Source organism: Argopecten irradians, unplaced genomic scaffold, assembly GCF_041381155.1.
Source record: "Argopecten irradians isolate NY unplaced genomic scaffold, Ai_NY scaffold_0214, whole genome shotgun sequence".
In the NCBI taxonomy this organism is placed as follows: Eukaryota; Metazoa; Mollusca; class Bivalvia; order Pectinida; family Pectinidae; genus Argopecten; species Argopecten irradians.
The window spans coordinates 252-68,099 of NW_027187681.1; the positions used below are offsets into that span (position 1 = coordinate 252).

The window sequence follows — 67,848 nt, forward strand, 5'->3', positions numbered from 1 at the left end:
CCCCCTTCCTCTCTGAACCTATATATATAGATAGCATATTTAATAATGTATCCTAGGATGGGATTTGAATTGTACAAATGATAGGGCACCCCTGGGGGCTTTAAGACACGGGGTCAAAAGGTGGCTACTAGTTTCAAAAAGTACTTCCTCTCTGAACCTATGTAAAAGCATGATCACATCAATATGGGTGATTCAAAATGTTTACTAAAAAAATGATACTAACTTTTTTTTAGTGATATCCTGAAAAAAATATACCAAAATCCGGCTCCTTTAATAGAATCACCCCATTCCAAAATGGCGGCCATTACGATTTCAAGAATCGGTAGGGTTAACATGTCTGAATTAAACTTTTGGAGTCAATTTTGCTAATTTTTCTAATTGTCAGAGTCTTTGTGATAATTACTAAAAAAACAACCAGGTGAGCGATACAGGCCCTCTGGGCCTCTTGTTTCATACACATAAGTCTCCACAATCAAACTTATTTCAGCTTTGATATCTCCATTGGCGGGGGATCTGAATGACTATGTCCTTGTTTTTAACACTGCGCTAGCATAGCGCTTGTGTTTATGTCGTCTGGTTCGACCTCATTTGTAAAATGAGTTGTAGGACTTGCCCCACAACGGCACCTAGTGGTGATTTTGTGAACTATTTCATTCATAAACTTCCATTCATTTCCTTTCAACCAATCAAAATGCTGTCTTCCAATTACTGCTTTACTAATCATTGTAATGAATGTGTGAAATTAGTGAATAAAATTAATAAAACAATAATAAATGTTTGCTGTATTTTATTGCACGCAGATTCGCATCGTAATGTGAAAAATGCGTATTTAATATATTTCAATGGAAACGTTACACTAGCTCGACCGTATTACAATCATATCGTTACCTGAAATATAGTTCTGTGTTCTGCACATGCAACATTACTATTGTGCACGGAGAAGAATTATGGAGCAACCAAATTACTTAATAAATTAAAGAGTAAAATTGTTAATTGGGTAGTCTAATGTGTATAATAATAATTCGTACACGTTAGTAACTAATTCGCCATCGCGTATTGATTTTAATCGGGCTTCGCTGCCATTCTGAACTCATCGGGTGTTACGCCGAGAATCTAGTCCTATTCCCCGAGGAGTTCCGGATGTCGTCGCTGCAAGATTTTTCCACCTTCGACCCGGAAGAGATATCCACTAACACCACATGTATTTGCATCATAGACTGCTAAAAGTGTAAGTAATGTACAAGAAAACATCTCGTGTGCCATATTTTACATGCCTGGATATTGTATTTCATTAATAATACTTTTGCGAGATCCATTTTTATCGCACATTTTCACCATCCAAAGTTATCGCCATGACATGACTGATGCTGTTTATCAACATTCAGCAGTTCAGCTCATAGCTATGCGTCTATCGCACTATGACAGTATCTTTGTAAATTAATGACGATAATTTTTTGACATTTACCCAGTTCTGATAGGATTCGACGGAAAAACGATTGATACATGCAGGTGCTCGCTTTGACGACATTTGTTATCTAAACGCTGATTTGTTGACATTGAGAACTCTCGACTAATCAACGTGCCTACACAGACTGTGTCTAGTCGTTACGGAACAGTAGTCGTGATTGTTTACATATTCTGCTGTGAATCCAGATTTCCGAATGACTGGAACTGCTAGCAAATGCTTCAGGATAGAGTTGTTTTGTTTATGTGGAAGTAATGTGTTTTATGAGATGCTTAAGAATTAAATATTACACCAAATCAATTTTTGACTAATCTGTATGTTCGTAAGGAGACTCACGACTTACAGCGGGTTCCATTAGCTTAGCTATTCTATCTTTAGCTAGAAATTTAAATAGTGTATTTATCTTTAGTTTCAGATGTTTAGCATTGTTCCCAATACACATGTATTCAACAATGTAAATATGCGACCGTATGTTCCATTTCAACATGTTTTTAGTGCCAGTTTACCCCATCTTGTTTCTAGACACAAATTAATTTTGATTTTAACCCCCCCCCCCCCCACCCACTGGCATCTTATTGTTTTATTCATGGGTTATTTTTAGTCTTGTACTAGAATTTACAAATGTTAAATCATATTTATTTTGGGAGAAATGTAAACTGCATCTATTTGATAAATATGATTGTGCATGAGATTTTTTTGTCAGAATAATAATCTGGCTAATTGTAGCAGAACTCAAAATTATAGTTTATGTATAATAGATCCATCAAATTTTCAAATGACAGTTTTAATTTGTGGTGTCACGTCTTTATGTATTTCATATATTTTCTGAACATATTTAGGTAATTAAATCCAGTGATGTACTAAAATCATGTTTTGATTTCTTTATGTTTTCAGAGATGAAATTTATATTCTTAAACCATGATATCTGAGATTGTCAAAATTAAAATCCATTGATGATGTGAATATAAAATTCTTAGTCCATTACCCGTACATGTATGTTGATACTTGACCAACAGAAACATTATCAGTATATATGTAGTGTTGGGAATCGATTTGAAATTCAAGTTTCCAATCACAGGGGCCCGTAACAACATTGTTAATATTAAAAAAGATGTAATATTTTCAGTCACTCGTGTGTACATTAAAAGCCAGTATTTGGGAACGCGGGATATAACAGTGTGTGGGATATAAACGTAGCGCCAATGACTGTAAAATAAATATATACCAATATAAACCAGTAGTTTTACGGGCCCGCCTGTGGGGTCCCATCATCATGTATATTATATAAACACCAATCAAATGAACAATTAAAATTGATTATTTAATTCGTTGAGAGTGTAAACATATAAAAAAGCATAAGCCTTCAAAGGTCTAACTGGCTTACGGATCGCAAGGCCTCTCTGTGTGCTTGAAATTTTACATGTCGATTATTTTTTCTTCAACAAAATCATGCTTTCATCTGAAACATTTTAAGAATTAAATTACGTTAAGTGGCTTAGTTATAAAATGCGGGCCACTTTTCCAGATTTTTCGCTTTTAGGACCTTTTGAATTGATATGGAGTGGGACAACCACCATTACAAGGGGAAATACGGGAATTTTTAACGAGCTGTCTATTGATTTTTTTTTTGGGCTTGTTTACTAAACTTGATTCAGCTTTTTACCTTTTATACTTTGGGTTATTTCCATTGGATGTCCCGTTATCAATTTTTCCCCACGAAACTGGGATTACCGAATTTGCTATACTCAATTAAATTGATTCAAACAACTCTTACCTTCCGACATTACTCGGACGCAAAAAACTCCATTTTTAAATCATGACATTACCGACTTATTATTTCATATAATAATAAAATACATTTTTTTTAATGTGGATTTTATATTCTGCAATAAAAATGGTGAAACCTTGTTTTCATGATGTTCAAATAAATTAGTTGGCCATAAATGTTTGATAAAATCATTTTTATGCTCATGGTTCAAAGTAAGTGGTAATTGTGTTTTTCTCCCTGATGGGCATTCCTATCAATCCAGTCAAACCTCTACTGTCTTTAGAGTTTTCAGTTTGATAAGCTAAAACTTCCTTTGGAAAATATACTTTAATTTGATCCTAGTCCGTTGCAGTTGTTATTTTTCTATTCTTTTTATACAGGTCTGGGGAAAACATGGATGGGGACATAAAACACTGGTTTGGGGCCGATTTCAATATTATTATCGATAAAGTGGGGCAAAAAAACATCCAATCTTCACCCTTGAATCAAATTAACCAGAAATTCAATAATTCAAACTTACATTTTGTTGATGGCCAACCGCCAGCAATGCTGAAGGGGACAAAGGACCAATGGGAAAAAAACAATGGGAAATCCTTTCAATCACCATTTGAGCATAAATTATATTCCACCGAAAAAGGTTTTAAAATCCTCGCAAGATTTGTAAATTTTTTCAAATTATTGCCATTTTTTCATCAAAGTGGGCTAGAGGGACAAGGTCTCAAGGCAGATTAAATAGTCACATATAACAAAAAATATTAAATTTGCAAATGCGGGGGGAGGGATAAAAAAAAAACATCTGGTTTTTTACATAATTTTCCATTTTTTAAGGATAACTTTTATTCATGGGATTGAAGATACAAAAAAAAAAGGAATATTTATTAAGTTATAATACAAATTTTTTGATTTATTTTTTTTGTCATTCTGGCATTTTCAATTGTTTTTTAAAGGATAATGTTTAAAAAACAAAAAAATCATTTAAAGATTTTTCAAAATTTAAATTGTTAACTTACCAAGTGTCATGTTCATTTTTCTAATACCAATTTCATCGTTCTTTTTTATTTTTCCAGCCCACAATATCTTGGTTTTTGGGAGTATTTAGGTAACATGGGGAAATTTGGGACAAAACTTGTTTGATAAATTAAAACCCTATAAAAAAATTCTAAGGGAAAATTGCTTTTTGGTAAAAGAATTATCAAAAACTTTTTTTCTCGGAAAAACTTTAAACATGGGTTTAAAATTTTGGTGGTATAAATAAAAAAAAAAAGGTGTTGCTAAAAAGTAATATATCTAGAGCAAATTGTTTGATGCATTTGGCAAGTGGGGGGGGGGGGACATTATCACAACGGGGACTGGAAACTAAATTAGGGTGGTAAAAGAAATGAAGTGTTTATAATTTTGATGGGGATTGGTCTCATAGAAAAAAAAAACTTATTTCTTCTTCACCTTCATCTTCCAAGATAATAGAATGGTTTAATGAAAACAGAAACAAAAACATAATCAACAATTCTAATTCTTTACTCACCTTGAGAGGGACGGAAACAACACTGAACCTATATCAGAAAAATAATATGGATATTCTATCGGTGGGAACGATTTAATTAGCTAGATGCAAAAGAGGTACAATTTTATTCAATGTTTATGGAACAAAAATTTTATACTTGGCTCTGAGTTGGAAAAATCAATGTATGAAATTGCTTGAGAAAGGGGGGAATATACCGGTGGTGTGTTATACTAATTTTCCAATTAATGTTTATAATCTGCCATATTACCAATACTGTGGAAATTTTAACATTTATATTTTGAAAGAAAAATGTGGTAATCCCAATATAGCCATTGTTAAAATCCATTTAATCTGTTTTTTGGTTAATTTGATGAATTGTAATGTATTTTAGGGGGCACAAAATTCCCACAATATCTAATACAATGAAAATATCAAAAATACAAATTGTATGGAGGGCATGTTTAAGATCCATTCATTATTGTTACATATGGAATGAGGGTGTAACAATAATTCCAAATTTTTTTCGCTGTTTAATTAAGTTTTAATTAAAGATTGTAGAACTTTGTTGAGCTAAAGGCAATCAATTATTACCTATTTTCCGCAAACTACAAAATGATTATTTAAAAGCTAGAAACTTATGGGACATAATTGCGCTCAAAATTGATGCAAAACATTTTATACCCCACCAATTAACCCAGGGTAATATTTTTACTTGGAAAATTTTACATAGAAAACCCGTGTGAACTGACTAAAAAATTTAGTTGCATATAACTTTGTTTTATTTAAAACCGTTCGGTATACGAATTGTTGAAGTTATCATTTGGTTCTGTGATTTCTAAATTCTGGTTTCCAATATGCAGGGATTTTTTTATTGTTTCAGTGATTTTGCTTAATCATAAATATTTTTCATTTAGTTAATTTAATCCATTATTTGTTGAGGTCTTACAAATTAATATAAAAGTTAATGTAAAGGTATTGCTTCTAGAATTTTTTTTTTCCCATCTAGTGTAAAATGTAATTATTCAAATGTGCAATACTTCAACATAGTTACCAAATTTGTTGGCTAAAATGTGGGTGGTTTTTGCCAATTGTTTTCAGATATTTGAAAATATGGTTTGCAAAAAAGGGCTTGCATATGGGCATTATTTTGTTTTCCTTAAAATGAAATGAAGATATGAATCAAAATGTTGTTCCCTGTTAATATAACTTATCAATGTTCTAATAATAAATATATGCAAATTAAGGAATATCAGATTAATTAATACTTTAGTTTTTTTTTTATTTTAGATTTTATCTTTTCAAATTTTTTCTTAGTTATCATCCAAATTATTGGGAGCCATATAAAAGGATTCTTGGCAGGGAAAATGGGTTACAGGTGATTTTTAAAAAAATTAAAAAACTTCAGTCAATAAGCTACCCAATATATCTTTTCTTCGTTACTTTTCAATTTTTTCACTGTGTTGAATTAATGGAAAGTTAAATTGTTAACTGGAATAGAAATATTAAGTGGTCCTTAGTATAAGGCTTTATTATAATAACTGGTTTGTTTTGTACTATCACAATTGTCACACACTTCAAAAATACACACACACACACAAACAGCAGCATTCTTATGGGATCATAATTTGGGATTTTTGTGAGAGATTTAGCTTTAGGGTTAGGGACACTGGGGACTATGAGAGAGAGTATATCATTATAAGTAACTTAGGTCATAACGTGCCTTTTTTATATTTTTCCCTAATGCGTTAAATTTTTGGAATTTTAGGTTTCCTGATTTACCCACTTTTGCAAGAATTAAACAAATATTATAAATTACAAATGTATGTCATAGGAGGTTTGGCCATGGTTTGTAAACAATAATTCACGACACAAAATTATCCTTTGGGTATAGGGGAAATACAGAAAAAAAATAATTGTTTATAAATTTTTGGGGGCACTGGGGTTCCCCGGGGCCAACGAAGAGCGGGCTATTTTTGGTTTTAGGGAAGTGTGGGGTTTTGGATGTTTTAGCTACTAGGTCATAGAGTTGTTTTTCTATGCAGGGAATTGGGAAACCAAAATTTTGGCCATCCAAACAATTATCTTTGGGGGGGAAGGGGGAACAGGAGAACTTGTATAAAATTTTGGGCTGGCTCTGGGCCCCACGGGGGCTGGAGGGGTGGTGTCTAATTAGGGGAAAAAATAGGTTCAAATCCTTTTTTATAATCGTATAACTTAGGTCCACCAGGAGTTTTTCAGCATGGAAATGTAAGCTTCTCAAATTTTGGCCACCAAAAATTAATCCCTTGGGAAAGAGAATAAGAAATAACAAACTGGAAGTTTGTTAATAAATTTATGGGCTCTGGTCCCGGGGGGCAAGGAGGGGCGGGGGCCCCCCCCAATAGGGGGGAGGAAAAAAATAGGGAGGGTAAAATTACTTTAAAATATTTCGCTACTATCATAGTTCATAGAGTATCTGTATGGGATTTTTTTGTACACCAATAAAATTTGGCACAAATTAACCCCATCCTTGGGGTAAGGGGGGGAAACAGGAAATTGTTTAAAGTTTTCGGCCATCCTGACCCCCCAGGGGGGGCTGGGATATGGGGGGATGGGGAGGCCTAAATTTAGGGGATTTAGGGAGGTTTTTTATTTAAAAATTTCCTTTCAGAATTAAGGGAAACAAACACTGAACCTGTATTATTCAGGGAATCATTTACCATGGGCATTCACCAAAAACCAGTTGGAAGGCGATACAGGCACTTCTGGGGCCCTCTCGTTTAAAAATATGGGGAATGTAAAAAAAAAACGGAGATTGCTAATTTAGGTAGGGAGTTACAAAATGGTTAAATTGAGCTTACTGTTAAATTTACTTCCCACCGTTTCATTTTATTTCAACTTTATCATAAAACCTTGTGAAAACAATTTTGATAATTAAAAGTAAATTAAAATATATATATTTTTTTCTTACGCGAAAGGACCGGTTCTTTATGGGTTTTGTTTTGTCGTAAATTCCTATTAATCACTTGCAACAAGGTATTTTTTAACTTAATACCTGCAATGGGGAAAGGGGGCAAGCTCAAATATCTTGGCATATTTTGTCTCTCCAATGTATTCATGAATTTCTCAAGGGAATAATCTTTGCCTATATGTATTTGGTGTTTGATACCACGCCACTTAACCTCGATCGTAAATTAATTATTTCTGATTGATTTGTTTTTTTATATATGTTTAAGATACATTTTATGTTTCTTGCTTCCGGAAATGAATAGTGCGGGCCTTTTTAATTATGAAAGTGGTTAAATAAAATATTTAATTTACCTGAATTTAGTTTGGGTTCTTTTAAGTTTTTTTTCTTAGGGACATCAAGTGTTTTTACTAATAAGTAATATTTCTTAAATGATGTGGCTTCCCCTACTCGCGGAGCAAGAGGCATAAATGATATTCATTATTTGAGGTATAATAACACTAAAAATTGGTGTTTCAATCGGAATTTTTTTTCAAGGATGGCCAATTAAATTATTTTTTCATATTTTTAAAAACCTTGACGTAGGAATTTAAGAAAGCCTCCAAACTTTTTCAATGGTGGTACTTGGTGTATAGTTTAGTAATTTTTTTTGTTTTGGTAACTGGTAGTAAAAAAATACTTAAAATCGTCTGCATCCTGTTTATTGGATAGTTGAAAAAATTATTATATCTGTTGGCGGTGGAGCATTGCTTTTAATAATTGAAAGCCACTTTATTGAAAATTAGGTTTTTGGAATTTTTCATACTGCAATGATAGGGGGGAACATAATTAAAAACCTTCGTTTCATTTGATGGGGGGAAAACATGGAAACGAGGAATAATATATAAATTGAAAATGTTTTAATTATTGAACGATTGTTGCCTATGGCTTCACGGGAACCTCTGGTTTGCACACAGAAAATCCAAAAATTTTTTACTTATCATTAACTATTTTACTGGGGGAATAAATCAATTAACAATTTTTATAATATTTTTACTGGAATTTTGTTTTATTATTACCGTCTAAGGTTATAAAGGGGGACTGATTTGGCTAGGTGCAAAGATAGTGGGGGCAAAATCTGATTTTTAAATACTTATTAAAGGTGGTTTCCCTATGGGGGGGGGGGAACTACGATTTAGAATTTCTATTACTCTTGAAAAATTTATGCCTAGTTAGTAAAGGATTTTTAGTTATGGGTGTATTTGGTTAGGTCAGGAATCACAAAATGAATAAATATTGTTTGTATGGCCACTTTTAATGGCATATTGGTAAAGAAGTCTTATAGTGCTTGCTGGCACAACTGGACAGAAATTGGAAGCAACATAATTGGTAATTTTAAGATATTGTATTTATAATTTTGTTTTATGTTTGAGTTATTATATTCAGTTCACCAGATTTTTTTTTAGTGGCTGTTTAGCAATAATATCTTTTTTGGGAATTTGTTATAATTTAATTAATTTAATATTATGCCTTTCCCGATTTTATATGTATCATTTTTATATGTTGTATGTGTAATTTTGAGGGGGCCCCTTTTTTCTGATTTGTGGTATGCTATTCTCTTATACTAGGGTCCTACCATGGGTTATCACCATCTATTCAATTTATTTTGCATTTTTTAGGGGGGTTCATCTACTGAACCAAAGAGGGGATTTCTGGAGAATTGGTAGTACCTAAAAGTTTTCATAATTCAACGGTTCCGGTCGTCGTTCCGTCCGTGGCAGTAATCTTTTTTCATTTCAAATATATACCCACAAAATCTTTTCCTGCAAATAAAACAGTACAGGGCACAATAGTTTTAATTCATTATTTGTCGGACCCTGTTTTAAGCATTTGCTTGGGTTGGGGGATGGGGGATAGATACACCAAACAGGTGTGAAAAATTATAAGTGACCTGTAACTACCTTGTCAAGGTCAAAAGGCGGTTTATTATAACGATTACGTTGCGCTTATGATTCTCTTGAACGACTTCTTCTAAATACCTAAATATACACTATTGAGTCCAGGGTACTCATATTTTTGGGGCTGTTTTTGATTTTGCTGGGGAATTTTAGATTAGGTGCTTACAAATGTATCATAATGTGAAAAAATGACTAAAAATTGGACCTTGGGTCTGATCAGTTTTAACGGGGGTCAAAATAGGCTTAAAAAGCATTGTAACCTGTGGGGAACTTCTTCAAATAAAACCCATACTAACACAAATAAGGGACCAGGGGTAATTTCATATTTTGGCCTGTTAAGCTTGGTGGGGGATGGTTGGACCTACAAAAAACATGTGGAAAATAAATGGTCCCTTTTGTAACCTACTTTTCAAAAGTTTCCAACCAAGGGTCACAAATTAGGCTATAAAAAAAAAAACTTTGGGGTACACAGACATTCTCTTAAATTAAACAAACAAAAGGGGTCCCAGGGGTAAACTCATATTTTTGGGCATGAAGGGGGCATTGCTGGGATTAATGGGATTAACAAAGTTGTGAAACGATAAATGACCTTTTGACCGTATTGTCAAAAAAGGTCACCGGGGGGTCTAAATAGGCAAAAATCTTGAAACGAAACGTCTTCTGGGACTTAAACCGAGAAGGACTTCAGGGGGTTTTAATCTTAAAATTGGGCCTGTTGGCATTAGCTGATTATGAAGGGGCTACAAATAGTTGTGAATATAATATTTAAAAAAATTGGGGGGGGGTAACCTTTGGACCCTTTACTTTCAAGGTTCCACCAGCGGGGGTAAAAATTAGGCTATATTATTCTTTGGAACGGGGGAACCTTCTTTCTAACTAACCACAAAAGGATCCCCCAGCGGTTTAACTCATATTTGGCATGGTTTAGCTTTGCTAGGAATAATGGGCTAACAAAAAATTTAGTGGGGAAAAAAAGTAAATTGGTCCCTTGGGACCTTAAATGTTACAAGGTCACTGGGGGTCCCAATATTAGGCTTAAAAAAGTCTTTGGGAACGACTTTCTCCGAATAACAATCCAAAAAAAGTCAAGAGAAGGGAGGAGTACTTACATAGTTGGACTGTAAGGCATGGCCTGGGGATGATTGGGGTTACAAAAAAGGATGTGAAAGTTTATTGGGGAAACCGTTGGGTGACAAGTCTACTCGGGTCAAGGTTACCCACCGAAGGTCCCAATAGGGCTAAAAAATCTTTGGAACGACCCATCTCATAACATAAACCGTAAGGGGTTCCCCAGGGGGGGTCCCTCATTATAGTGGGCCTGTTGGGGAATTGGCTGTGATGTAAGGGTCTAACCTATAATAGTTTGTGGAAAAATGAATGACGAGTTGGACGTTTTCTTTTAAAAGTCCAACCAAAGTGGGTCCTATTTTAGATTAAAAATTCTATGATAAAAATTTTTTGTTAAATATAACCCAAAATTGTCCAAGGGATAACTTTCAATTTATATTTTTGCTGGGTGTGGGCCAATTCTGGGATGAAAGGGGTTACATTAGTTTTATAAAAATATGATTTTGGCGGGGGGACTTTGGACCCATCTTTCAAGGGTCCACAGGGGGTCCAAATATTGCTAATAAAATCTGTGTAAAACCAACACCTTTTTAATTTTAAAGCCGAAATGGGTCAGGTTATTCCATATAATTACTAGTACGGGTAGGGCATGCTGAGTATAAATAAGGGGGCTATCTAAAGTTGTTGGGGATGGGAATTGACTGGGGGGACTTCAGACTTAATTCAATAGGGTCCACGGAGGAGCGTCAACAACTATATTCACATAAAATCACTTTGGGAATTTTGACTATCTTCTCATGTTCTTACACTGTTTGTCAATTAAAGATGAATAAAATTCGCTGCATTATGGAAATTGGAATTTCCTTGACCATTGTTTTCCACGACCATGTGATGGTATTATTTTATGTTGATCACAAATCCCAAAGGGGATGGCTTGCCACATGATTTTGATTTCCAAGTTGGCTTGGCTAACAGATGGACCTTCTTAAAAACAACATTGTTGAACTTCTTTCCTCTAAGCTGTCTTTACACTGCAATTTAAACTGAAAAATAATAACTTTGATTAATGAAATTGCGGGGGGTCTGATATGATTTCCTTGTCAATAAAGTGTTGTTATACTTCTATGGTTGATTCCAGAATAGAAGATGGGGCGTACCCATTGAACCACCAGATTCTTATTTAATTTTCCCTTATTATAGCTTTATTATGCCAAAAAGATTTTGGTCAGATTGGGGACCTTATAAGGCCCTTTGGGGCTCTTTTGTTTTGGTTCAACCTGAGGTGACGGGAAAGGTCCTCAAGGTGGACCGTTTCTATTTTCTCATAATGTTCCCAATCGTTTGATTGCGTTTAGGAGCGGATGTTGTAGAGGTTATGGGGTCGTTTAATATCAAATTTTAATTAAGGACTTCCTTATCCCAAAACATTTGATGAAAGGACATTTTTCAATGAAACAATTTTTCACAAACCTTCCTAAGGGATTACTTAAGGCTAATTCAAAAATTAGTGGACATTAGTTTTGGGGGTCCCCACGGCCACCCCGGTGGTCTGTTGGAGGGGCCAAAAGGGGTAAAAATTTGAGTAACATTTCCACACTAATTTCATCTTTTCATCTACTCCCAAAAATGAGGTAAGAAATATAAAATTACTCTTAATAGATTAGAAATGGTTCTTAGGGTTTCTTTACCAAAAAAAATGTGAAATTATTATGGTCCCTGGGGTCTTCTAGTTTCTCACCTCTAGGGGAGGAGAGGTTTAAGTTTTAAATATAAGTATATTGGGGGAAGGAAAAAAAAACACATTTTTTCAGGGGGCATTTAATGTTGGGTCATTTTGGTAATAGGTAAATGGAGTCAAAATGTTTGTCAGAGTTTATCAGTATGAGAGGGGACATCAATTTTAATATATCCTATTAAAAAAAACATTTTTATCTATGGTGAACTTGATTTCACACAGGGGAGGTACCTTTGGGGATAGGGGGGGTTCAAGGGAGGGGGTTTCAAAATAGGGCTAAAAAACTTCATCAATAATCTTCTGACATTTTGGAATTGGTTTAGAAATCAAAATAATAAATCAACGAGATAGAAATAGGTTTTCTTAAGGTTCCTTTACACAAAATTTGCTTGAATTGATATTGGGGAACCCAGGGGTATCAACGGTTTCCCCCGTGCGGGAGGGGAATTCAAAGTTTTTACATTTGTTTATAATGGTAAAAAACAACACTTTATTGAGGGCCATTTTGTTGGCTTTTCCTATTTTTTTCTTAGGGATAATTATATTCGTGGTCAAAAAACCTTGTTAGAAATTTTTAGGGATTGAGTTAGCATTTTTAATATCATATTCACCCCATATTGGGTTCCATAGGCCAACCCCCTGGGGGAAGAGGGGGGGGGGGGGGAAGGAGGCGGCGGGGGGAATGGGGGAAAAAGGGGTCAATATTAGGCAAGCAAACTTCAAAAAATTTCTAAAATATTCTTGGGAAAAAACAAGTATGAAATTCAAATAATTTTTAATTATAAGATGGAAAAAAGGTCTATGAGGTTATTTTTTATAAAAAAATTGTGGAATTTATTACAATTGTAAATGACCTTTGGGGGTATCACGTTTTTACCCGTCCTGGGGACGGCGTCAAGATTTACTTAGTTTTATTATAGAAAATACTTATTTTTTGTGAACATTTATTTTGCCCCATTCTTTCATAGGAAATTATTTCAAACATGATTAAGAATTATAAAGCCCTAAGGATATCTTAGCATTTTATTTAAAACAAATCCCTTAATCCCGTCCTTCGAATGGACCCCCCCTGGGGGGAACCAGAGGGGCCCCCCCCGCCCCCCCCCCCCCGATGACCGAACCAAGGGTCCATAATTGATTTAAAATTTCAAAAAATAAATTTCTAAAGTTCCCACAGTTTGGATGGGAAGCAAATAATTCTTTCTATATTCTTAATAAGTCAAAATTTTATAAATGCACTGGGACCAAACGCTTCCCAAGGGACCCAAGTATATAGTGATAGTGTATGTCTGAGTAAATTTGTTTTCATTAAATTAACCTAACCTCCGGTGGAGTGGAACGTTTGAGGGGGGGGCCCCATGGGGCTCCCTTCGTTACTTTTACCTAGGACAATTTTGTCCCACAAAAAATAACCTGATTTTTAGGGACATTTTGAAGCTAGTAGTATGATTGGGACTTACCCAAGGTTTTCTTTAAAAAAATTTGGTCTAAAACTTTTATAATAATATTATTTAAATTTGGGGTCTCATCAAATTGGTTGGTAATAAAAAAAAAAAAAAACAAGATAGAGGGAATGTTTTTAAAATGGGGTGGACAAGTTTGTATTTTTATTGGGAATTGTCCTTATAACATTTATCAGGGATGTAACATTAGATTTATTTTTAGGGGCATTGTATCATTCTTTTGGGGGGGGGTATCCTTGGTCTTTCTGATTATGTCTCTAATAATATGAAAATAAAAATAATATACAACCATTGATACTTATTAAACAAAATCGAACTATTTTCCATTTCATTAAAAAAAATATCGATTTTGAGCCTTAGAAAATATGTTTTTATTAGCAAAAGGCAGTTGCGCGGAAATAATTTAAAAAACTTTAGTGTTTCCTTGAAAAATGTGGTTTCTTAAAAAAATATTCGATAAGCAAGTACCCACAATCAAGTAATTTCAAAAGGGGAAAATTTTGATGTCCAAAATGTGCAGCCACAAAAAAAAAGGTGTAATATTTATGTGGATTGGAATAATTTTTTTAACCACCATTTTCCTCTTAAAATTGTTAATGGGGAACATCTAAATAAATTTAATATCCTGGTTATTTTAATTCAACCAACCTTGTGGAATATGGAAATATTGCATTGAAGAAAAGCCACTTAGGATATATTTTAGACCAGCGTAGAGTTAACGCTAATGAATATGTCAGTATTTTGAATAAAATTCACGTTTTTTAAAATTTCTCGCTTGTGGATTACTTTACTCCTGCCATTTAATCCCTTATCGAACGGGCCCACGGGCTAGGATTCCCAAAACTTGGGGAACTCACTTTTGATAAAGTTAGGTTATTCTATACAAAATGCCATCTTAGAAAAGAGCAGTTTTGCAATCTAGGGATTTTTCGGTTTTTGGATTTGCCCATTTTTCACGGATGATTTAGCAAAAAACAGTTACCACACTACAAAACACAGCAAAAAACAAAACAGGTCATCACCGTAAGGCCCCTTAAAGGGGTCCAACCACGCACGGGGTCATTGGGAGGGGCAGAAACCTTGCGGGCGTGGGACCTTTGTTTTTTTTTTTTTTTTTTTTTTTTTTTTTGAAATCGGTTAGCTATTTTCCCCTTCCTTTCCCCTTTCTCTCTATTTTTTCTCTTACTTTGATTTTCTCTTCTTTCGTTTAAGGGAACCTTCTGGTCATGTTCTGTTATCTTTGTTCAAATTAAGCTTCCCAACAACGGAACAGGGTTTCCGGGCACCACACTAAAAATCCCGGGATTTTTTTTCCAGACCATTCAAATTTTTTTGGGTACTTATTTTTTGGGCCATGTTTCAAAAGGTGATTTGTTGGACGGTCCAACTAATTGCAATGAAACGGGAATTCGATATGGGGGACATGCTATATAGGGGATGAAAATTCATCTCCTTTTTCAAAAAAATAAAAAACCAGGTATTTTTAGTTTTCAAACAGGGTCTCAGTGGGGCTCCCAGATAGGGTGCATTGAAATGGGGTGGCAAGGCAAAAATGAATTAATTACGCATTATAATACTTCTACGGTGCCGTTCCAAAAGGGGGGATATAGAAAAAATGATTCTTATTAGAATTGGCATTTGATTAGTTTACCATTTTTGTATTGTAAGGACATTAAGGACCCATTGTTTGGGGATGTAGATTTGAAAATAATTAGTTAAATCGTAAAGATTTAAAAATAAACTTATTTTTTTTTCTTGTAAAATTAAAAAAAAGAAAAGTGTTTAAAAAATATTGATGAATGCAAAGAAGTTAATGTCACAACAAGGTGTATTTTTAATTTAAACGGAGTGGGAACCCATTAAAAAGTAGGATATAAAGGATATTTTGTGGACTCAAAATAAAATAACATGTGCCTTAAAAAAACAATCTTAAATCTTTCAATCATTTTAAAATCCATGGCAAACATAATGGCCAGGGGTTTGGATCTTTACACCATTTTTCTATGTTTTTTTTTTTTGTTATTGCATTAGAAAATAAAAGAGGGGGGCTGGATCTTCCTTTAGGTTAGATGGTAGTTTTTCAAGGGATGTAGGGGGGGATAAAAAATAAGGGTACCTCCGGGAGTGACCATTGATAGCAGCATTCCGAGGAAACAGGGATCCGACTTACGGTGATGTGTGATTTCCTCCAAAGAATGCCCCAACCATGACCTATTACCCATAGGAAAAATGGAATGGAGGGGTTTTGCATGGTGTATCGATGTTACATGTTACAATTTGTTGTTGCTTTTTAAAAAGGTTGTTGATTGAACCGGTAAGATTATTTTCTTATATTTTTTTTCAAATAAACCCAGTAGCTATAAAATGTTTCGCACTCTACTTAAAAGAAGAATGTTTCATCATTTTTTTGATATTACAGATAAGAAGGTGTTGGATTTGAAAAGAAGAGGAGGCGGGGGGGGGGGGGGGGGAACCGGGTTCTCTCATAAAGAAATTTTTATCTTATATGCTATGTTAAAACCAATTCAATAATGGGGCAATTTTGGTTAAGTGGTGTTAAGGCTGCATCCATGATTAACTTTAGATTTTAGTTTCTAATGGATTTTGAATTTTTATATATTAGTAGTAAGGGGGAACAAGTGTTAGATATTATGTTATTATCTTGTTTTTGTCCATTTAAAAGGTATGAGATGATCGACTTTTCTTGTTAAGAGAAATTCTATTTTTGCTTATTTAGGGTGGATACCACATTGTCTTATTAATACACCATTTAAATAGTCTGGGTTCCTCTCATTTCAATATTTCTTTTTCACATTTAATCCCCCCAAACAGATGTTGGCCTCCAAATTGTCTAGAATATTGTATAAATATTGGAATGATTGTTACAAGTTTTGTTTTTAAACCTAGCAATAAAATTATAAATGTAACATTTGAAATATAGTGAACATTGTATATTTCCCCTTTTTTTTGTTTACTGGCCAGTAAGGGTGGGCATTATATTTGTTATTTGACATTTTGCAAAGGAATTCCATTAATGGTTAGAATGAAGTTATATTGAATCGGATATTTTCAGTTTGAAAAAGATTTTAAATTTGGACAATAAAACAAAAGTTTATATTGTTTGTTGTCATAAATTATAGTTTAGCTTGTATTCTTAATTGATAGGGCATGCCTTTATTTGGTTCATACATTTTTATGTAATGGTTTTTTATATATGTAATATTCTTATTTATAAAATATTCTAATGTATTCGCACTTTTTTGGATTATGTATTTTTTAAATGATATGAATTATTTTTCATAAAAAGGACATTCGTTAAAGGGAATATATATGTGATATTTTAACTCATTTTTTTTCATACTTTTTATTATGGTCTTACGTGTTCTGATATTAATGTTGTAGGTTTATCATTACCTTTCCTGGAGTGGCAGGGGCACTCGTCACAAGGGAGTGATTAGATAGGGAAACTTTATAAAACATTACTTACCACCACACAGATCCACCTTCTCAGTTTTCGAGTTTCAAATTCTTATTGTTGGGGCAAAATTGCCAAGTATGAGTTTTTCCAGGTCTGTTGGTTTTTCTAAAAGTTTTAAATATTAGGTAACCACTTGATTTGGGGTATTCGTTTCACTAATATCTTGGACCCAATCAGTAAAAAGGGTTTTTGGTGTTTTTGGTTGACGCCTCCAAACTCAAGGGAGTGGGGGGGGAACACTTAGGTAATCCTCTCAAGTCGACGTCAGCGGTCGGTTGTCGTTCAGAATCTGGGAAAATGGTTTCCGTGCGGATAATTTTATAATATTCAATAGCTGCAAATCTTCAACCAAAAGTTTTGGGTTAATATTTGTCTTATTTTATTATTGAGGGATCTCGGATGAGTTTTAATAATGGTCAAAAAAAAAAATAATCCCGTCCCAAAAATTTTTACAAAGGGAGTTATGGGGTACTTTTGCAAAATCATTCAAAAACAGATTAAAATTCAATTGGTTACCATTTCCACTCGAGAAACTTTTAGTAATTTATTGTTCCGGATTCAAAACCAGACTGTTAGTATAATATGTTTTATATGCAATGTGGTCTCAAATTGATCAGTGTTAATGGTTTTATTAAAATTTCCATCACTATATGCAAGGGATTAATGGTACATTAAAAATCGTTAATTAAAACATAATAAATCTTTTGGTTTCTGCTTAATAACCTTAATATGTTATTGTCCGATTTAAAACCAAAAATTTTTATTATTTACCGGTTATTGTATTATTAACTATTGAACATAATCGGGGGAATGGAGTTTGTATGTTGGGTTTTATCAAAAATTCACTTTAAAAATATTTATGCATGGAGGTTTCGGGGGGTGGAGTCTTTTAAAAAATTGTCCAAAAACCAGAATTAAAAATTCCATGGTATTCCTTCCCGCTCAAAAATATACTTAAAATAATTTATTGATAAACTTGGATAGTTTTCTCAAAACCTAATTATTAACTTAAATTTTTTTTGCGTGATGCTGTGATTGCAGGTGCAGGGGGACAAACATTTTCCAAATTTATGGCTTGGGGGAATTATTGGTTTTGGACCATGAAACATTATAAAGGGGGACAAAGAAAGTGTTTCAAAATTTCCCATTTTTGGATATTTTTGTTATTGGGAATGATAAACATAGGTGGGTTTAAAGGGAAAAAAAGGGTTTATTATTAAAATTGAATATAAATTTCTTGTGGGGGGACCTGGTATTTGGACCATGTTAGGTTCCTTTATCTCTAAACTGTTTATGATCGGGTATTCTTTACAGTTCAATAGCACATAAATTTTCAAAAAATTTTTTATTAAATGGTTTACCAGTGTTTGAAGGTACTGCAAAAATCATTACAAAAACGAATTTAAAAATAATTAAAAAAATGGGAAATTTATTTTTTTGGGGCTTTTTAGGGATTTTAAATTCCTTGTTGGAAAATTATTATTTTTACCTTTACTATTTAGTATTTATATATATAAAGACATGTTTTCAGTTAATACAAAATTATTACTGCTTGTAGAACTGGAATTAATTTAAATTAAATATATGGTTTTTTATATTGCTAATTTTTCTGTAAATTTCTGATAAGTTTTCCATATAATATTAATTAACAAATAAAAAATTATTCTAAATGTACTACATTCTCTACATTATTTCACGATTTTTTTTATTCAAGTTCATATTCATATTCATAAGTTTTTTACATTCAATTTGATAAAATCAGTCATAAGTTTGTATAGTTTACTGTACTGATTATGAATAGCTGTTTATGGTTTTTTTCAGAATGAAAAAAAAGAGTCTGTGTGATTGATAAAGGACAGCATCTCAATATACTTCCCGTTGCTTCTATTAAACAAAACAATTAATTTCATTCCAAACTATTAAAATATTATTACACAAAAACATTGAAATATTAAGCTAATAATCTGTTACCATTTTTATTATTAATTTTTTGTGTGTCTTCCTATGATCATAATAATGGAAGTAGGAATGTATTTAGTAGTTAATTCTTTCCCCTTTTCTCCTTAATCCCTTTTTTAGGGTTCATTACTCCTGAAACCATAAAATGGTGATTGGTCTGTTGAAAAAAATATAATGTGTTTTACATAATCCGCTTATTTGCGTACCTAATTGTACTGTATTCTGCAGTTGTTAAATTCGTGAGTGTAAAATTTGCAATTTACTGCTTTTGAAATTATTTGTGGGGATTTTTAATTTCGTAATATGTTTTCTTAGTAGGGGGCATTTGAAAGCGTCATTTAGACGACAAGGCTATAAGATGTAAAACCATGCATGATTTTGATAATTTTTGATAATTTTGCGAGGTAATAAATTTGAGCAAATTTAGGGTGAATCCATGAGTTCAGCGAAAATTAAAACCCCCGCAAATATTAGCAAAGTACAGGTATAGAATGTTACCTTGACATTATTAAAATCCATTCAATATGTGATATGCTGTCTAATAACTGTTTAGATCAATTTGGAGCTATGCAATTCAGCTTCACACTGATAAAAAACCACACAGACCCCCAAATGTTTGCTGCTTTAAAAAAACCTGCATCCTTTTTTTTCTTTTGAAAAATGCAAGATATTGCATAATCTTCCATTTTTTTTTTATACGGAATTGGCCCTGGTTTTGCACATAATCCACCAGATGCTGTGTACTGTACTTCCTGCTTTGTTTTAACATTTATAAGTTTTGTATCAGATCAATTATCAATATGCATGTAAAAATATACTTTTTAGGTCATCTGACCGAAGGTCAGGATGACCTATTGTCATCGTGTTTCGTCCGTCGTAGGTGCGCCGTGCAGCCGTCCGCCGTGCGTCGTCCGCCGTCGCCGTGCGCCGTGCGTGCGTCCGCCGTCCGCGTGTGCGGTCGTGCGTAAAACTATTTATACAAAAGCCATACTCCTCCTTAACCCTTGAGTGGGATTTTACATCCATATTTGGTTGGTGAAAAAACATCATTGGGGGAGGACACAAATCATATTTAATATTAAATGAGCCTGGCCCCGACCCCCCTAGGGGGGGGGGGCTGAGGGGTGGGGCCCCAAAAGGGCAATTTTTTCTTAATTAAAAGCTTATAATAAATCCTACTCCTCTTTCATCCTTGGATGGATTTCATCCTTATTTGGTGTGAAACATCATTGGGGGGGTGGGGAGGGGACAATCATATTTTATTTAAATGAGGCCTGGTTCGACCCCTAGGGGTGGGCATAGGGGCGTGGCTCACAAAGCGCAAATTTTCTTTAATTTATAGCTAGATTTTTTTTTTCCTACTCCGTCTCTCATCCTTTGGAATGGATTTTCAATCCATATTTGGTTGGTGAAACATCATTGGGGAAGGGACAATCATATTTTTATATTTTAAATGAGATAGGGGGGTCCTCGGGACCCCTAGGGGCAGAGGGGCGGGGCCCAAAAAGGAGGAAATTTTCTTAATTTTAAGCTTTTTTAAATCCTAACTCCCTCTTTTCATCCTTGGGATGGATTTTCATCCATATTTGGTGGGTGAAACATCATTGGGGGAAGGACAATCATAATTTTAATGTTAAAATATGAGGTCCGACCCCTAGGGGCTGAGGTTGTGGGGCCCCAAAAGGGTGCAAATTTTTTCTTAGGTTTTAGCTGGCCCACTTCCTGTTTTTTTCAGATTTCGGTCTCCGATCTCAAATGAAAATTTGGTCTATAGGGTGTTTTAAATTGATGCCGACATGCAAACATTTTCATAAAGATTTTTGGTATTATTCCAAAGATGGCCGCTGGCCCCCACTTCCTGTTTTCAGGTTTCAGTCTCCGACTCAAGGCAAATTGGTCCATAGGGGCCGGGGGTTTTAATTGATTCAGAAGGGGGGGAACTTTAGGTGAGGACAATCATATTTTAATAAAGGACCGAGCTAAGACCCATGGGGATTTTAGTATGGCGGATGTCCAAAATGGAAGTTTCGCTGAAATTTGGCTTTAAAATCTGGACTCCTCCTTATTATTAATCCGTGAATGGGTTACAACCATATATGGATGAAGGACTACCCAAGTTTTGTTCAACAAATGACATTTACCTATCTCAGTAAAACTTTACATATTCAACAAAGGAGTTCTTTGTATTGTTTATATTAATCGGGTTAACCAATACATAATAACTGTGACTTTGTTGTTATGTGCAATGAGTCTGATGACCGTTAAGGCCCATGGGTCTCTTGTTATAAGGTAATATTGATAAATCAATTTTTGTAATAAATAAAATACATACTTATTTGTGCCATTGGATGATGGGCTGCCCTACTGTATAAGCTAACGTTGTTCAACAAAGTGTAAATATTCATCAATCAATGCAATTAATTTAAAATTTTAATATACTTGTTAGTAAAAGTGCCTTTAAAGCTCACACTAGTCTGGTGCTATGGGCATTGTCCATTGGTCTGTTGGCCGAATGGTCCCATTATTCAGTTCGACAGTTTTTTAAGCTTGCCTCTCAAAGATTTTGGATTATACTTGTTGTGATGTATATATGGGGGGACCAGTCAATCACTTTAAAGGAGGAAAAAATGCTGAATTTTGTGAATTTTCAAGATGGTGCCAAATGGGGGCTGAAAAGTATATGTGTGATGACATTGCTATATTTTATAATACTTGTAAAAAAAAATTACAAAGAATCTGAAAATTATAAAGTTTTACAGCTCTTGTTTAAAGCACTATACAAAAATAATCATAAAGTTGAGAATTGATTTTTTGACCAAATTTGGTCAGAAAACAATCTTGAGAGGAGGGGAAAACAGATATTGTTATTAATCTTGTCTTGTTACCCTATAAAGCTGAGAAAACTATTAGAAAATGCATCTTTTTTAAAGTAACGCTTTTATTCATAAAGTTCTGGATGGGATTATAACCAAACTTTGGCTAGCAACATTCTTGGGGAAAGGGAAATCCTTTTAAATAAACTGCTCATATGTCATAGATCTAGAGGGTCTGCCATGTGCAATTATGGTTGGGCAATCAAAAGTGAGCAGAAACGATCCTAGTGGGGAATGGGAGACTAAGTAATTAGAAATGTTTCGTTTCTCGCTCTCTTTGGACCGATGGGGTATAAGACCATTAAGCGTTTAAACTGATGTAAATTTGGTAAATCCTGTAAAAAAAAACACTACTACGTAGACATTATTAGAGTCCTGCATTGAAGGTATCCCCAAAACTGGCCTGAAACATTTGTATAGGGGAAAGAGCGAACAGGGGCGGAAATTTTGTGTAAATGGCTTCTTATCCATTAGGTAGGCTGGGGGGTGTGTTTATTTTGGTCCAGTAGGACAGATTAGAGTTAAATTTTTAAAAATCGTTGAAGAAAATTAAAATCAAAAACCACGACTTAGCCTTAACCTGTGTTCAGAACATTACTTGGCATAACAAAAACTGGGGTGAATGATACAAGCCCTCTGGGCCTCTTGATTTAAAAACTATGGCAAACATATTCTATTAAGGGGGAATTTCTATAAAATTAATGTGATGTTTTGAAGAGATACTACTGCATTTTCCATTCAATTATACTGTACAACGATATTTCCCATTTCTAATGCATGTTTAGAAATTCCACACTCATATTTGAGCATTATCAGTATTTATAAATAAAGTATATATAAAACTATGGGTTTAGGCATGCAATGCTATAGTCGTTTATTTTTCCGAAAACCATCGATCATCAGATCAATGGATCAGATTTGTTAAAAAAATCATTAAAAATTAAATTCTTTTGTGCATGATTTTCTTATTCCTTTTCTATAATTTATAGAGGAGCTCTTTTAAAAAAAATTTGTCACACAAGTATAAAAAGTTGTGTTACAGTACAGGACAGGTGGGGGGGGACAGGCTTTCAGATTATATCAAAACCCCATGGAACCCTTTTCGTGCCCTGAAGAGTCAACTAAGCTTTTGCGCGAAAAAACAGAGGCCCACCAAACACACGATGTCAATTTGTTTATATAATGCTAAAACAGCTTTCAATTTTTCTAATGGAGTCTTACCAATGTATTTGCACCATTGAAGACTGTTGCCCTACATGGGGTCCAACAAGTGTGATAATATTTGAGACGTTTTTTGTTCATGTTAAAGTTTACTTGAAAGTGTGATTTCTTGGCTTTTTCATGATGATAAATCAGGTATTTGCTTATGACATATCCTTTTTGTTATTAGTTAAAGGTACTATTTTGGTAAAACTTAACAAGCAAACAAGATCCTTTTGATAAAATTTGGAAAATAAACTAATGTTATTGCATACGATATCGCTGTTATTTTTTGACATTTTTTTTCTAATAGAAAAAAGCGATAGGGAAATATAACAATTTTGATCGCATTTTATTTTGTTTCAGGCAAGATAATTTAATTTATGAAAATATTGTGCAAAAGGTTTTTATGCATGGTCGAAAAATATATTTTTTGAAATATAAATTGCATCACTAAAGTAAATCTAGGTACCTATGACATGTTTTTGATGACCATGTTCTTGAAATTATATAGAACAGTTTTCTGTCATATCTTGATCATAAAAAACATATTTCACTATTAATAAAGTTCACTTTAAGATACACAGCGAATTGTATTATAACAGAACTGCAAAGAAAAAACGTCTTCTATATTTATAAACAATGTACTATATGCAGATGTTATTGTTTTATCGTTACATAAAGGAAATATATGTTTTGTATATTAATTAAAGGTGTTAATCAATTTGTTGATCTGTGTTTTTATATTATGGCTTTTGTTTGTTATGCTCATCTCCATGTTTTGAAAGTTAAACTATTTAACCGAACATTTTTTCTATCATTTTTGCCTTTGATTAATAAAAATTGAAGTAGCCTATAGTATGTGAGTTTAATCATAATTTCTTTTTTTGTACCAATAAAATTATGCTGTCGATATTATAATTCTTAACTATTCAACACTTGATGATATAATTTAGCAAAGCTTTTTCTTTTGTACATGACAATATGTAATATACATTCATTCATACATTCATTTTATTCCGTAGGCCTTTCGACCTAATAGTTGGAAAATAACACCATGTATATATCATATTGCAACGTACCAATCCATATAAGGAAAGTGATAAAAAATTATTGGAATATTATATAGATTCTTAATAGTAATAATAAGAATTCATATAGTAATAATATATGAAATTTCAAATGGAGTGACAGTTGGCAGATTTTTCAAACTCAAAATTAAAATACATGAAAGCTAATTTAACAAGGACACTTTATATATTACATTTGTTATATTTACTAGATATATATTAATAAGACTTTCTCTTTCCTCCTTTTGTATGCAAGATAAAAAAGTACCTAAATTGGGGGATAATTCTATTCACATTATTAATACTTAGGAAGCTGCCATTAAACTTGAAAAACAGCATGGTCTTTTATAATAGAAATTTTTTTATAATATTTCAAAACTTTTAAATCATTATAAAAACAAAAAAACACGTTCAGAACTTAAAAAAAATGAAATTCATCTTCTACATTCTCTTAGGTTACATTTAATTATGTCCCCCAAAATTCGTATTGGGGGGGGGACATTATGTTTTTTGCTCCGTTTCTTATTATTATTACAAGCTAACCGATATTTTACATAATATACAATTCATTTTCCGCAATTTTCATTCTTTTTTTTATATCAGTTAATATCAGTATCTGCCTTACATAAGCCTGCGCTTTTTGGCATTTTTTCCTTTAGATTTTCACATTTTATGAATTTTCTATCTTACATAGGTGTATATTCGTGAATTTTAGAAAATTATTTCTGTTTATATGCAGAGTTGCAGTTTATGCACCCATAGTGCCTTATTTGATATATCAATGCATGTTAATTGGGGGGGATTGTTTGGTTGTTGATTAGCCTGCTCAGATGGTAGCATAGCAGTTAGGGCTGAAAAACTTATGTCGATGTTTGTTCCAATGCCTATTTCAGAGCTGCCTTGATAAAAAATAACTATTCAGTGACTTGGAATTTTTACAATGACGTTTGGGAAGACTATTCCCAGTCGTCGACAACTCTAACAGCAAAGAAGTGTTTTTCTGAGGTTGATTTGAGGTCGTGGTCTTTGTTTTCTCCAGTTTCTTTGTGTGGCCCCTCGTCCTCAGTTCTCTGGATCTCCTGACCATTTTGTTCCCTCTCTGACTCAGATGGGTCTAGTCCAGGGGACATAATATCTGTACATCTGTATTTTTTTACATCTGATCTTTTTCTTCTGTATTCTAGTGTTGGTAGGCCTAGTATCAGAAGTCTTTCTCTATAGGGATTGTGTTGTTCAGCTTCAACCTTTCACTAATTTTGTTGCCCTTCATTTGAACTCCTTCCAAAGCTTCCTTGAGGTGCAGTTGGATTCCATAACTGTTACAAATACAAGCATACTCCCAGATGTGGTCTTATTAAGGCTTTAGTTGAGTGACACAAACATTTGCTGGTTTATACAAGTGAAGGTCCTTCTTATTAGTCCTGGACATTTTATTAGCCTTTTTAACCACCCACTCAGCTTGTATGCAAACTAAATTTCAGTGACTTATCAAAGAGGATGCCTAAATCCTTTTCTTCTGTGGGGGGACAGTTCCAAATTTTTTTTCCTTATTTCCTGCTTTCATCTTTTGTTTATAGGCTCTCTTGATTTCCATGGTCCCAAAATGTTAAATGACTTTGCATTTTTCAGCATTAAATTTTAGCTGCACCATCTTTTGGACCATTCTGAAAAGTAAATTAGTTAGAATCGTTTTTTGGATCAACAATGGCATCAGCCCTCTGTTGTTGACGCTTTTCCCATTAGATCTTTTACTGTCATCAGCAAATAGTTTGATGTTCGAAAGAGACCTCCCCCATAATTATAAGTCCAAAAATTTATTGAAAAAATAATATTAGAAAGAGTACTGGGCCCAGTTTTACGCTGCCTTGGGGGGGGGGACTCCACTTCTTGACCTTGACCCAATCGGGAGGGTCGAACCATATTAAAATTACCCTCTGCTTTCTGTCCGATAGGGAAAGCTTTTATCCATCCCAAGCAGTACCACTGATACCAATATTTTTTCTATCTTTTTTAGTAGTCTTTCCCATGGGGGGACAACACTGTGTCGAAAACGCTTTTTGAAAAAGTCCAGGTAGATAAAACATCTATACTATTTACCATTGTCAAGTTCTTCTGTGATGTCATCCCAGAACCTCTAAAAGTTTGAAGGGCGGTTGATTTTCCTTTTCATGAAACCAAATTGGGAACTGACAATTAGATTGTTCTCAGTAAGATGTTATTACAAATGTGGTCTTTAAGGATGGACTCTAACATTTTACCTGCTACCACTTGTTAGACTCACTGGTCTATAGTTCTTGGCTAATCTTTTATTTCCCTTTTTTCTTGTATATAGGTGTTATATTAAGCTTGTCTCCATGCTGCTGGTAGGTACCCTTCTGCCAATGATCTAGTTAAATAGAAATAGTTCAAGGCTGGTGATAATTTCGTCCTTCACTTCCTTTAGAATAAACTTTTGGGTGCATTTTGGTACCCGGACCTGCTGATTTTGTTCCGCTCTCTAGGTTTTTCTAGTTTTTTTCTTGACCTTGTCCTGGTCTATTTCTAATGATTGATGTTGTTATGTTTGAGTTATGGATGGACTTCCGGTTATTTCCCTCATGTCTTCATCCAGTGAATACACTGCAAAAGAAGGAGTTTAGAATTTTTTCTGCCTTGGCGCCCTGGTCTACTTCCAGCTGGGCCCCATCATTTGGTTTTCTAGACTTGGTATGTTATCTTTAATCTTGTGTGGGTTTTTTTGAATAATCTAACATATTTCCAAAAAATAAATTTTTCTTTGAATTTTTCTTTAAAAAAATCTGGTTACGCAACTTTTTTCTTTCCGGTATTCGCTTACTACCTTCCTTTGTGCCGTAGTTGCATATTTTTTCTGGCATTCTCGTATTTGTTCATAAATTCCTTGGAGTTTTGTTTTCATTAGGTATTTTTTTGGGCCATTGATTTTCTTTTTTTTGTTTTTTTACTGCCTTTCCCATTCCACTGGTTTTGTTCATGCCAATGGTTTTCTAACCTTGTGTACAATGGGAATTTTTTGGCCCACTAGGTAAAATTATTCGTGATTACTCTTTGCCATTGATGCGGGCGAAATAAATTTTTCCCCATGATGTTTCACAAGCATTGAGGTCCTTTAGGAGGGTTTCAGTTTTGGATTAGGCTGGAATAGTTTCCAATAACGCAATTTATTAATTTTCGGTAAATCACCTCTATTAAAAAGATGTATTTTTGAGTTTTTAGATATCATTCTTTGGGGGGAGTGTTTTAGGAATAGTACTTTGAAAAATTTTAAAGGCTAAAAAAATATTGGTCAACTTTTTTCCTAAAGGGTGTTTTTCGGTGATTTATAACCTGGAATCCATGCCATCTTCATTTCGATATTTACCAAGTCCCCAAAAAGTGAGGGTTCATTTTTTTTTCCTTTCTTTCTGTGTTCAGTGTTGGTTTTTCTCGCGTCACCATATTTGGATTTTAAAAAAAGTGAATATTCCACTTTCCCAATTAAATTTCTTGGGGGGGAATTGGGTGAGGTTGGGAAATCACTTATTGGGGTCTGGGTATGTTTTGTTTCAGGTTTCCCAGTTACATGTTTTTTAAAGTTGAAAAATCGCCAACTAATTAGGGTATATGGACTGGGAACTTCCCATAGCTTTAAATTGAATAGGACAAATATGGAGTTTCGCGAATAAATTATCCATTGTCGAAGGTATGGGGGGACTTTTATTTAAAAAACACCATCACTATTAATAACTTGTCATGTCCCTTCAGACTCTTTGTTTATCCAAATCCATTTTTTATGAGAAATTCCATGGGTTTTGGTTAAGCTTTTTTCCTCAATTTTCAAGGTTCACTTTTGTTAGTGTTGATTTCTAGCATGGCATAAAAAAATAGTTTTATTTTCCTCTGCCTGGACTTTAAGGTACACTGCAGAAAAATTGTCCATACACATCCAATTGATGTGGGGAAAAACTCCAAACTTTGTTTGTGTAGGTTTGCATGGGATTTTTCCTTATGGCAGAAGTATATTTATTGTTAATTCAAAAATGGATGTCTTGGGTTTTTCATTATTTACATAAAATAATCTCTAATTTACTACTCCTTTTTGTTTCAGGAGGCTTGTTCTTTCTGCTTACAATTTGTATAACCCATGGCAGTTGCTAATTTCAACACTATCTGGTGTATTTACTAGGCCTTCACAACTTATTGTGTTGGCATTAAAAAAACAAGGATTCCATAGTATTTACTATTTTACTTTCTTTCCTCAATATGATTCCATCTTTACTTGTTGCATGTAAATTCAATCGTTCCCTACTAATATAGCTTTGTAATGATTTGGGTTGGGATTATAAGTGGGTTCATGATCATATTTATGGTAGAGGGTTCATATATTGTTTAGGGGTAAACATGGGCTAAGTGGAACTTAACATTCCTCAGCTTGGGGGCGTTCAATTTGGTTTTTACGGTTTTTTATTTCCCACTATTTATGCTCATTTGTTTTGACATTCTTTTTTGATGAACTCAATCCTTTTTAACCTGGGTCATAATTCCTATTGTGTTGTTCAACGGATGTTGGATGTTATTCTCCCTTGTGGGAATTAGGTGGATTTTTTTCTCTTGGCTGTTTTTCCTACCTCTCATCCTGGTTGTGTGTTAGGGGTCGATTAGTTTAGTTATTAGGATTTGGGGGACAGTTTTTCATACCAGTGACATATTAACTCCACCTAGCCCTCATCTGATGTTATTACATCTTATTCCAGAGTCCCCTTCCTTGTATTAAGTTTTTCGGGCTCCTATGAGGGGGTTTATGGTTGCCGTCTCTTGTGCATTTGGTGTTATAGTTCCTTAGGCAATGAAATTTGGATACCATTTAAATGCTTTCTGATTTCAAAGTACACTTGATATTCAATGTTTACATCCAGGGCAGTTTTTTTTCTTATTGGGAATTTTCAATCTTTCCGAAACCACATATTTTGGATCTGGGCCTGGGTTTTTTTGTCCCTGGTTGGTTTATCCCAATGAGTATTACATGCCCTTAATATCTAGGTCCGGTTAGTCACCATAAAAAAAAAGGGGGATTGGTTGTGGCGAGTTCTTTTATAGTTTCGGTGGCTTTTTGAATTTTTTCTTCTGTGGGGAGCGAACTTGCATTTGAATTTTGGGAAACTTCCATTGACCATTCGTATGCCAATGTGGATTTAAAACTCCCCTTCCTTCCTTTTGGATTTTTCCATTTCCATCTCTTTTTTCGTCCATTAAAATTCTTCCACGATAATCCTGTTTTATCTTTAATTGGGTATCTTTCCCTTGGTGTATACATATATTCTTTCCTTTTGTTTTGCTTTTTTCAAGATTTTCCATAACCTGATCCCAGGTACCTTTGGTTTCCCACTGAAGGCTTTAAATCTTAGGGTTACAAATTCCTTATTCTCATTTGGGAACGTAGTGTTTGCAAAACATCTAAAATGATGAAAACATTGGGACATTAATTTAGCGGGGGGAAACTTTTGCAGGTTTTTCAAGTAAAAAATTTATTGAAAATTTGATTTAACTGAATTTTACCGGTATGTTAAAAAATTAAAAAAAATATTCATAAAAATAGCCATAACGTTTCATGTGGATGGGAACATTTGTACACTTTAAAAGGGGGAGTTATTTATAAACAAAAAAAATAATGTTTTGTTATATGTGATTATGTGGGTCATGTTATTTATTCTTTGGGAAACGTAATTTTTTTAATTTTCAAAAACTATATTTCTAAAATTCCACACAGGTTGATCATTTGGATTTTTGGATGCCCAAGGGGCGCAACCAATTTCTTTTATAGGGACAATTTAAACCATTAGGTTTTTAGTTAGGTTCATTTTCTTGGACTGAAAGGGTAAGGGGAGAAAAATCTAGTAGATGTTTAACGGTTCACATGGATGCATCAATGTATTGCAACCCTTGGTGGTGCATCAATGCATCGGGTACAATTTATTTGTATCGTGATACCTAAAAATAAAAATTGAACATGGGATTATCTCACTTGGTCAATGTCAGTCGAACGTTTGCTAGTAACAAAATTGTGGAATCACACGAAGAGCAAAACACTAAACTTGTGTCAGCGCCTGTGACCTATAAGTCCACTTGCTGGTCTTATTAAGTTTCTGTCTATAAAACTCGCGTCTGTTGTAGTGAGTGTAAGCAAAAAATAAAATGTTCCTGAAATACAACCAACCTAACAACACATTTATAACAACACCACGACATTCGATGTGTCTATTAAAATATCGTGATACGCATGGTATCGTGAACCCTGTATTATGATATGTATTGCATCGCCAGATACATTGCGATACACAGCACTAACCTATAGTCATCATGCACCTTCCGTCGTCGTGCATAAATTTTTCACTCAAACGACTTCTCAATATCAGAAAGGCCCAGGGTACTGATATTTGGTCTGCAGCATGCTAAGAAGAAGGGCTACCGAGTTTGTTTAAATGATTTACCTTGATCTGCATTCAAGGTCACAGGGGTAAAAAAGGTTAAAAAGCTTTAAAAATATGATGGGATAAAAGGCTTCCAAGTTTGTTCAAATGAATGACCTTGGCTGCCGTTCAATGTCACAGGGGTCAAAAAGCTATAACTTTAAACAACTTTTTGGGAATAACTAAGAGGCCTAAAGAGCTGACATTGGGCTTGTGACATGCTGGAATGAAGGGCTACCAGGTTATTCAAATGAATGACCTTGGTCGCCATTTAAGGTCACAGGGGTCAAATAGTCTACAATCTTTTTATAACATCTTGCAAATAACTAAGAACTGATATTGGGCCAGGGATATGCTAGGATGAAGGGCTACAACGTTCAATGACCTTGACTGCCATTTTAGGTCACAGGAACCAAATAGGCATACCCGGTAAATATTTAAAACGACTTGTTGTGAATAACTAGAGACCTGATATTTGGTCTGTGATATACTAGGATGAAGGGCTACCAAGTCTGTTCAAATGAATGACCTTGACCTTCATTCAAGGTCTAATAATCAAATTAAAGAGTTCTTTTTATTGCCGTAATTATTTGCCATTACTATTTTTTAAATGTTTTATTGTGCCAATTGTCAGATGATCATTACGACCCATGATCCTTTTGTTATTACATTGTACTTGCATTTAATTTCTTGTCTTGATAACTCTTTTAGTATCTGTCTTTCCTTCTGTAGTTGATCTATACCACCGAGTTCATCCAGAAAGTTTAACATGTAAATTTTAGATAATGCATATAGTTCCTTATCAATGCTATCTGTAAACAACATTTAAGATAAAAGCAATGAAACTTGTGAAAAGCAATATCATTATCTGTTATCATACACCATATAGGGATAAATATGTGTCAGATTTTACTTCGTTCTTTAATTGAGTCTTAAGGTAAAGTTACCTTGTTTCCCTTGTTGTCATTTTCTAGCAAATAACTTTTAGCTGTATATATCTCCATGATCTTTTCCCCAAGATAAATAATCAAATAATGTTAATTACACTTTTACTTCTCTCTGGGGAGATTATTTGGATAGGAACACATTTTTTAGCCCACCATCAACAGACGTATTTTTGTACGTGGTCCGTCGTCTGTCCTTCCGTCCGTCGGTCCTTCCGTTCCTTAACAGTTCTTGTTACCGCTATTTCTCGAAAAGCACTGAAGCGATCGGTCTCAAACTTCACACGCAGGTCCCTCTATGGCCCTATTTGTGCATATTACATTTTATGACTAATCGGTGAACAAGATGGCTGACAGGCCGCCATCTTGGAATTTTATAATTTAAGTTTGTTACCGCTATTTCTCAGAAAGTCCTGAAGAGATCTGTCTTACATTTCATGTGCAGGATCCCTTAGGGCCTTAGTTGACCATATTGAAATTTGCGGACGGATCAGTGAACAAGATGGCCGACAGGCAGCCGTAAATGAAGTTTGTTACCGCTATTTCTCAGGAAGTACTCAATCGATCTGTCTCATATCTCATATGCAGATTCCCCTAGGACCTTAATTGTGCATATTGCATTTTGGGACCGATTGGTCAACAAGATGGCCAATAGGCCGCCATCTTGGATTTTGGTAAATGACGTTTGTTTCCGCTATTTCTCAGAAAGCACTGAAGCTATCTGTCACAAATTTCAGAAAGGATATCTCATTCCATTGTTAGACCTAGATCATTCTTTGATGGGTGCCAAGATCCCTCTGGGATCTCTTGTTTTCTTCCGAACTGCCTCCAATTTTGCTATGAGACAGTCCAGGGGTGGATATTACATCAGTGATAGTAACCCCTGGAATATTCAGGATATAGCTTAAAAGGATTTTTCATTTTTAGAGCACCTGACACCCCAAAGGGCTGGTGAGCTTATGTCATAGCGTGGCGTCCGTCGTCCGTCCGTCCGGCGTCTGCACGTCAACAGTCCCTACTAGTCATAGTGTTCTGCATGGATTGTAACCAAATTTGGCCTGATCTTTGGGTGAAGAGGAACAGAGTTTGTAAAAATTCTAGCTCTGACCCCTGGGGGCAGGAGGGGCAATTGAGGCAAACCCTTTAGATCAGTACTAGTCATAGAGTTCTGCATGACAACAAATTTGGCCAGAAACATCCTTGGAAGAAGAGGAACAAAGTTTGTATAAATTTTGGCTCTGACATCGGGGGGGCAAGAAGGATGGGCCCAAACGGAGAATGAAGGTAAATCGTTTGAATCACTACTAGTCCTACAGTTTACATGGATTTTAACCAAATTTGGCCAGAAACATCCTTGAGGAAGGGGAACAGAGTTTGTATAAATTTTGGCTGTGATCCCGGGAGCAGATGGGGCAGGGCACAATAGCAAAATACAGGTAAATTGTTTAAATTGCTACTAGTCATATAGTTCTGCATGGATTGTAATTTTAAAATGTTGCCCTTAGTACATCAATACAAGAATGCCTTAAATCATATTTGAATTTCATATATCAATACAAGAATACTTTTGATAATATCTGTGAATTTCAAATCGAACATTCATAAAAGTCATTGTATCATTATCAATAAATCAATATGCATACATAACTGTACATATTGAATGTGATGGTCTATATTTTCTATGGTTACAGGTTAGATGGGTAATTGAGAGTGTTAACGGAAGGCTCAAACAGGTGTGGCTATTTGACAAAGTCATCCCTAACACCTTTGTTCCCCACATTGGTGACCTGGTAAGAACCACATGTGCTGTGTTCAATCGGTACCGGAAGCCTTTGGCCAGCATGGACCCAGAGACCCAACATATTGCCAAGGTGATGATAGACAGGAATACAAACTGTAATAGGGTACAGACTCTGGTCGAGGAGAATGGTTTGCTTTCAAGGCGGACTTGCTATCAACAAGTTGATGAAGTAGACTTCCCAAGGCTTACATTAGACAACCTTAGGGACATAACATTGGGAGTTTACCAGGTTCGTATTTGGGCTCCCTCTTTTTGAAAGTAGTTTGTGTAATTGGATGTAGGTGTTACGTAGTAATTGAACTTTCTAGATTTTGGCAATTATTAATGTCAGTAAATGTATAACAAAAGTATAGTTCTGTGTAAAAAGCACAATATTATCTAAGATCCTTTTTTATAATTTGATGAAAGTCATTAATAAAGTTAATCTGTTTTGATTTAAGATATATATATATATTGTGTATGAGGTCAAACAGGCTCCATCTTATACTAAAGAACATCTTGATTCTGAGGGATATGAAATGATGCTCTGTCAAGATTTACCAGGTTAAGTAATGTTTTAAATAAAAACACATCAATTACGTAAATGTGAACTTTGTACATCCAAATACTGTATGTCTAAAACCACTCCACTGGTCTACAGTTTATATAAGCTAGTTCATATTTTTTTATCTTATTTATTGAAATAATAATTATGGTTTTTTTTAATAGCAACATAAAACAAAAATGCTGATTCTCTACAATAAATAAAGTATATTGTTTTATGTTTAGAATATAACCTGAATTCACTCTTTATTATTGTTATACTCGTATACTTGTAATGAACCCGTATACACAGTAATGATAACAAATCGAAAAGTCATTAATGAAATTGTTTTTATTGTACCTTCAGATTTGCTGAAGGTGAAAATTCAGTCAAGGCACTCCAAAAAGGCTGTACGTTCACTTTGGGTGCAGTACTCATCTGAGCGTGAAGAAATCCGTGGGTGGTACTGCACATGTAAAGTTGGGGCCCGCGTTGTTGGATGCTGCGCCCATGTAGCCAATGTACTTTGGTACCTGAGTTACAAGAGACACACCGAATATGTTGCGACAAAGAACAGCCCGTCCTCAATGTTTCTTGATGCAGCCACCGCCTCAGGAAGATTCTCAGAGAATGACTCTTTGGAGGAATGATTGATCGATTATAGCAAAGGCAACTTTAATGACATATCCCATCTATATATGACATTTTGTCATACATCCAGTCATGTTCCTTGTGTAAATATTTCATTGGCATCTTAGAATTTTCCATCCATGTATGACATTTTGTCATACATCCAGTCATGTTCCATGTGTAAATATTTCATTGGCATCTTAGAATTTTCCATCCATGTATGACATTTTGTCATACATCCAGTCATGTTCCATGTGTAAATATTTCATTGGCATCTTAGAATTTTCCATCCATGTATGACATTTTGTCAGACATCCAGTCATGTTTCATGTGTAAATATTTCATTGGCATCTTAGAATTTTCCATCCATGTATGACATTTTGTCAGACATCCAGTCATATTTCCATGATTAAAATGTTTAGGCAGATATCGCCCTTCATAAATACTTAAACAAATGTTTGCTGGTACATGCACATAATAGGTACATTTGAATGATAAACCACTTTTTTCTCTCTGTGATTTCACTATTTAGATTTTAAAAAAGAAAAGAGAATGTCATTTTGCTTGTAAGTGTAGATCAGTTGATAAAAAAGAAACGTCATTTTTTAAATAAATGTGTGTTCATGTGCTGTCATTAAGAAAATATTTGCAAGGACATAATCTTTTAATCAGACAAAATTATTTACATTTTAAAATAGATTTGTTTAAATGTTGGATTATGTTAAGACTAGTTTGACGGTATTGAACAGATTATAACCCTTTTGTTTCATATTTGATCGTTTGTTGATCAGGACTTGCAGTCACATATAACTGGAACAAGTGTCCAAAAAGTGGCTTGATTTTAAAAAGTGTGCATGAGATGTAAATATTGAGTGGAACATCTGTTGAGAAAAGTGAAATTAATTAACTTAAATACATTGGATGCTATAAAGGATATTTCTATATTAACAGATAGTATAAGGTTACTTGAATATGAACAAAATTCCCTTATTTCTACATGTCTTCATGCAAGAATATTCAATGAATTTATGATAAGATGTTGTTTCATAGGTGTAGTTGCTAAGGACAGTTGCTAAGCAACAGCATGTTTGATCACGTGGTTTGTCATTTTGAGATCGTTTGTGTTGCAGTCATAATTATTTTGTAAATGGTGCAGGTATCCAAACGGTTATATGGTTTTTAAAAAGGGTACGTATGATTTAAAAATTTAGGGGAAAATCTGTTGAGAAAAGTGAAATCAATCAACTTTACATTGGTTGCTATGGAATATTTCTATATTAACAAACAGTATACGCTAACTTGAATTAACAGATCTTTTCTGGGATAATATATAATGAAAAAATCACCAATTATTTCTAACATTCCTCATGTAAGAATTATCAATGATTTCATGATGAAATGTTGTTTTATAGGTGTGGTTGCTAAAGACAGTTGCTAAGTAACAACATGTTTGATAACATATTTTGTCATTTTGAGATCGTGTGTTGACATGTAGTCATAATATGTAAATGGTGCAGGTGGTGTCTAAACAGTGACATATTTTTAAAAAGTATACAGGAGATGTAAAAAAAACTTAGTTGAAAATCTGTTGAGAAATGGGAAAGTAATTACCTGTAGGCCGTTGCTATGGGGTATCTGTATAGTAGAGATAATATAAGGAAACGTGAACTTACATATTATCTTAGAATTTTATATTAATGAAAAAATGAATATATAATCAAATGCTTTATTTCTACATGATTTCCGGTAAGAATCTTCTATAAAATTGTGATGAAATATTACTTTTATATGTGTGGTTGCTAAGGACTGTTGCTAAGCAACAACATGTTTGATCACATAATAAACTTTATTTTTTCTAAGTGTGGATACCAACTTTGTATTTTGTGTAAATATTATCTATATCTCTGATGGGGCAAAAAACGGCCCATAGTGCATATATTCCTTTGATCAGAAACATCCTTTGGGGATAGAGAACACATTTGTATAGATTTTGGCTGTGATCCCCTGTGGGCAGGAGGCAGGGCCCGTTAGGGAAAATAGACCGAGGTAAATCATTTAAATCAATACTAGTCATAGAGTTTTGCAAGGAATGTAACCAAATTTGGCCAGAAACATTGTCTGGGGATAGAGAGTTTGTATAAATATTTGGTCTGACACCCTGGAGCAGAAAAAGTTGGAGCCCAATAGGTAAATTAGAGGTAAATTTTCAAATTCCTTCAAAAGAGGAGTGATGAATCTGTATTTAGAACATTTCTTTCCATCACAAACACAGTGAGCGATACAGGCCCTCTGGGCCTTTTGGTTTTTATTTTAATTACCATTACTTTCCATTGTTGGTGTTTTTATAGAAAAATATATCAGGTTAACTGCAAGTATGTATTATATAATGAACTACCAAGGTTTAAGTAAATAATCTTGACCTTTCTTCAAGATCACAGGGGTCGAATAGACTAAAAGACTTAAGTGACTTCAAACTATGGTTTATTTTTCTTAATCTAATGAAATTGGTTTACATTTACAATATCATTTGAGCATATTTCAATCATACAATGTTTATTGATTTAATTGTCTTGAATAGTATATTAAAACAATAAGGTTGGCATCTAATGACAGCTGCACATGCAGATAACCATAGTTTACAAATATACATGCTAGGTTTGTAACTTATTATGATATAATTAGGTATAAATAAAGTTATTATAAGCATCGTTAGGGTGAATATATATTGTGATATAACTTATATCTACATGTATGCTTTAGAACATCATAAAGACTAGAGGTCAACAAGTATTAATTTGGATGACCACATAATTAATAGATTATATTTACACCAGGAAATGAAGCATGAAAACAGTATATAATCATTAAACCATATGATATCACAGTTATATGCACATGTCAAACAGGGCTTTCATTGCAAAAAGAAAAAAATGTCCAAAACACAGCAATAAATGAAAAATCATTCCATTAATAAGATCAGCTAACTGTGTACTGGTTTAATATACATATTAATGTAATAGACATGGTAGAAAATGAACTTTGTGTAGCATGCACTTATTTCTAGAAAGGGAGGCAACTCTATTGGGAAAGATTACACTATTTCTATCTTCATGGTATGTTGATATATTATGATATTGATAGTCCTACATATTAATTAGTAGGTACATAGTACATTGATCATTCAGTCTTTATATATTTACTTCAAATAAATATTTTATATACAAATTTGACTGCAAAAGATTGCAGAAACCAGGTGTATAAGAAACTTTAAGCACTTAAGAAGCTATGTGTTACATATATGTACTAAACCTATGGTATAGAAACTAACATGCATTATGGTACATTTATGTTGTTACATAAGCAGAACCACAATTTTTATTTCACAAAAGCATACAGCAGCCATTATATTGCTTATTGAAGGTGACTTTGAATCTGGCTTGCAGAGTGAATTATGAGGGGGAACTGTAAAATTTATATAAATATATATATACCTTTCTTCCGCTAATGCATAACGTATTGGGACACATAAGAGACAGTTCAGGGGTCGGTCCCATTACTGATGCACACGTAGAAGTCATTTAATCCTGCACTGTTTTCTGTCCGATATATGTATCACTGATCACCTTTGCGTTCTGGGTATATTCAGCAATGACAGAGTCTATGTTGTCAAATAAGCAAAACCTCACCCGTTGTTATGTGTCCTTGCACAAACCGTACAGGTTACAGTTATAGTACCAACTGTATTCTATTTTGTCACTAGCCTTCACTCGGTCCATTAGGGAAATATCAATTAACTTAATAATAAAATTAATTAGGCAAATTATCTTCTTGCATCACATGAAAGTGTTACAATCATAACACAAATCAATAACAATCTTCGATTTTCTGAGACAGTCTTACCCGCACTATTTTGCTATCCCAGTCAATATCCTATGGAGATGTGAGAGTACATGTTATGCTTTTGACATAACTTTTCCGTATAAATATATACATGTAAAATATTCTACAGGCAAATTCAAGCAGGTGGAATGAAACATTCTATTCCAATATGCCAGCTCCCTTGTTTGTACTTTCCTCTTCATCAGATGGTAGTGGATCAGCGTGCTGAGTGAAGTCGACGTCTGCATAATCAGTCCTGTTTTCTATTCCGTGGATGACATAATTTCTGCCATTTTTCTTATCTTCCTTAAATTCGATATCTAGATAGATGAGGCCATCTTTGTTCTATAAGTTAATTAATGAAAACAGTATTACATTTACGCATTAGCGAAATACAGTGTATATGTGATATTAATGCCAAAAATCCATCAATTCTGGTTTATATGACCATCTGTGTATGCGAACTACCAAACTCAATGCGTGGGACTTTTCAACTATTATTATACCAACATTAATAAAGAACGCATTCCCTTGCACTTCATTAATAAGTTGTGACACAAAACATGCAATTGCTTCAGCGCATAAATGCTGACAGACACAAACGCGTGTGAAGTGTCATTCATGAAATTTAAAAGCAGTTCTTATGATATCAAAATGCTTTGCTTAAACAAGCGTGGGCCAGAAGCATTTTTGTGTCCCGAGGATGAATCTTGTAAACCAAGTTCAAGAAGTTTTATAAAGGCATGTGTCTTCAACAATAAAATTGTTTTAAATTAAAATGGCCTAGTGTCGGAGGAAACTGTATTGCTTAAATGCTTGGCCAATGAAAGGGTGTAAATAATCGGGAAACATTTTGTGAGTTAAGACGGAATAATATGGGTCACAAAATGTAGTAAAACCCGATGCTTGTCGAGGGTTTTGCAACATCTTATGATCCTGAGGGTAGAATATCCCTATCCTTCATATCCACTTATAAAAGAGTATTTTTCTTTCATATCTCGACGTTTAATTGCAATTTTACAACTATAATATCCCGCAATTTTGAAATAAATTCGAAGAAATCCACGACTGAAAGTCAATTTTCCATACATGAAAAATTACGTAATATTTTCAAGAAACATTCTGATGTTTGCATCTTTTATAGTAAAACCAGTCAACTTTGTTAAAAAGAAATGTTAAAATTTCACCGAGGAAATGGAAATTCTGTTGACGCCGTGACGTCACGAGGCGCTTTTGCATGGGTAGCTATGCAATACAGCCTCAGTAGACATGAGTGTATTGCCCTAGACCATTCAGTATTACACCCGTAGGTATGAAAAAATACTTAGTATTTCTGGCAGTGGAGGTATGTAGCAAAATGTAACAAATGTCACCAAAACCTATGTAACAATATCACATATGCTGTATGAGACATATCTTTGCATTGAAATGTAGGATCGACATTGCTCCTTGAATAAATGCCATGTTGGCGTTCTCGAATAACCTAATTTCTTATATCGATATAACTTCTTATCAACCTATTTGAAATATCTCAAATTAAGAAACCTAAAGAATCGGCAGATTCATTGATACTTGATAACAAAAATATACCATTTTCCGGGATGGCTCTTTATCTAATACGGAATTTGCTCCCTCCTGAAAGTTGGAGTAAATATTCTTATTGGCGCCACCAATGTCGTCAACATTTTCGTAAACGTCATCTGTTGAAACAAAAAAAAATGTAAAGAAAAATATCCTTGCAATTTCATTATATATATATAAAGAAACAAGAGGCCCAGAGAACTTGAATGGCTCATCTGGTATGTTAAACTGTAATTATAAGTGCAGAGTAAGATGATTTAAAAAAATACATGTACTGGGTCGATACTCATTATCGTGATGTACCAGTTACCGTGATTTCTGCGCACGTTCAATTGTTTGGAATTTTTTGAACACCTAAATTACGGTAGCCATGCAAGTGTTCATTCCATTTGTTTTTCATTTGCAACCGATTTTGGTAACAAATCTAAATTTTCCTTTTTAAATCAAAGTTTGTATAATATACAGCGTGGGATATCTTGAAATCATGACTTACTTGTATATAATCCTGAAAGACTTTTTTGTTTACTTTTGTTTTCAAATAAAAAAAAAGTCTGTATGTATTTATTGAATTTCTGTAAGTTTTAGGTCGTCTACACCTTTGTTTGTCTATTTTACTCCTACCCAGAGCTAAATCCTTCTTTTAGTGATTCCCCGGTCACCTATCGAACGCACCTTTAGACAGTCCTTTTTTTCGTTATGCTTTTGATTAGTCACCGGATTCCAAAATAACCATGCATTACGATTATTGTTATTACACTAAAATATATCATATAGATGTTGGTCGCTTTAATTTGTTAAAAGTGGCTGAAAATGGTGCAATTTGTAGCTCAAAATTAAGGGGTAGGGGTAGCTTATGTTGTTATTCTGAGAAAAAGTATTAGTCTTATTAATCAAAACTGATATATTTTCAAAGACAACTACTAGAAAATAAATTCTACAAACATCCATACATATCAAACACCTCATTAGGAAATTAGGAAATGGCTTTAATATCTTGTGTGTATGGTCAAAACGGCAAAATTCCCATAAAATCCAGGATTTTGTCAACTAGGTATCTTTCAGTGACAATAGCTTAAAAACGAGCACACGGACATATGATTTTCTTCCATTTCCTTTTATGGTATGAACTCCTGTTCCCAAAAATCTCTATGAGAAAAAAAGTTTAATACAAGAAAATGTTGACTTCTGAGAGGAATACATCCCTAAGGTTTGCTCTGATGAGGTTTCAGTCTCGTTAAAGTCTTGTTTAATATTATAGTTCCAATATCCGTATCTGTCTTATTTTCTTCATGATTTAGAAGATTTTTGGAAAAAAAATTATGCAGAGACAGGAGTGAATCGAAGCGAATTCAAGATAAGCGATAATGTTTCAGAAACTTTTGATAAGAAATCTAATAAATATTGAACATCGCTAGGTGGGTCCTATTTAGTCAAACAAGCCGAAGTTAGCCGACATTGCAACGTCGGTGCCGATAACGTCATGTGACTACCGCAACTACGTAACGTAATCCGAACTCTTCCGAGAACGGGGTCATGAACTTTCCGACTTCCGTTCGGCAATAATCGTAACTTCTATGGCGACCAGTATGAAATAAAGGCATGTTTACAAGTATCGACTTTCAACAAATGCTGTCCCAAAGTTATTAAGAAATGATTTAAATATTCTTTAATATACATGTAACTTAATTTCATCTACATCTACAAATACTAACAACATCGGGGTCGAATCTAACTTGACTTTTTGTTGATAGTTACATATAGTGTGGCATTAATCAAAGACTTTTTGTAATTTTCCCAAAAAATAATTGTCTCTTTGTGTAGCGAATTGCTATATAAAACATATGTCAAAATTAGATTACAATTTTCATACAATTTTGTATACACAAATTAAAAAAATAACCAATTTGGCGGCCATTTTGAAACAGTGCATTTCTTACACTTTGTATCTAGGTGAAAGGTGAGGTTGCAAAAACGCCAACGCTCCGATTTCCAAATTTTACAGTGTTAAAACCTAGGTTCATTACTACTTTATATGTGTTTATAATCTATTTTGTATTTTTCAAAAAGAGCGTAAAGGGCTTAAATGATGCTTTACTTTGGGTATGTGGCAAGGGGACACCTTGTGTCCACCTTTTGAACATATCAAAATTAAGGAAAGATACTGAATAACATATCCTGTGTTGTCACTAACTTTCTGCGTATTTAACACTTGGATAGTTTTAGAAAAAGTTAGTCAACAAAACGTTTTTTCGTTCAATTGATCAGAAATCGGAAAAAAACTACGTATTTTCATTATCAAAATTTAGAGGGTTGGGGTAACATACACGGTTATTCTGAGCAGAAAAAAATGGATAGATTTTGTGATATTATTATTATTTTCTTAAAAACAATATTAGTTTTGTCAATTTTACGAATATTCATAGTTATCACATAACTAATTTGGAAAATATTGCTTTAGGTTGTCAGGTGTATGTTCAAAACATTGAAAATCTAGTAAAAATGCAATTTATGTCAAGTAGTTATCTTGAATCCACAATAACTCAAAATAATCACACAATCATATTATTTTAATTCTATTTTCAAATTTGGTATGGACGTCTGTTTCCAAAATTTGATATCAGAAAAAATGATTTTTCACCGGAGCAAATCCTCAATGCAGATAGTGACTGTAAATTGAGAATTAAATTAAAAACATTTTGCAACGAAAGCAGAACAATTTCCTTCCAAGCATAATAGAAATTAAGCATATTATTGCACTGTCAGATGAAGTGTTAATATTATAAATTAAACTTAATATTTCAGTAGAGTGGTGTTGATGTGGCACCTAAAGTAGATATATAAAAAAAAAAAAAAAACAAGAATTTATGTAATATAGATGAAGTCGAATTCTTCTTTTCTTTACTTGTAATAAGCATTGGATTTTTTTTAAATTGAAATAACTTGCTTTCAGTTAGTTAAAAGTAATTCATGTTTTGGAAAGATAACTGCGTTGAATAAACCAAAGAGCAGAAAACATACCTCTTTGCTTTGCTCCTCCCTTTTTCTGTTTACCTGTATGATAAACATTCACGAATTAGTTAGGCACTCGAAATATGTGATGTCTCTCTAGCATTGCTAAAATTCCCCAGAATGCATCTTTCAAGGAAACTTTCCCAATGGGGCAGCCATCTATCCGGGCAAATATGTTCATGTTTTTTAACAGCTAAATTACGGTAGCCATGTTAGTGTTCCTTTGAAACTGATATTGCTAACAAATCTACGTTTTCCTTTTCAAAGTTTGTAGCATTCAGTGGGGATTCCTTGAAAACCAGACTTACTTTCATATTAGTATTGCGATTTCATGAAATCATAGTTTATTTTGTTTGACAAGCGTTTTCAAAAATCGTCTTCAAAGTACATAGAGGTCGAATTGCCGAATCGAGAAATCTTGTTGAAGAGAGTGACCTAGTTATGATCACAGTCACATTGTGGCATTTTGTCACGGATGTAAAGTAAGTAAAGTATCTAAAGACTAATATATAATAAAAAAGGAAAAAATAGATCAACTTAGTGCGGTTATCGTGCCTTTAGATCGGTTATCTCGCTAATATATGTAAATAATATGTAAATTTATATGTATTTACCCTTTGTTGGAAGTATTTTTTATTCAAAATAGGTATTTAAAGATAAAAATATTAATTTTTATTAAGTAATGTTGGCCGTGATTTAAAACAACACCATTGAATTGCTACTATAAAGTTAACAGCAAAATGACTGTATGTTGATATAGATTGCGGCTATTAACCATACAGTAGCCTGCGATTGCACACAATAAATGTATTTACTTCACACCAATTACGCTTTATTTTCTCTTCATTCGTTCAATGTTTATAAGCAGTTCTGAAATACTTTCATAATTTATCAGATTTATTGGAGAATAGTTTGGGTTAACTCGAATGCAAGTGCTGGTGAGCAGCGGCAGTTTCAGAAGTTTAAAATCATAAAAGTCACCTCAATATCGGTGCTTTAAACCTCATTTTTGATCTCTCGCTTCTGCAACTACTATTTCTGAAACTCATACAGTTGCAGTTCGACCACTGTAAAGTAGATCAAAGTATGCAAAATCGTGGACGAGAAGGCTGATCGAGCATGGATGGACAAGATCGTGACAGAGAAGATAATTTTACATGGTGTATACATCTGATGTTAGCTTCTGTATTTCATGACAAGTGAGATTCTAAATTTTACGGGACAGTTTATAAAAAAGACTTATTTATTTTAGTAGTATTCATTTATTATTTTTTTAATTTCTATTTGATAAAACGTTGTGCAGATTTTCACATTCTAAAACGTTTATAAGTCTTAATGAAAAAGAAAACCTATTATAGCAAGTTGGAAATATTTATTGACAAAATCACAATAACGTTATATGAAATAATTTTTAAAACATTGATTAAAACATTGTTATTTTTTTTAATCTGATAAAAAACAGTTATGACCATTTTTCATTTGATATGTATTTATTGAATATATGTTTTAGATCGTTTGCATCTTTGTTTATCTATTTTACTCCTGTCCAGGGCCGAATGCTGCTTTTAGTGATAACCTATTTTTAAAACTGCTCGAACTAAACTTTAGACATTAGTGGGAGTGGAATTATCTGTGATGCTTTTGATCCGTTACAGGAACCAGAAATAGACTTTGGTCGCTTTTTGGGCCACATACATGTTTCGATGAAATTAGCAGGTTTTGAAAATCGCATTTCCAAGATTTTGAAATCATGGTAACTGCCCCTGTAGGCACTGTCAACATGTACCAATTAGTGGTTATAATAAAACGCGCCTGGTATAAAAAAATAAATAAACAATTACTTGTGTTATTGAAGTATCTTGGACTAAAGATTATTTATGTCTATTTTCACCAACTTCTGTGCGTCAGTATTGACAAAATCCTTTAAAACACAGTCGAAATTATTAAGGAAACTGGTCACAACCCAGTAGATTCATCATCTATCATCGGTAGAGTGGATATAATAGCTATACAAGGAACGACAGCGCAAAATACAGATATTAAGTAAATCAATGTTTAATTACCTATACATGTATAATATTTCTAACTTGTCATTTCCTGGTTTCGGTGTTTGATAAACCATTCAAGTTACGTTTAAAGTATACACTTTGAAAATTGATGGAATCACTTTGGAATTATTTGACAATTGTAACCCTATAGAGGTAGGCAGGCTAGTAACCTTGCTTAAGTCCCCGTGAATATTATTGGTGATAGACGATTGTAACCCTATAGAGGAAGGCATACTGGTAGTCTTGCTTAAATCCCCATGAATATCATTTGTGATAGATATGATATTTGAATATTTCCGCTAGGTAAACAGGAAGTGGGGTACCTGTTGAACCTTGACAGAAGTTGTCATGTTAGCCGTGTATAATTGTGGATCGCGGGGCTGACTTAAATTATAGTGTATTTTATAAGAGTACAAGTATTAGTTGTTTAATAACAACCATGTATATATTTATTAGGCTGTGTTTAATTCCATAGTGCATTATTGTGGTGTACATAATGTTGCTTAGACATAGTACCGATGTGTGGTATATTTAAAGGTCAGTAACGCGGAATTGTTTACTCATGCTTGCAGCCAGAGTTAGGTTGTTGTTTTAAGGCACAGCTACACTAGGTGACCGAAATATTAGTAAATTGTTACGGCACCTACTTAGTAGCGTCTACGTGGGATGTTCTGGAAAGCATGACAGGACATCGCAAGGTCTATGCACGTGTTTAACTGGGTGACCAACTTATTAGTTAATTGTTACCCAATAGGTATGGGTATGGTAGGGACTACGTTGAATGATCTGGAAGAAATGACAGGACATCACGTAGTCCACACACTTGTTTTACTGCGCAGTATAGTTTGTGGAAAATGTGCATATTACAGCCGGTTCTGTCCAGCCTCAACCAAGTCCAATCAGAAAATCAAAACATTTTTTATTTTGTTAAGCCTGCATTTGGCGCCGGTAAGGCTGTATTCTGAATTAAAATAAGTAAATTATGACAGTTAATGATGAGCTGGGTAACCTTTGGGGCAAGCATTGTCCCAACGGCACGTGCGCCACTCACGTACCCAATCATTATAAAAAGAGGGCCGCAATAAGCCCCAGTCAGACTGAAATTAGACCTAGACTGAGACTGAAGACTGAGTCTGAGGTTTGAGACTTGACTGGGTACTTCCGCCTCACACACACTTAACATATGCTTACGTCACAACCTCCGCTAGGGCCACATGAAAGAGAGGGAGAGAAAACTCTTGTCTACACTTCAGCTTAAATAAATTAGCCGTCAACAAACTTCAACCCTACTCCTTGTCATCATTTCGACCGACACAGCCATCAATAGGACGGCACACTGTGTATTATGTAGATGGGGTGTACTTTCGGCGAGGAAATGAAATCGGAAAATAGTTTCATTTTATTGCAAATAATAGTTAGCTGATCTTAATTGCACATTAAGAATATGAATAATTGCTATAATATGGTTATCAGACAAATGTAACAACATTTTTTTTACTATATTTACATTTCCGTATGTACGTGCTATATAACCTTACCAACTGGGAAATAGTTTACCCTTGTGTAAACGCAGTCAGTTTCGCGTAAGAATACATATACCGGAACACTGACTTCCGCAAGAAGTGTTAATGCGCATTAGATTGGCTTATATTGTTTTCGTATTTTCAATCTTTCAATTCAACAATTTGAATATAATGAATATCTTTAAATATATTTCAGAAATTAAAATATTTGAGAAATATTGCATCTATGGAATGAAAAAGAGTGTTATTGTTGAATTATATTTTGTGTACTTTCTTTAACCTTACAACATTTCCAGCCAAACTGAAGCCATCTGTTCCGGAATTCCATCAATCATATAAGGTTAAAAAACAAAGTTTTATTGTATCGGAACATTAAATGTAAAAGAAATAGTCGGTTGAAATGTAAATATAAGATATCATTTGTACTTTTTGTTGTTAAATGGTGTGTAAACTGCATACAGAAAAAAAAATACAAAACATTTCTTGAATAAACCCCGTTTTAAATACATACAGTAATTTAGTCGCCTTGAGTATCGTCTTTTAAAAATAATGTGTGTACGGAGTATAGCAGGGTAGGTATACGTGAAACAAATTATTGCATGATAATCTGATTGGAGAAATTACTCTTCATTCCCGGAAGTTTATAATGCTTCTTTAATTAGATAATAATCAATAAATGGGAAGGCCTGAAATGTAAATAATTTTCATTTTACATTGATAGAGGAAAGATACATTACCAATGAGAGATTGATTACTGTTGCTCATTTCAAAGCTTTTTTAAGATACAACTGGTAAAACCTAACTAAAAGTTAGTATATACATCGATACAAAAAACCAAGATGGCGAACAAAATAGTCCTAACACTAAATAAAACGATTAAAAGTTTTGATAAAAAATAAAGGCATGTTGAATGGCAAGTACAAGGTTTAAGTAATAAAAGAACGGGAATTTTCAATATATATATATATCTTGATAATATTTGATAATTAATAAAATCAAGATAGCTACAAAAATGGCGCTAAAATCTATTATAAGTCATGTATCACAGTTTTGACGCCAATTAACGAGTTCTGCTCCAGCTCAATATCTCTGGGGGGGTTTTTCAACCGAATATTACCTATTGATGTGTTCATAAGTAAACAAAGATCGAGTTGGATGTGAATCTCACACCTGAAGTGAGTATTTTGATTATATATCATGGCGTCCATGATAGTCACAATAGTCACTGGAATAATACGATTGCATTCATTTCTTTAACATTCACACCGAATAAAATACCAACAATTAGCTATATAAGTTATATGCAGAGTATCCATTAACATTCACAGTTTTCAGAATTTGAAGACGGTGGACAAATAAGTACTTTTTTGATAATTGCTTAATTCAAGAAATGGCCGCAAAAAAATTTGATAAATCATCTATTATTGCCTGGACGCAAACTAGCGCTTTTTGTCCTGACCGTCATATCTGATATAGTGTTTTCTCACATAGCTAGCCATGTAAGATAGAGTTGTCCCATGAAAGACAGATATGTAAGATAAATGTATCTTGCATAGCTGTGACGTCACAATTGCCGAACCATCAGATGACGTCATATCAGCCAAAGTTGACGTCATTTTTCTTCTATTTCGATTGATTTGCCGGATTTATTTACCAATTCATATGTTTAATTTGCATTTCAAACCGTTTTACATAAGATTTCTTGTTTATATTTATTAATATAAACCAAACTTTGATGAGCTCCTTCGAATGGCGTTCTTATCTTTAAAATCGAACAATTATTTAAGAAGTTAAGATTTTGTCACAAAATGGCTGCCTCACCTTTCGTGCAAGTAACTCGACAAGCAATGTGAGAAAATAACTCTTTCATATGTAAATTATGTAGGATAGAACTATTCCACATATGTTTATATGAAAGAGTCATATATTCTCTGCCTAAGAATGCCTATTAGCATGAATATAATAATATCAAGGTGGGTGTGGTGCTCACATTTGCTCTTGAACATTTGAATATTAAATATTCAAAATGGTGTCCATGATGGCCAATGAAATCATAAAATTGTTATAACATTCGCACCGAAATAAAACATCATGTATGTAGTATTAACATTTGTGCTTCATAGATTCATACATCAGTTACATATAATGTTTCCAGTAAAGTTACATTGCATGCTATTTTCACTGTAACGATATGTCACTTAAACATTTGATATTTGAACATTGACATGTAAATTTATGATTTAGCTCCCTGCATAAGCAAAAGTCGGCCTATAAGAGAGCCGAAATCTAGGGACAATATATTCCTGGTTTTAAATAAAGCGCCTTCAATCACAGCCATGTTCAGTATCTTCGGGTTTTGTCGGAATTCCAAATCGTACCACGTGACTGACGTCCACACGACCTGCACGTGGTGATCCAGGTAACTAGCGTAAGTGTTTGTTTACGTTTTACTTCTGGCTAATATGAGCAAATCATGCTGGTATATGTCCACAGAATGAGTATTTGAAACATCCAATTCACACATTGCCGTAAAATGTTGTGTGTATCAAATATTGTAATGTGCGAGCATTATTTTCTTTGTAGATCTAGTCTGCTGAGGTCGACCACATGTTTGGTTTATGAAAAATTGTTGACATTTTCTCTCGGATTCACAACTCTTGTGTTACTTCAAGATTGTCGCGACGATGTTCGGAAGAGTTCGGAATGATTCGGCATCTCTCGAGCCTATTTTTCACGTGTATACGTTAAAAATATTCGAAAGTGGTAAAATCAGAAAGTCTAAAACTCAGTCAGACGGAGAAAAATATGTATAACACTTAAACAGTTTTCTTTAAAAGAGCGAGAGTTATAGACCATACAATTTTAATGTTTCGAGTCAGAGCAAAACTCGCTATTTGGCGTCCCGACTATGGTAAGTTATTATAGATTTTTTTTTCCAAACTGTATAAGGACATTGTGGCAAAGTCGACTTTTAATTAATATTCGCATTTCACCGAAACAGGAAATATTTCATACGATTTAAGTTTTCTATTTGTCAAAATTATATGGTTTATAATAAGGCACAACAGTGTCATGTATTGCAATAACCCCTAGGCAATTTTGAGTTCCTTTTTATATCAGGATGTGACATATGAAATATCGGCAATAGCCATGTATAGCTTTCAGATTTGTGACCAAATCGCACCTTTCTTATTGCACCCCTTAAGTCCTCGGGAATCAGTCCAAACATTAATAAATGTTAAATTATTACCCTATGGCAGCAAATATATATATGATATCAGAGAGATTGGCAACTTCAACTTATATGCCATAGAAGAAGATTCACTTCCGGTTTTGAATGTCTAATATTCGTAAAACAAGGTAAAATAATATTAAAACATAAAACATTAGATTCAATCGCTTCACTTCTGCATATTATAATTCAATAAGAGGCCAATGGGCCTCAACGGTCATTTGGCTATTGGTACAAAACAACATAGTGATATTGCCAACCATTGGAATTTGTCTATTCAATTAGAAATGAATAAATTTAAAACTCATAATACGATTTAAGAATAATAGCACTCTTTGATTTACATTACTTAAAAAATGCTTAATTGTAAAGATCATTATTAACACGTTGCAGTCATAAAATTCATAGTGTTACCAAATATATCTATATAGTATTTAAAAACTATTCTAATTCTACATGTAACATTTGTTTATGATTTATTTATGTCGAACAAAAATCGACAACATTGTCTGTAAAAAAAACATTTATTAATCAACTGTCAATTCCCTTAACCAGAAGCAAAAACTCATTGACTTTTGAACCACTTAACTTATATTTCTGTATCTGACACGCACACCCTTTTAGATCAATTTATCGAAAAAAAAACAAATATTTACCTTTCCCCTTCTTTCCTCCCTTTCCTGCTTTACCTGCCTTTCCACATTTTCCATCCTCCATTCCTTCCTTTTTCTTTACAACTTCTGCGTATACATCATTTTTTGTTTCAACATCCTCCTTTTTGGATTTGTCAACAACTGCATACACATCATTTGGCGATACAAATTTTGGTTTTGACTTCTTTTGTACATCAGCATATTCTGAAGAGCTGCTGGGTTGTGGTTCCGATGTTTCATACAGAATGTTAGCTTTTAGTCCATCTTTATTTGTTTTGAAATACAAATCAATTAGATACATGTATGTCATCGAGATATGCTTTATATACATGTTACGGCAAATGGCAGATGACAATTTGAAGGCGAGGTTTTGAAAACTCGTTTAACAGCCAAATGAAAAAAAAGAATGTTTTATACGTTTACATATGACATGAGATTGATATGACGACGTTTTCTTTCTGTGATTGTGATATATTAAATTTCATATTTGAAAAAAAACATGTACATACATTTACTGATTTCTTTAATAATATGAATTGCAAATCATGTGCTTCTCCTATATTTGTGTATCGTTATGTTGTGTACATGAACATTGTTTTGATCTTCTCTATACGGTCGTCTCTCAGTTTTATACTTTTCTTGATTTACTGTTGTTTGTGTTTCTATAATATACATAAGCCTATCATATTTCCATTGAAAATAGAGATGAAAAAATGCCATTAGTGTAGAAAAAATCATTTCATAGCAATATAATGAACTTTCATCTGTTTAATATTTCATATTTGGTAAACCTTAAATCAAGAGACCTTATATGAGCAAATTATTGTCTTGTGGGCATGAAAAAGCAGAAAAAGTTAAAATAATAACTCAAATGGATGAGAAAGCCGATATGTCGTTCACGACGCATTATCCACACATAAAGTTCATACATTTTTTTTATGGCGCAGATATTAAAAATTATAAAGTGAAACAAAAAATGCCATGACATATTTCTTAACGCATCATACTGTCCTCTTTCTTGATATAGACAACATATGTATCTGATACAAAGACTTACCAGACGATTCATACAGCACGTTGGGCTTTTGTCCATCTGAAATACATGATTAAACAAATGATATTGCATATAAAGAGACCTGAGGATTTATATTGTTTATCTGAAGGTTACTATTTTTGACATGGTACCGCAAAAGTATGGTAATATCCCATGCGTCTGGCAGTAGCATAATGTTTTGATGTAAACATATATGTGTTTCTTAGTAACTATGTAGATATTGGTTTTGTCCAGGATGAAACTAAGTAATAGTTTTTAAAACACAACTTGGGTACTCGCCTGATAAAGTTATCGCCCAGAGACAACAGGAGTAATTTTGTGTTTTTGACAATGCTTATATAGGAACTATATTTTGTGTACACTCTGAATTTGATAACATTTTCCACCAATTGAAGCAAGCTGTTCCGGGATTCCATCGATTGACCGACTGTTCCAACAATCGTGTAACATTGAAAAAAACAGAGTTTCATTTTATTTGAACACTTAATGTTTAGGTCATCCGACCGTGCGCTGTGCGTAATTTTTTCATTCAAACGACTTCTTCTCAATAACTGTAAGGCCTAAAGTACTCATATTTGGCCTGTAGCATGCTGGGATAAAGAGCTACCACCAAAGTTGTGAAAATGAATGTCCATGCCCTACTTTCAAGGTCACAGGGGTCAAAAAGGCTAAAATCTTTGAAGGACTTCTTCTCAATAACCATAAGGCCCAGAGTACACATATTTGGCCTGTAGCATGCCGGAATAAAGGGCTACCAAAGTTGTGAAAAATACAGACCATGACTAACTTTCAAGGTCACAGAGGTCAAATAGGCTAAAATCTTTGAATGACTTCTTCTCAATAACCATATGGCCCAGAGTACTCATATTTGGCCTGTAGTATGCAGGGATAAAGGGCTACCAAAGTTGTGAAAAATACAGACCATGACTTACTTTCAAGGTCACAGAGGTCAAATAGGCTAAAATCTTTGAATGACTTCTCCTCAATAACCATATGGCCCAGAGTACTCATATTTGGCCTGTAGTATGCAGGGATAAAAGGCTATCAAAGTTGTGAAAATAAATGACCTTGACCTACTTTTAAAGATGCTCCACCGCTGACAAATGGTATTTTTTCACTATCATAAACAGGAGCAGACGATTTAAGTATTTTTCTTCAGTTACAAAAGTTACTTACTTTTATACCATTACCACAGTTTAAAAAGTTTGAGCTTCTAATTTTAATTCAAGTTAAAAATATGAAAAATAATTAATTGCATCCCGAAAAAAATTCGTAGTACTATATCCTATATGGAATGAACTACTGATTGCGCATGCACCAAAGGCGAAATAAATTTTTTTTTTTTAAATTAGGCATATATATACACGATTAAACACTATTTTTGTTAAAATGAAGAATATCATTTATGCTCTGTCGGCGGTGGAGCATCTTTAAGGTCACAGGGGTCAAATAGGCTTAAATCTTTGAACTACCTCTTCTCAATAGTTGTAAGGCCCAGAGTACTTATATTTGGCCTGTAGCATGCTGGGATAAGGAGCTACCAAAGTTATGAAAATGAATGACCTTGATCTTCTGTCAAGGTCTCAAGGGTCAAATAGGCTAAAATATTTGAACGACTTCTTCTCAATAACCGTGAGGCCCAGAGTACTCATATTTGGCCTGTAACATGCTTGGATGAAGGGCTACCACAGTTGTGAAAGTGAATTACCTTGATCTACTTTCAAGGTCACAGGGGTCAAAAAGGCTAAAATCTTTGAAGGACTTCTTCTCAATAACCATAAGGCCCAGAGTACACATATTTGGCCTGTAGCATGCCGGAATAAAGGGCTACCAAAGTTGTGAAAAATACAGACCATGACTAACTTTCAAGGTCACAGAGGTCAAATAGGCTAAAAATCTTTGAATGACTTCTTCTCAATAACCATATGGCCCAGAGTACTCATATTTGGCCTGTAGTATGCAGGGATAAAGGGCTACCAAAGTTGTGAAAAATACAGACCATGACTTACTTTCAAGGTCACAGAGGTCAAATAGGCTAAAATCTTTGAATGACTTCTCCTCAATAACCATATGGCCCAGAGTACTCATATTTGGCCTGTAGTATGCAGGGATAAAAGGCTATCAAAGTTGTGAAAATAAATGACCTTGACCTACTTTTAAAGATGCTCCACCGCTGACAAATGGTATTTTTTAACTATCATAAACAGGAGCAGACGATTAAGTATTTTTCTTCAGTTACAAAAGTTACTAACTTTATACCATTACCACAGTTAAAAAGTTTGAGCTTCTAATTTTAATTCAAGTTAAAAATATGAAAAATAATTAATTGCATCCCGAAAAAATTCCGTAGTACTATATCCTATATGGAATGAACTACTGATTGCGCATGCACCAAAGGCGAAATAAAAATTTATTTTTTTTAAATTAGGCATATATATACACGATTAAACACCATTTTTGTTAAAATGAAGAATATCATTTATGCTCTGTCGGCGGTGGAGCATCTTTAAGGTCACAGGGGTCAAATAGGCTGAAATCTTTGAACTACCTCTTCTCAATAATTGTAAGGCCCAGAGTACTTATATTTGGCCTGTAGCATGCTGGGATAAGGAGCTACCTAAGTTATGAAAATGAAAGACCTTGATCTTCTGTCAAGGTCTCAAGGGTCAAATAGGCAAAAATATTTGAACGACTTCTTCTCAATAACCGTGAGGCCCAGAGTACTCATATTTGGCCAATAACATGCTTGGATGAAGGGCTACCACAGTTGTGAAAGTGAATTACCTTGATCTACTTTCAAGGTCACAGGGGTCAAATAAGCTAAAATCTTTGAAGGACTTCTTCTAACTAACTGAAAGGTCCAGGATGCTTATATTTGGCCTGTGGTATGCTGTGATAAAGGGTTGCCAAAGTTGTGAAAATGAATGACCTTGACCCATAATCAAGGTCACAGGGGTCAAATAGGCTAAATCGTTTAAGTACTTCTTTAAACTAGCCGAAAGGCCCAGGGTATTCATCTTTAGCCAGTAGCATGCTGAAATAAAGGGCTACCAAAGTTGTGAAAATGAATGACCTTGACCAACTATGAAGGTCACGGGGTCAAATGTTCTAAAATCTTGAATTTCGAACTTCTCAAATTCTGCCAGTGTGATTTAGCTGATACTTACATGAAATGATCCTTGTCATGGTCCTGACCAAGTGTTTTTATATTTTATGTTGATCTGAAATCTAAGATGGCCACCACTCCCGCCATCTTGAAAATACATTTTGAACTTATTCTTAAGTTCTACCAGTGCGATTTTGCTGGAACTTGTCTGAATAAGTTTAAGGATATTGACATTGTTCCAACAACGTGTTGTTATTTGTCAGGTTGTCCCGAAAACCAAGAAAACCAAAACCAAAGCCGCCATCTTGAAAACACATTTTGAACTTCTTCTAAAGTTTTACCCATGCAGTTTGACTGAAACTTGCATGAAATTATCCTTACATGGTCATGCGCAATTGTTTTTATTTTCTAACCATGACACAATATCTAATTTATTTCCTATGCAGCTATTACCAAGGTAGTCAGATGACCGTTAAGGCCCTTGGGCCTCTTGTTAATGAAGTGGTCGGTAGAAATGTAAATATAAGGAATGATTGTTATTGTTTGTTGTTAACTGGTGTGTAAACTGCATTTTTTGTACAGATATTTCAACATGACACGCTAACGCGAGTCATTTAACACATCTGTACAAAAAAAGGCAGTTTACACACCAGTTAACAACAAACAGTAAAAATCATTCCTTAAACAACTTAAATACAACTTTTTTCCAATCTAATTTATCTGATTAATATTCATTAATAATTAGTTAATTAGTTTCAGAAATGAAAGCAGATAAAACACTGGTCAATCACAAATCAACATATCTGTAAAAACCAAAGCTGTTCAGATGCCAACATTATTGACTACAAAACCATCAAAAAGGTAAAACCTGGTATAAAGATATAATAGGCGATCCCCCACTAACCAGTTTTACACGTAACTAGCTACAATTAGTCAGAAAGTGAACCATGACCAGACTTGTAACTATTTCAACACAAATTACTTTACTGATATCCGCATACGCGAAACCTTTATGTCTGATCAAGGTAGTGTTGAATATAAAGCTAGAAAAGCGATGTAACGATGTTGTGTTCAAGCAATTATGATTTCTTCAAAAGCCTTACAAAATACAACCAGGAAAATAACAAGTGTATTAGGTAATACGACAGAAAAGTTCCAGTTGCTCTATGTGAAATGTACAAAATGAATTATAAGAAAGCCCGAAAAACAGATTGGATCAGCTCGAGATCAGTATAATCTTAATGAGGCTAAATTACCTACATTTTGGAGCTTGTATAACACAAATGCACAAGTATTATATAAACGGGATAGTAATAATGAATGTTGGCAAATAACCTTGACGAGGAAACCAGAGACCTTACATAATGAGGTAGGGTGTGCTACCAGTGTGCCTTTCGGTATCATATCTAAACACGACGTTCTCAAAGGAGGATCAGTCAACATCCAAACGGATCCTAACATCAGCCCATAGCAGAGGAGATCAAACTTGAAGTTTATGCCGGAGATACCTGACCCCATCGGACAAGCACTGAAGCATGATATTTTATTTAAGTAGGGTAAGCCACAGGGGAAAGCGTTTTCAGCCAATAAAAAACCCCAGTGATATAATAATGTAACCAGCCCGATGACAGTAAGCTGTGGTGCTTAAATATCTGGTATATGGACAGATGGTTCAAGTTGAGTCAGACCACAAAATCTTAGAAATTCAAACAATTTAGTATAATCAAATGTTCGTCAAATGCTTATTACATTTTGTTGTTTAATTGCAGTTGTAGCAATTTTAGATCATGCAATGTTAGCAAATAACTATGTCAATTTTTATTTATTTTTTTTTTTTTGCCATATGTAGCACATATGTATATTAGGCAAATGTCATTTAATTAATAAATTGTTTTACTAACTAAAGGACCATGCTGTAGATTAGCCGTTGGCTAAGCATGCTCCTCCTTAGTAAATAAATAACGTTTATTGTTATGGTTATTATTCACTAACATTGAAAGTAGAAATAGCTAACTGATCTCTGCAGAAGAAATGTAACACGCTAGGCACAGTCGGACCACCATTATGTCTTCTTGGTAGAAGGCAATGCTATATCATTCTCACATACGTCACCAATGTATTCTCTGTGAGATGCCATAATGAACAATTTCCCCACGATAAGATAAAAATATTTACACGATGGTAAAGTACAATGTTTGTCTATTATTAATTCGTTAATCAGCGTAAATATCTTGAATCATTAAGAAATACAGGCATCATGTCCTAAACAGTGATATCCCTTCCACTCTACTAGTGTATCTTAGCTTTGATTCCACTGCAAATCTTCTGAATGTTTTATGTCAGTCCAGCCCACTACCATATCCGCAAGTTATCACAGGAAGTTTTATATAAAAGTGGGTAAGTCACGTTTTCCTTGAACATACGAAAGATTGACTTCAAGATGTATACTTATAAGCATATTGAAAGAGAACAAATAAATATTACCTGAACTATCAGTCGGGCTGAAATTTAAAACAAAATCATAATTATAATATTAATAAGTGTTAACTAATTACTGAATTTACGAAGAAGTAGATTCGTGCTAAAAACTTCAACAAACAATATATCTATACATGACCTGAATATGGTCAAGAAAAAAGGATTTATGAAAGTATCGCAGGTTACAATAAATTTACCTTGAAATAAATGAACATAGGTTGAAAAAATAGAACAAATGCTTAACTAGGTCACTGTGACCTACTTATTCAAATTTTCATCAGTTTTCTGAAAAGAATTTCGCAAAAGATATGCAGGTAAACACTCCATAAAACATTATTTCAATTCTAATATTTGATTATAAACCATTGTTTAATTGCCATGAGCCCAAACAAGTCGGATGTTCCGAATAACATACAAAATGCAGCTGACCCTAAGGTGTCTTTTTTGCAAAATATTTTGCTCATCACTGACTGGCCGTAATATGGACCAAAGTGATACCCCTCCTTTACAAATAGTTTTACCTCTCGGCTAAGATCTTCACCAGAGATAGAAGTAAACGACATACAATTTATGAATCGTGTATTCCAAAGACACGGACAATCGTTCTGATTGCGAATGAGAATAAAACAGAGCGGACACTTGAATGATGATTCATTTGAAATGTGCCATGGATAATGGACTAAAAAACATAATCTTTCAAACTGTTGATACAGATAAAAATTGTTGTTCCCGAAGTTTATGCAATACAAATTCGAGTTAATGCCTGACTTTCCGGGCGCAGAACAATTTGGCTTGACAAAGGACAAAGATAACTCATGGCAAACAGTATGGACACAGCTTACAGAGGCAGTACATTCGTGTTAGGAATAAGTGCACTGTTGATACAAGAAATGTTGCAAGCGAGCTTGAAAATGTAACCAATGTGTATTAAAATGTCTTGTTGCCCTGTGCGGGAATGTGTACACCCATGTTGATTTTCTGGAAAAGTTCGCCGGAAATGTGATGGTAGTATATAATGTATAAAAGTATAGATGGCAACTAGTGTATGACCTATTTGATGTTAACCACGCACAATAGACCTTGGATTGATTAATGAAACATGGATTTGAAAATATTACTGCTTATACACTTTCAAACCTCGTTTGGACAGGTGACCATTTTTGAGGATTCACTAGTTTGTTTCCATGTTTCACGATCAACCAGTTAATGTGACCTGATTCTCTGATAGCTTTACAGTATTTAAAAATTACTTTGAGAGTCACCTAGGTATAATTCTTTAAACCATAATCATTTTATTTTCATAAAAGTGATCATCTTGACTGAGAACGAAATGTTCGTCGCGCATAGGAATTGTTCTGAATCAGGCTAACATTAAAGCTTTGATTGATTACGAAAAAAGAGAGTACATATTTCAGATGTTAAAACATGATGTTGAAACATTAAACTACATTCCAAAAGTTCTTATTTTAATCTTGATTTTTCATAACCACCAATATGGATGCTTGCCATAATATAAAGAACATTTAGATTTTTTTCAGGAAAAGTTTATTTTGCTTAGAAATATCACTAATAAAGAGTAATCTCACATCCGAAAGCAGTTTATTTTAAACACGAACATGTATATAATATTTTATTTAATTACAGATTTTCTAATAACAGTTTCCATTTCAGAACTTTCTTTTAACAAATACTTATTAAAGATTTCTTATACATGTTCTTTACTTGCCTGGATGGTTTGATTGACAGTTGGCGATCCGTGAATTGATGATGAGCAGGAACTATAAGCTAAAAACCTATAACCAAGGCTTCTTTTGGAGCCCTGTACCTTGGTGCCCGGGAGTCCTATTTACAGCCAAAATGTGTATCACACTAAATTCAGTTGAAGCGGGTGCAAACTTTAAAGAGGTGTAAAAATTTGAAGTAAAAATTCAACATAGATTTACTTGTGTGTTATAATTGTAAAATTCTATACTGAAAGCATGTTGTTATAACCAGTTTAAATATTGCAAACTTGGCCGCTTTGTAATTACTGGTGTGCAATCTAACTTATGCGAGTGATGAGAAGTTACTCCCTAGCTAAGTAAAGTAAGTAAGCTAAGTATATAAAATAACTAGAAACACTTATTTTGGAGAATTTATAAGTGCGAATGGATTATTCGCTTAATATTTTATTGTATTTTTGTTCGAAGAACTATTCTCTCATAGAATTACAAGATATTCTATATATTAAGCATAGTGTGTAACTATTCATTGGTTCGTGATCAGTTTGATCGTTTGATCGTTTCTATTATCATTAATTACTCTCTCATTACCCCTCTCATTGCCAAGTGAGTTCTACCATTTAATTGATTATTTGCTAATTTTCCCCCAAAATATCAAAGTAAATTATCAAGTGTTCAGTGTGTAGTAAACCTTTTATTGTGAATTGTACTGCCTGTTATTTCTTGAATGTGTTGTAAACTTATAAGTGTAATTTTAATCTTTCAATTTTATCATATATGCATTTGAATTGTCACACTCTTGACCAAGACCAATAAAGAGGAAACATCTAAAGAAACAGCTCTCTTTATCATATTTACAGAACGACAAAACCCGATGAAAATACACTTGTAGTTCCTATTTTTGACCCCACTCCTATGTCTCTGTTTCTGTATCTGCCTTATTTATATAAAAATAATTACCAATGGTATTTCAATTCAAATGGGATTGGTATCCATGTAAGCATTGAAATGATTGTGGCAGAATTTTACAGCAAAAGGTTGGCAAAGTTTCCTTGTTTGTTTCTCTTTTTGTCCGCTTCAAACAAAGTTTAGTTACTGGAGTTACCGTATTTGAGTAACCAAGGAGTATGTACAGACGATTACCGACGACGCACGATGGCTCGCCCTGACACGTCGGACCAAATAATCCACATCCTTAATGATATTAAGGAATCAGAAAGAAAATGCTAATAACTCACCTGATTCCCCCTGTTATCATTTCAGTGTCATCATCTGAATAGTAATAAACAGAAAAAGCTTCTAGGACACGTATACAAAGTAAGGACTAAATGAAATTAAAATGGATACTCTCAGTGCTGTTTAATGGCAAATTGATGCTTTTGTATTATGCTCGGTTCTTGATTTTGTGTTTAAGTAATGTAAAAGACACGCACAAGTATACACATAAACAAGAGGTCCATGGGCCTTAGCGGTCACCTGAGTTCGGATACAGAATGAAATAGAGACATTTAAACTCTATATATTGGCCCATCAGGCCCTTGAAATCATTCATAAATTTGACTTTTTAATCTATGAAGAGTATTTGGTTTCATCAAATCTGTGAATTCAAAAGAGTTTTTGGAATTTCAGTTAATTTTACCGCATTTGGTCCCGCCCCACTGGTCCCTGGGGGTCAGCGAAGAATATGGATATGTTAAAATGCTATATCTCAGGGTAATAATTATGACCAAATTTATGATTCAGTTACTATGGAAGATTGAGTAATAATGCTCATAAAAGTGTTTTTCCTATATAGAATATAGTAAATTTGATCCCCTCCCCAGAGAAAATCTGAGATCCCAAGGCTATGAAATTCACATTTTTTCGCCTTAGGACCCTTCAACCTATGAAGAGTATCTGGTTCCAACAAATCTTTCACAAGTAAAAATGTTAGAAATTTATTGTATTCAGAAAGTTTAGAAGTAATAAAGTAGATCAGCACAAAACTAGGAATAATGTATTTGGACTCTTTCGATGTATTAGGAAGTGTCGTGGACACTTTAATTGTTAAGTATACTACTTTATTGTTACAGTTACTTAATATCAGACAGACTGATTATTATAGGAATGATAAATTATTCTTGTAATAGTCCACCTGTATGAGATTTCTCCAAAGAGTTAATTACTAAAGGTGTTATTTTTAACACCTGACTTAGCCTGTTCCGTCCAAACTAGTAGGACTAGTTGAGGACACAAAGGTAAATAGTATTATTTGTCATTGGTGATCGTTAAGCCCACACATTTAGTGTCTAATTAATGAATTAGCCAAGAGGTTTGGAATATCAGATATGTTTAATCAAAATGAACAATAGGATTAGTACAGGTCTGGAGAGAGTTGTAAGTTAGAAGTTAGAGAGTTGGACAGGAATTGGAGTTAGAGTCAGAGAGAGTGAAGGTCACAACCAGGAGTGGAGAGTCTGAGAACACGGAGAGTTTAATATTTGTTATTTAATATTTCGGAACTTTTTGCTGACACATATAATAAACGAAAACATGGAATCAGGAAACTTGTTGTGTTGACTGTTATGGTTACTGAACTATGTCATGCGATAGACAGTGAATATTAACCCTCAAGTGATAAGCTAATTCCTCCAAAGCAAAATGTGTTGTGTTTTCACCTGGTTGTATAGTATAGGGCTCATCGAAAACCCCAGCAAGCTGCGCAGCAGCAGGTTAAAGTTGTATTGCTGCTAATTCCACTGTAACGATATGTAACTTAAACATTTGATATTTTTAGCTCCCCAAAAGCATATGTTGGCCTATAAGAGAGCCGAAATCTAGGAATCATATATTGCTGGTTTTGAATAAAGCGCCTTCAATTACCGCCATGTTCAGTGACTTCGGTTTTTGTCGGATTCCTAATCGTACCACGTGACTGACGTTCGACACGACCTGCACGTGGTGAGCCAGGTAACTAGCGTAAGCACACATGTGTTTGTTTACGTTTTCCTTCTGGCCTATATGAGCAAATCATGCTAGTATATGTCCACAGATTGAGTATTTGAAACATCCAATTTACACATTACCGTAAAATGTTGTGTGTATCAAATATTGTAATGTGCGAGCATTATTTTCTTCGAAGATAGAGTCTGATCAGGTCGACCACATATTTTGTTTATGAAAGATTGTTGATATTTTCTCTTGGTTTCACAACTCTCGTTTTACTTCGAGATTGTCGCGACGATGTTCGGAAGAGTTCGGAATGATTCGGCATCTTTCGAGCCTATTTTTCACGTGTACACGTTAAAAAGATTTTTTACTTTTATAATTAAAGATACTTCCAGTGCTGCAACTTTATAAAAAGTGGTAAAATTAGAAAGTTTAAAACTCAGACAGACGATGGAAAATATGTATAACACTTAAACAGTTTTAACTATGACAAAAAGAGCGAAAGTTATAGACCATACAACTTTAAAGCGGTGAATTCAGAAAAAGAATGATAAGTCATTTGACCCCTTTTAGCCCCGCCCCTCTGCCCCTGTGGGTCGGCCAAGACCGATATGGATATGATGTTAAAACGCTATCTAAGGCTAATAATTCTAATCAAGTTTGACCCATTTCCTGAAAATTGCCCCCTTTTCCAGGAGGAAACATGAGACTCCTGGTACATATTATTCTCAAGTTTGTAAAGGACCTTAAGACTTTTCAATCTATGAAGAGTATTTGATTCTACTATTTCTGGAGTTACAGAAGAAGATTTTTTGAAATTTTAGTCAATCTGACCCCTTTTGGTCCCATCCCTCAGGCCCCTGGGGGTCAGTCATGGAAAAACTGTTAATATGATTCAATGGCCATTCAAAGTGATAATTCTGAAAACTTTTGACTTATTTCCTATTACAAATGACCAAATAATGCTAAAATGTGCTTTCCATACATAAACTATCGTAAATTTGACCCCCTCCCCTGGGGAAACGTGAGATCCCAGGGTCATATAATTCACCAGTTTTGTAAAAGAAACTTTAAGACCATTCCATCCATGAAGAGTGTTTGATTCAACCGTTCCTGGAATAGCCTATTTGACCTCTTTTGGCCCCATCCCTCAGGCCCCTGGGGTCAGTCGTAAAAAATTTGTTAATAGGATTCAATGGCCATTCAAACTGATAATTTTGACAACATTTATTTCCTATTACAAATGACCAAATAATGCTCAAAAATGTGTTTTCTATATATAAACTATAGTAAACTTAACCCCCTCCCCAGGGGGAAACGCAAGACCCCAGGGTCATATACTTCACAATTTGTGTAAAGGATCTTAAAGGATTTGTGCAGTCAAAAAAGTAATTTCAGTTATGCTGGAAATAGCTTTATTAACACGTGAAGAAGCCTGTCCGTATCGCGCGCGACTGAAATAACCTGTAAGCCGTCGATATTGAGGTCGAATTTTCTGACCGCCCGATTATGCATATTTTCTAGCCCTTAACCGGAAGTGACGTTATAATAGACCGTGGCTTATAGCTGTGCTATAACTGATGTGCTATCACTTATATCGACGGTCACAGGAAAAGCCGATTAACTATTTTTTTATTACTTTTGAGGGAAGTTAATCGTACAATAGATTTGGCTCGAATGTAAATAACTAAAAGTGTGAAATTCGATGTTTCAAATACTCTAATCTACGCTCTAATTGCAGGTATCTTCGTGTAATTATGAAAGAAAATCCGCACAGAAAGTTTCGGATTTTTTTTGGTCGTGGAGTTCAGCAACAAATAAATTTTAATAAGATAATATTTTCCTGTAGTCTGTATCATTGATACATTGTGAATTGCAAAGTTTGTGACTGTAAAATGAAATTGTACGTAACAGTTAAAGAAATCCTTTATTACGCACCAAGGATATGATGCTTGACGTACGTACACACCGATGATTGATCATTACAAACATTGTGTTGTGTGTTGCTAACCGAATTAATTGTGATACATTTATTTATTTCTATACCGTAATTCGTTTCAACATGTGGTAGTAAGCATTTATTTTTGATTTTATAAAAGATCAAAATATTGAGATATTAAGCAAAACCAAGGACGTATATCCTTGGCAAAACAGACAAACTGGTTTTTTCAGACCGTGCGGTCGCTTTCAAATTTTAATCGATATACGAGTAGATACACCGGTATAGATATGTAATTAGCCATGCCTTTGGTTTGATGGTTATGTAATACTTGGACCCGGATGTTGTTAACCTGTACACAACGCAATTCATCGAACTCACCTGTAATTACCTGGCCGCGGCAATTTGCTATTCGGTGGACTATATCGGTTATTTGCTATTGTCTTACTGTCAATCAGGTTGTGACATCAGATAATTGGGTTGTGATTTGAATTATGGAAACCCCGTACATCTATGCTCTAGGTTTTTTATTGTCACCTTCATTTTTAAAATGAAGATGTAAAAGCAAATGGAAATAAAATATCCTTCATCAAACCTAGGGATATATTTTACATATATATTTATATATCGTACACAGGAAAAACAATAACGGAAGTTTCGAATCTACATGTATAGTCATACACGAAGGGTTACAGCATTATCACACTAAATATACGTATTTAAATATCACTAAGTATATTTTTAAAAGGTACAAGATATTATATCTATTTATAATGCCTGTATACAAGTATTTTCATTTTTCATTTTAACACTTTATGTGGTTACTTTTTGGATTATACGATAAATGTTCATATATCATATTATTTGAATCTCAGTATGATGTACAAAAGGATCGACAGTGAATATACTATTTTAAGGATTTAGTATAATTTTGAAATGATGAATTTAAATCTGCACTTATACTGTAATTTAGAAACATACAATGTATATCAGAAATATCATTGATGTATTTCTGCTTTTTTTTTAAAGTGAATAGTCGGGCAAAGAAAACCAGTCTAAATGCGTTCATTGGCCTTTCAAAAGTTCTCACATATTAATACGACGGTCAAGTTCTGCTTAGTTTCCCAGTTCTGACCATTGAAGTAAAGAAAATTTGAAAGCATTGAAAGCGAGGCTGCGTGGAAATGTAACCACGGACATAGTGAGCCGGGGGGACGTTTTAGAATTTCCATACTTTAAATTAAATTCTTCGTACGCAGACAGATTTTGACGAGAGATTTTATTTTTCCATTTCATAAGAAATTATACTGGATACATTCACACCATTTTTACCGACTTTAGCCATCCTTGCCCGACTGTTCACTTTAAATTTTATTTTTTATTCATTTTTTTTTTCAAAAAAATATACACATCACAACATATACAGAAGATACATGAAAGACAAGTACAATAGAAGTTACATTTGTAGAGTTATTTCAAATTGAATATTATAACGTATGTACATACATATATTTACAAGTAGCTTATTAACGTAACAAACACACACATACTACCATTCACAGAAAAGATCTATCAAGAGTTATTTCCCTTCCTACAGATGTAGTGAGAAAGTGATCTAAGGGAGACAACTCTTGATAAAAAATACACCAAAGACAGGACAAAAATAGATAAAAAAAAAAGGGGGGGGGGAGTAAACCTATGTCACAGATCTTTCAATAATTTTTAAAATATAACTGTTCATACATTTAACCAATTTTGTAATTCTGCAAGTGCTTGTGGTTTCCGCTTTAAATTACTGTTGGATATTATAATCCTGTGGGCTTTTAGTACAAATTTAATATGATTTTTAGACTGTTTAAGTTGAGTTCTTTTTCTAGACATTTGCAGTTGTAAATGTATTGTTTTACTACCGGCAGTATCAAATTTTCAATATGGAAGTAGTATTAGTATTTGTACTATCCTGTTTGCCGAAGATAAAATCCCATTTTTTCAAATGTAAGACTTGGATTATTAGTAATCATAGAAATTCTTAATTGTTCAATCTAATTTGATACATTTTCACAGTCCCAAAATATATGAATGGTTATTTCTGGATGTGTTTTACAAAATGTACATAGATTGTTGTTTAATTTACCAATTTTTAATAGAAATGTTTTTGTAGTTAGTATTTTGTGATTTATTCGGAATTGTAACCATTGAAGCTTAGAGCTAGTAGTATCATTAAAAGGTTGTTTATAAATATTTCCCCATCCATCCGGATCAATTTCAAAATTTTGATTCCATTTAATATGAGTAGTAGGTATAACTTCATTTTTAATTAGAACATTATTTATATTTTGAACACCTTTTTTACAACTTAAAATCAATTTGAGGTTTATTGGTATGTTTAGGAAGAGTTATATTTTTCAGAGTCAAAACTTTGTTGATTGTTTCTGATGACATGATTAATGGTATTTTTTATACCCTGATATTCTAGAAAACCGGTCTGAATATTATACATTCCACGAAATTCTTCTAGACTATATATGAATTTGTCTGTTTTCAAAATGTTATAGATAAATAGAACACCCTTTTCATACCATACCTTCCTAAAAATAACTTTATGATTTATTCTGATTTCACTATTAAACCAAATAGGGTGGGTTCTAAAATATTTGTTTTGTAAATATTACTTGGACTTAATGTCGTACACCAAGCCTCTAGAACATCTCTCCAAAATAATTTTTTGCAATTTTTAGATTGTTTTGTAAGTGTTCAATTCCAGTATTCGCTAATTTTTTTTTTTGTCAAATAGAGATCTTAGAATAATATCCCAGTTTCCTTCTTTACAATAAATTCTTTCTTATCCAAGATACTTTTAGAGCAGTTTATAAAAGATTTTAGATGAATCATTTTAAGCCTCCCTTCCTTACATTTTTTAATAATTGCATCTCTTTTAATTTGATCCGGTTTACCATTCCATAAAAAATCAAAGCACAGACAATTAATTTGTTCAATATACAAGTTATCAGGATTTAGAAGCGATATAAATAAGTGGTTGAACTGGGATATTAGTAAGGTTTTATTACAGCTATTTTGCCAATTGGTGTAAGAATTCTTTTGTTCCAAATTGAAATGAGTGATTTTAGTTTTGCAAATTTTTTGTCAAAATTCAGTTGGATTATTCTGCTTAGATCCACATCATATTCAATACCCAATAGATTAAAGCGTGTGGTTCCCCATTTTAAGTTAACATTAGAATTAAATATATTATACTGTACTTCATACTGCCAATCCAAATTACCTGGGTCTTGGAGAAATTCGTTTTTAAACCAGATATATTAGCATAGAAATTTAGTGATTTGAGAGTTTGATCTAAAGATTTTTTTTGAGCCATCTAAAATAACAGACGTGTCATCAGCAAATTGAGATAATAGAATTTCATCTTCATGTAATAGTATACCTTTAATATTTTCATTATTTCTAAGTAGTATGGATAAAATTTCTGCACATAAAATAAAAATATATGAAGAGACGGGGTCACCTTGACGACAGCCTCGCTCTATATGGAAAAAAATGGGCAGATTTCCCCCAATATTTACTGCCGACTGTATATCATTTCTAAAGAGTTTTATCCACTTGATTATTGTAGGACCAAAATTAAAGTATTTTAGTTTTTAACAATAAAGTTCCTGGATACAGAGTCGAAAGCTTTTTCAAAGTCTATGAAAGTAAAAGTCCCGGTATATTATTTTCCTCTGTATATTGCATAACATAATATATTAACCTTGTGTTTTCGCCAATATATCTTCCAGGGATAAATCCAATTTGATTATTGATTTATTAATTTACTAATAACCTTTTTGAATCGTTCTGCTTTTGCGCCTGATGC

At 33.8% G+C, this 67,848-nt stretch overlaps 2 protein-coding genes across 2 annotated transcripts; one reads left to right on the forward strand and one right to left on the reverse strand.

The window, feature by feature from the left end:
* Positions 1–33,713: 33,713 nt before the first annotated feature.
* Positions 33,714–34,846, forward strand: LOC138312118 (uncharacterized). The gene is made up of 3 exons (XM_069253157.1): positions 33,714–33,902; positions 34,138–34,216; positions 34,563–34,846. Exons 1-3 carry the CDS (start codon positions 33,714–33,716, stop codon positions 34,844–34,846), a joined length of 552 nt encoding a protein of 183 aa, XP_069109258.1.
* Positions 34,847–37,294: 2,448 nt separating this feature from the next.
* Positions 37,295–60,378, reverse strand: LOC138312119 (uncharacterized). The gene is made up of 7 exons (XM_069253159.1): positions 60,349–60,378; positions 57,396–57,412; positions 51,809–51,844; positions 50,755–51,015; positions 43,305–43,337; positions 40,296–40,405; positions 37,295–39,050 (listed from the first exon to the last, which is right to left on the reverse strand). Exons 1-7 carry the CDS (start codon positions 60,366–60,368, stop codon positions 38,865–38,867), a joined length of 663 nt encoding a protein of 220 aa, XP_069109260.1. The 5' UTR covers positions 60,369–60,378; the 3' UTR covers positions 37,295–38,864.
* Positions 60,379–67,848: the final 7,470 nt, after the last annotated feature.

Bases quoted from the DNA above. Each gene is read 5' to 3' on its own strand.
- LOC138312118 (XM_069253157.1), top strand. From the start codon at position 33,714: ATGGACCCAGAGACCCAACATATTGCCAAGGTGATGATAGACAGGAAT. The intron at 33,903-34,137 runs GTTCGTATTTGG...ATTGTGTATGAG, and splicing joins TAACATTGGGAGTTTACCAG to GTCAAACAGGCTCCATCTTA. The intron at 34,217-34,562 runs GTTAAGTAATGT...TTGTACCTTCAG, and splicing joins GCTCTGTCAAGATTTACCAG to ATTTGCTGAAGGTGAAAATT.
- LOC138312119 (XM_069253159.1), bottom strand. From the start codon at position 60,368: ATGATAACAGGGGGAATCAG. The intron at 43,338-50,754 runs GTAAATATTTGT...TTTATCATACAG, and splicing joins GGGAGGAAAGAAGGGGAAAG to GTAAACAGAAAAAGGGAGGA. The intron at 39,051-40,295 runs GTATATTTTTGT...ATTAACTTATAG, and splicing joins AAGAGCCATCCCGGAAAATG to AACAAAGATGGCCTCATCTA.